This window comes from Castor canadensis, chromosome 16, assembly GCF_047511655.1.
Source record: "Castor canadensis chromosome 16, mCasCan1.hap1v2, whole genome shotgun sequence".
Lineage (NCBI taxonomy): Eukaryota > Metazoa > Chordata > Mammalia > Rodentia > Castoridae > Castor > Castor canadensis.
The window spans coordinates 56,025-119,930 of NC_133401.1; the positions used below are offsets into that span (position 1 = coordinate 56,025).

At 42.2% G+C, this 63,906-nt stretch overlaps 1 protein-coding gene and 1 long non-coding RNA gene across 8 annotated transcripts; one reads left to right on the forward strand and one right to left on the reverse strand.

The window, feature by feature from the left end:
- Window positions 1–7,388: 7,388 nt before the first annotated feature.
- LOC141418036 (uncharacterized) lies at window positions 7,389–28,659 on the reverse strand. Its single transcript, XR_012442671.1, has 3 exons — window positions 28,170–28,659; window positions 15,237–15,369; window positions 7,389–8,758 (listed from the first exon to the last, which is right to left on the reverse strand). It is a non-coding gene; the product is annotated as an uncharacterized lncRNA (long non-coding RNA).
- A 1-nt stretch (window position 28,660) lies between these two features.
- LOC109688080 (uncharacterized) lies at window positions 28,661–49,678 on the forward strand. 7 transcript variants are annotated; one of them, XM_074057874.1, is made up of 5 exons: window positions 28,662–28,853; window positions 29,919–30,047; window positions 40,732–40,978; window positions 41,722–41,814; window positions 44,173–49,678. In XM_074057874.1, the coding sequence occupies exons 3-5, from the start codon at window positions 40,840–40,842 to the stop codon at window positions 46,116–46,118; spliced, it is 2,178 nt and encodes a 725-aa protein (XP_073913975.1). In that variant the 5' UTR covers window positions 28,662–28,853; window positions 29,919–30,047; window positions 40,732–40,839; the 3' UTR covers window positions 46,119–49,678. The 7 variants fall into 7 exon arrangements, with proteins under 7 accessions (XP_073913977.1, XP_073913975.1, XP_073913973.1 ...); XM_074057873.1 differs by lacking the exon at window positions 28,662–28,853 and adding an exon at window positions 29,706–29,808; XM_074057876.1 differs by lacking the exon at window positions 29,919–30,047 and having other exon boundaries at window positions 28,661–28,853; window positions 40,795–40,978.
- Window positions 49,679–63,906: the final 14,228 nt, after the last annotated feature.

The window sequence follows — 63,906 nt, forward strand, 5'->3', positions numbered from 1 at the left end:
TTGTGCACAGGACTGTTGGCTTTCTCCTACTTTCATAGAAAATGGAGTCTTTTGAACTTTTCTTCTCTTTATACTAATATCCAGTAAGAGAAGATGGACATGCTAACTTCAAACTCCACTTCCAAACAAAGATCTGAGCTCTTGAACAAGAAACCCTTTGTTCACCAAGCTTGGGAATAAGAATGTCCTGGCTTGTCCCCAAATTCAGACCCATATGCTGGATCCTCCACTTTCATGGTGTCTGAAATGTTTCCCTGGGCTAACTCTGGACTTTTCTTATTTCATTTTCAGTTCCCTAGGGGACCTGCTCTGTAAATTTAAATGCCTACTTCAAGCTCCCTGTTTCCAAATTGGTGCTTCCAAGAGTGATGTAGACTTTCAAAAGTAGACCTTTATATTCGACTATTATGTGAACAATTTTGAGAACAAGAATGGAAACTCAAGGTATGCCAAGATAAAAAATAATTCAACTATGAATGTAACCCATGGAACTCTACTTGACCACAAGAGGCCGTCGTTTCAATCAGCACCACAGTAAATTTAAACAAACAAACTCCACCAAAGATTGTCTTCTCTGACCATCCTTCCTAAATAATCACCTCTCATGTTTCTTTTTCTCACTTTGATTAAATATCCCTCAGAGTTCTTACTGACCACTTAAAATACAATACTTTCTTATTTTTCTCTCAGATGATAAATTGTATGAAATAGACATTATTTTCATACTTTCTTTCATCAGTACAACTATAAAATTACCAGGGCTTCAAAATCAGTTCCAGTAGGATGTGCGGAAGCATAAATAATTATTGAATAAATGTCAGACAATAGAAGTCCATGAGAAGTCAGGCATGGTGGCAGGCACCATCACTAAGGAGGCAGAAGCAGGAACATTGAGACTATGAGGTCAGCCACGTTATATATAAGTGTTCTGTCTCAAAAAAATTTATAAACCAGGGGCCAGTGGCAAACACCTATAATTCCAGCTGAGTTGGGAGTATGAGATTGGGAAGATATTGCTTTGAAGTCAGCCCCGTGCAAATAGTTTACAGGACCTCAACTCCAAAATATCCACAGCCAAATGGACTGAAGGTGTGCCTCAAGTTGTAAAGCACCTGCTTTACAAGTGCCTCTCCGACTGGGAAGCTGAAACCCCTGAATTCAGACCCCAGTCCCACTAAAAAAAATTCAATTAATTAAAGGCAAATTAATTTTTTAAAAATCCATGAGGATGGAGGGTGAGGCAACTGAGAACACCGAGAAAGTAAACAATAAAGAAAATATCTAAGAAGAATAGGGTTTAGATTTGGGATAAAGGTAACGATATATGTGGGAGAGCTTGCACAGGTTTGATGTGTGCAAGTCTACTGTCCTCAGGTCTGCAATCTGGAAAATAATCTGTGAAGTCAGCACAACATGGCCAAAAACGGTCAGGCATCCTCGCACGGCCTCACTACCCAGATACACCGAATGACTTGGTGGGCTCTGGTTTGGGGGTTCTTCCCTCCACAGCTCTGCTCCTTGCTCCAGCTTGAAGATCTGCTCAGATTTGGTGGTACAGTGCCTGGTTCATCATTGTAGTATTTTGTCAAATAATTAACTCAGGATTCCTGCCCCACCACCCAGTGTCCCTTTGTGCTATGAAGTACATGTTCTGTACCTGTGCTGCCAACAAGGGAGCTGCTAGCCACAGTGTTTATCAAGCACTTGAACTAGGACTAGTCCCACTGAGGAGCTACATTTAAATTTTTATTTAATTTCTTTTGCTTTTATTGATTTATGAGTACCAGGAGTGCATTGCAACATTTACCAAGTGTGTATAATATAACTTAGTTAGATACACCCCCTTCATGCTCCTTTATCCTCCCTTCCCCAATTCTTAGGATACTTTTATAGGTCTCATTGATCTATTTTCATACATGTATACATAATACTTCTGAAGCAGGCTAAGTTATGGACTCATAAAAAATTACATCTTAGATTAACAATGCTTTGGCTCAGGAACCACCTTCACCTGGCTGGGAACTGTCCATGCTCCTGCCCCAGTGATTGATTATTGGCTTCGAATCTCCTTACTCTGCCCTCCACCTAGGTTATTGTAGGGTTTAAAAGCTTCCGAAGAGCAGAAACACGCTCTCTCTGCTGACAGACTCCACCTGCACCCCACCATGCTCCCTTGGTGCTTCCTTTTTCCGAACTTTTAATAAACCCCATTTACCCACATGGGGTCTGCTTGGATTCTTCCATACCACATGGCCCTGGGACAATTAGGAATGCCCTGGGATTCAGACTAGGTCTCCCCTTCCCACTAATCTCTCTTTTTCTTCTCTCTCTCTCTCTCTCTCACTCCCCTCACTGGTGGTTTTAGAGGGTGAATGGGAGGCACTTAATCTTCAGTATCACCACCTTGGCTGTGGGAGTGTGACCTGCCCAATGGTTGCTATGGTAGCGGGGTAGGTGTACAAGCACATGCACCCCAGGCCTGCCTCTCTTGGATCAACAGGCAGAGGAGGGGCCTGGTTGTGGTCATGATGATGGTCTGTCCAGCTCAATCCAGTGAAGCCTTCACAGTCTCACAACTCCTTGAGGCTGGGCCAGGGAGTGATGCTACGGTTTTTCCTTTTATTGGTGTGTGTGTCTTTGGTTGGTTTGTTTTTTTTTTTAAATTTTTGGCAGTACTGGGTTTGAACTCAGTGTCTTGTGCTTTCTAGGCAAGTGCTTAACCTCTCCAGCCACAGCACCAACCCTAAGGAGTTATTCTGTATTAGAGGAAACCTCTCAGTTGGGCTCAGTTGCTCAAGCCTGTATTGCAGGTAGTCAAGAGGTGGAGACCTGGAGGATGCTGCTTCAAGACCAGCCTGAGCAAAAAGTTCTCAAGAAATCATCTCAACCAATAACAGCTTGATGTGGTTGTGCGCACCTGTCTTCCCAGCTACAAGAGAAGAGCAAATAGGAGGACTGTGGTACAGATTAGTCTGAGCATATAGTGAGACTCTGAAAAAACAAAAAACAAAAAAACAAAAAACAAAAAGGCTGGAGACATGGCTGAAGAGGCCGAGAACCTTTCTAGAAAGAGTTAGGCCCAGAATTCAACCACCACAGCCACAAAAAAAAAGAGGAATTTTGTCTGCTCACCTTGGTTTCACAGCATCATAGTCCAGACTGGAACACTGTTTATTTCCTAGAACTCATAAAATCCAGTGAGAGAGTTAGTCAAGGCTACGCCACTCTCAATGGCTAACACAATCCACTCCTTTTTAAAAGTTTGGTGTGTTTTTTTTTTCATTTCCTCTTAATAACCAATTGATTCAGCAAGAGAAACCTCAGAGACTGACTGTTCTGAAAAGCCAACCATTGAAAAACTCCACAAGTTAGGGCAGAAAGGTGTCTCATATTACTGCCTATGTATCCTGTGCATTCCCACTCCATCATTCCATCCCATTCTCTCTCTGTTGAGTTACAGAGAAAAGGGGCTAACTGTATGGGTTTGGACAAGCTGTGATGACGGGCTTCAAGTATGGGGCCCTAAAGCTATCCCAGTCTTCCAACATCAGGGCCAAGGCAGTGAGAAATACACAGAGCCACACATTTAATACATGCCCCTGTGTTAAATGCCCGAACCTGAATGAACCAAACCTGGACTAAGGAGATGAGCCTGCCTCAGGAAAGACAAGAGAGGACTGCAGGTGGAACTCATGGTTGCCTAGCATTCACAAGACCCTTGGCTGGATCCCTAGAACTGCAAAAATATAAGTCAATAAATGAAAAAGGAAAGAAAGATGGAAGAATAGGCCTCCTGTGCTGGCACTGCAGAGCTACACCTCCAGGTTCTCTGAACTGTGCTAAATCTGGATATAGAGAAATTCAAATGGCGAGGCAACTAAAACGTGGTGAGACAAGGAATAAGAGAAGCACAGAAGGGCCCCCAACTCCCCAAGTGGTGTGAAAGAGGGGGCTGACCTAAGAGGCTAACAGGAGAGAGAAGTGCCTGCCACAAGCCATGGCCAGCCAGGCAGGAGAAGGCATCAGTGGACAACAGTATGGAGGAAGCTTAGAGTCCAGGGTGTGACTGCTGTGGGCTGAGCACTGAAAGTCATGAACCAAGGATAGGTGAACCTGGATCAAGTTCAGCTTGGCTTCCTTCTGCAGCCCTCACTCACCAGTGCTCACAAAGCTGCACTCTGATGTAATTTTGCTGCTCTTGGAAGACCTCAGATAGGTTTATGGCCAAATAGTTTTATTACTATTCAAAAAAAGAGAAAAGACTTTTCCTTTCCCAGGCTAATTCACCATATGAAGGAGTTGGAGTAGTTACAGGCTATGTTTAATTTGGTACAAACTGCCCAACACCAGCCCTGCCAGGCACATTACTTCAGGAACCTAAGGTAACATCAGTTAGAAGATGTGATTTTATATACAATTAAGAAAGAATGAGCTGAGTGCTTATATCTCACTCCTGCAATCCTTGGTACTCAGGAGGCAGAGATCAGGAGGATACATCCAAAGACAGCCCCAGGCAAATAGTCCAAGAGACCCCCCATCTTGAAAATGACCAACACAAAAAAGGGCTGATGGAGTGGTTCAAGAGGTAGAGCACCTGCCTAGCAAGCCTGAGGCCCTGACTTCAAATCATAGTACCATCAAAAAAGAAGAAGAAGGAAAGAAAACAGAAAATGTGGTACACAATGGAGTGTTACTCAGCCTTAAAGAAAAATGAAATTACATTGGAAGTAAATGCACGGAATCGGAGGACATCATGTTAAATATAGTAAGCCAGATCCAGAAAGACAAAGGCCACATGTTTTCTCCTTTATGTGGAAGATAGATGCAAAAAGCAAACATGATCATACACAAATTTATATGTCTATCATGTTTATAATAATGGAACTACTGTATGGAACTCAGGGAGGACGGAAAGGGAAACAAAATGAAAGAGAGTCAACAATATTGAAATATATTACATATGTGCAGGTAGAGGATGTAATGATATATACTGAAAGCTATTGCGTACTAGAGGATAGGAGGAGGAGTGTAAGGAGAGCAACAGAGGGGACATAGTTGACCAAAGTACAGTATATTCGCTCATTCAAACAGTAGACTTTAGAATTAAAAATGAAGGACAGGACAGTAAAATGGGTCCAGGGGGTGAATAGCTGTGGGCAGGAGAGGAGTGACTAAGGTGGATGTACTTTGTGTACATCTATGAAACAGAACAATGACACCTGTTGCAATTGTTTTAAGTGGAGTGGGGGAGGGGAACAGAGGGAGAAATGGTGGGGGCAACCTACTAGTGTTCCACATAGGCCATCCAGAATTGTCACATCGAATACCCCTTGGAAAAATTAATGTCTGCTTAAAAAATGAAAAAACTAGAAGTAGGTTGAAGACAAGTCGTAGAGAGAAAGAATTCACATGGTCATGCTTGATGGTATCCTGGGTTTGGGGGGATGTTGCGTTTAATGGGAATTTTTAATATACAATAAGTAATATTGTACAATGATTTTAAAAATGATGAGAACATACAATCAAAGCTTATTAAGTTAGGATTCATGTAGGAAAAATATGTTGACAAATATTAAGTCATATTTGTATTTTGAACATTATACACAAATATGAAACACAAAACACCCAATGTTAACACTGATCTTCCAAATTCAGATGTAAATGCTGAGTATTTTATATCTTATAGAAAGAATTCTCGAAGTTCGGTCAGTGCTTATAGTATGTACTGTTATTGCTTACCAAAATCTATAGGTAATTTAAAGGCCAGATTAAAAGTAGTAATTTCTTGGCTGTTCTGAAACATGTCGGTATAGATTAGCCTTCAAGATTTCAGGGCATGGGTACAGCTAGAGCTCCCAAGCATATGCTTTAACACAGTTAGGATCATTTCATTTCTAGTTATGCCAGGAGCACCTTTAACTTTTAGAAATTTAAAAGTAAAATACCCTAAGCAAACATCAATATAAGTTGAAAGAGAAATAGGCAGGGTGATGGTTACAGAGGCTGAGGGTGGAAGACACAGGGAGCTAGGGAAGGAGGAGGTGTGGGTCAAAGTGTCAGACTGGAGGCATCACAGAGCAGTGTGACCATGAATCCTGTCCTGTGTAGTTCCAAGTCAGATGTCTACCTGCATCCAAAGATGCAGAAAGAAAAGAAAGAGAATCCAGGACTCTGATGTCATGGTGTGTAGGATGGGGAAAATGTGACAGAAACATCTACAGCAGGGAGCTAGGCAGAACGTTGATGCTGTTGTCAACACTCAATGCAGAGGACGCAGTCCTGAGCATGAGGGAGTGGTGCAAATGCACATAGACAAGAGGACATCAGTGCTAGGTCACCTGGAGATGAGAAGCCAAGCCTCACCTGAGGGGAAAAAATCAGACTCTATTTCCCTGCATGCATTTGCTCTGTACTCATAAATTTCTGTTTCTCATGAGTTTTACTAAATTGACTTTCCTGAATGAGGATCACAAGTCTTCTAGTATCTTGTACTCTCCCTCTGATGAAGCATGCTTCATCAGAGCAGTGGGAGTGGTGCAGGAATGGGAATTATCCAAAAGTCCAAAGGAAAAGTCATCTCAGAGACCTATTTAGGTCATGCCAACAGCCACTAATGAGTAAAAGTGCTTCTGAACAGGCAAGGATCTTCAACACATGAAGATTTGGGGCCATTTACAATGCACACAATAACAGTGAATCCCTGTCCCCAAAGGGTCAGGTCCATCTCACAATGGAAAATGCATTCAGTCCATCTGCAACAGTTTCCATAGTCTTAACAGTTCCAGAAGTGCTCAAAAGTCTGGAGATTCCTCTGAGACCCAAGGCAAACACTTAGCTGTGAAACTCCAGAATATCAAAAAGAAAGTTGCATAATTCAAGGTATAGTGGTTCGAGTGTAAGCCTTTGCTTTCCAAATGGAAGAAATGGTAAAAAGTAGGAAAAATTCAGACCGAAGTAACTCCAAAACCAAGCATTGCCAACAATAAACCCTATAGCATCAGGTCCAGGATCAGAGATACCTGGTACTGTGATCTGAGCTCCAAAGATCTCAGGAAGTCCTGTCCCTATGGCTTTGACAGGTATAACCAACATGGCTGCACTTGGGCTGGCTATGCTCACGACCCGTGGTCTTCTCTCTGCATATCATACAGTGTCCTGGCAACTGACCTGTCGAATCTCCATGGAAGCTCAGGTTCACTCTCACACCTTGAAACATAGACCTTCAATGGCTGCTTGCAGAGACTCCAACCCTACTGCATACTGCTTGACCTCCTAGGCTTTCGTTTGAAATCTCAATGGAAGCCCCTCATATCCCATATTTCTTGCATTCTGGAGACCTAAAAATAAGTATCATGTGGAGGATGCCAATGTCGGCCACCTACGTGTACTGTACAGCCTGGGCCCACTTGAGCCATAGCTTCAGCAGCCTCTGAGTGTCCAGATGGCTGACCATGAGGAAATGAATTCCAGGGAGATAATTCCCTAGGTGGCCAGTGAAAGCAGAGAACCCCAAGGCTCTTCCCAATCAAAAGTTTCTGAAAGAGCCAGGTGACTGTGGCTCACACCTCTAAACCTACCTACTTGGGAGGCTGAGATCAGGATGATCATAGTTCAAGGTCAGCTAGGGCAAATAGTTCTTAAGACTTCCAGTTCCAACATATCCAGAACAAAATGGGCTTGAGGTGTGTCTCAAGCAGTCAGTCCGGAAGCCCTGAGTTCAAACCCCAGTCCCACACTCCCAAAAAAAGTCTCTGAAAGGAGTTTCACTTTCAAACCCTGAAGCTATGCTGGGTGGGGTTATGCTGACTCTTGCAATGCCCTCAAGCCACCTTTCCAACATCCTGGTGCAAATAAATTTGCTTACTCTTAAAAACAATAATCTCTGTAGCAACCACCCCTTGGCTGCAACCACCCCTTGACTAAACTTTACACAGCCTTCTTTCCTGAACAAAAGGCAAGTTTTCAAAACTTTTGCCCTATTTTGTTTTCCCCCAGGTCTCATGGATGTGTGACTAAGAGCAGTCATCCAAATGAATGCCATATCCTGAGTGCTGTACTGCCTTCAACTGACCTCCATCAGATGAACTAGTCCACTTCCTACAAACTCAGCCTTTCACAAATATGAGGGAATAGACACAAGATCTTTGCCAGCCTGTCATTCACATGCCTCTGCATTGGTTGCCAAGAGCATCCTGGTTCCCATCTGAATCTTCTAGCAGAGCTTTATGTTTACTTTCCTACCAACAGTCTGGCCTTCTGAGTCCTCCCCAGAATTGCCTACTAAGCTCCATTTATACTGTCCTAGGGCTTCTCTAGCCTACATCTCCTAACCTTTCCTAACTCCTTCCCCAAACAACTCCAAAGGTTCTTAACCACATTATCAGGTACAATCACATCAATGACCCCATCTTACTACGCCAACATTCTGCAACACTTAGTCACAATACTGTGACAATATACTCGCAATCGTCAACTTACAAGGAGGGAAGATGATTTGGGGTCGCCATCACAGAGGTTTAAGTCCATGGCCAGCTGGGTCTATGGATTTTCAGCCCGTGGTGAGGATGAAAATTATGGCGGAGAGTGTGTACTGGAACAAACTTCTCACCTTATAGCATCTGAGAAGCAGAGAGCTTGCTTTTATGACCAAGGTCCTTCCCCAATCTCTTTTATTCCATCCTCAATAAAATTAACAGTTGGTTTCTCTCCAGGAAACATGGCAGTCCAGAAGGTAGTGGGAGAACACTTTTAAAATGTTCTGAAAGAAAGAAGCAAAACTTCTTTTCAGGATGAAAGAAAAACTGAGGCATTTCCAGATAAATGAAAATGAAGGGATTTTGTTAACAGTTGATGGGCCTAAAGGAAGTTCTATGGGCTGAAACAAAAAAGCATAGATGGTAACCCAAAGTTAAATGAAGAACATTACTAGAGGCAAGGTACAAATAAGGTATTGGAAAGGCCAGTACTATTGCACTTTGAATTTATCACTCTTCTCTTACATATGATTTTAAAGTTAAATTTATTAAATGAGTGACAAACTCATGTTAAGAGCAACATAAAATATACAGCTATAATCTGTGATGTAGACTATATAAAGGAAAGGAATGGAGTGATATAGAAGCAGAGTATTTTCATACCACTGAAACTAAATTGATATTATTCCAAATAGGTTGCTGTGAGTTTAAGATAGTCATTGTAATCCCAAAAGCAACCAAAAAAAAAAAAAAAGCTGAAAGGAAAACAGAAAAGTAAGAAAAAGGGAATCTAAATTTTACAGTAGCAATACTCAACTGAAAGGGCTGTGATGTAGCTCAGTTGTAGACTTCTTGCCTAAGTTGCATGAGGTCCTAGGGTAAAATCTCCAACTCTGAAATCCCAACAAAATCCATAAAAAATGGTGATGCAGGAGTTAAATGAAACAAGCATATGAACCGGACACTGGTGGCTCACATCTGTCATCCTAGCTACTTGGGAGGCTGAGATACAGAAGACTGTAGTTCTAGGGCAGCACAGACAAATAATTCATGAGACCCCATCTCCAAAATAACCAGAGCAAAAAGGATGAGAGTTGTGACTCAAGTGGTAGAATGCCTGCTTTGCAAGCAAAAAGCCCGAGTTCCTACTCCAGTCCCAGAGAGGAAAGAAAAAGACATACACAGAACAAGCAGGAGTTAGACCTTCCCGCTCGGGAATTTTTATAATAATGAATGGGTTGAACATTCCAGTTAAAAGGCAGTAACTGGCAGAATGGATTTGAAAACCATGATCTCTGTAGGGTACATTCAGAGAGACTCACTTTGAGTACAAAGAAACACCTTGATTGAAAAACGTAAGAAAGTTGATCCTTGAGAACAGTATACTCCAATAATGAGAATATTATCATACAAGGTAGATTTTACATCAAGAAGGTAGCAAGAAATGTCAGTATATATTGTCTTGTTTTCCAGTACTGGGGCTTGAACTCAGGGTCTACACCTTGAGCCACTCTGCCAGCCCCTTTTTATGAACGTTTTTATCAAGATAGGGTTTTGAGGAATGATTTGCCCAGGCCAGCTTCAAACCGCAATCCTGCTGATCTCTGCCTCCTGAGTAGCAAGAATTACAGGTGTGAGCCACTGGCACCCAGCCAAGGTCAGTATATATAGTTAAACATCCCAATTCACCAAGGCACAATTTTTATCATATCTCCAAGTATATGAATACCCCCAAAATATATGAAACAAAACTAGATGCAATAAAAACTTGAACACGTCATATCCAAATCTGTGGGGAAACAGAGATCTTGGCAACACTATGAACCAATCAGGCCTTGTGACTACACAGAACACAGAATCAACCCGAGCAGAATACACATTCTTTTCAAGTGCTCATAGAACATTCTCCAGGATAGATTATGTGTTAGGTAACAAGTACAGGCAAAAGGACTGAAATCATACTGGACATTGTTTTCAGCTACAGTGAAATAAAACCAGAAATCAACAGCAGAAGGAAAATTGGAGATTTACTTATGATAGTAAAGTGTGCAAATAGATAACACACTCTTAAACATCCAGGGGGTCAAAAAAGTTCAAACAATAAAGGGGAAAATACCCAGGGACAATGAAAACAAAACACAATTTAGCAAAACTGACTCACACAGTGAAATCAGAAGCCCTGCTCAGAGGGAAATTTATACCCCTCCACACCTGTGTGCGAAAAGCAGCAAGATCTTCTCAACAAAAATGAAACATAAACCCAAACCCTGCACAAGGAAGGAAACAATAAAGATTATGGCAGAGATAAATCAAGTAGAGAACAGAAAGCAAAACCATAATCAGTAACACCAAATATTGGTTCTTTGACAAAAATTAACAAATGTGACAAATCTTTAGCTAGACTATCAAAGAAGAAAAGTAATAAAATTTGAAGGTGAAGAGGGAACATTGTTATCAACATTGCAGAAATCAAAAGGACTATGAGTATATACAGCACTGCATGCCAGCACCACGCAATTGAGTACTATTCAGTCATAAGCAGGAATGGGCACTGATAGGTGCAAGAACGTGGGCAAACCTTGTGTATTATGATTCTACTTATAAGAAACAGAATCCATAGATACATAGTAGCTGTTACTAGGAGCAGATGGAAAGGGAAATGGGGAGTTAGCATTTCATGCCAACAGAGTTTCTATTAGTATGATAAAAAGAAACAGAGTTGCTTCTTTTTGGAGTGTTGAAAATCTGCTCCCTGCATACAGACATTCTGCAAACTCTCATGGTTGAAACCCTTAAATATATTCCCCAGCCCTTTATTTTCTGTTAGTTCCAATACACTCTGCAGAACTGTCCAAACTGGATCTTTCTACTTCCCAATTCCGTGGGCTCCTCTTAGTCAATGCTTTATTTGCTACAGACACAGTGAATTCTCAGGAGATCATGAGATTGATTTGTTGAATGAAATACAATATGATGTAGACGTAAATCAGAGTGTAGCACACGTGGACTCTTTTCCACTGCTGTGTGGAATTGCTTAATCCTTTACCTTCACTTTATACATGATAAATCTGTGATATAAGGTGCACACACACGTAGAAGACTCATGGCAGTCTGACAGATGAAATCTTTCACCAATCCAATATTGATTTGGGCCAATCTCTAAAAATGCTTCGTGCTTTAACACCAATTGTGTGTGGACCATTATAGGCATTCTAACATCTTATTTTCAATTTGTATTTCCACAAGATATACCTAAGCATTTATTTCCTTCCTATGTGTACTCAAAATGGCATTTACGTTCTGTACCATGCAGTCAGCATTTTGGACATATCAAGGAGTGTGACCAATTCGTAGGATGTCCTGAGTGAGCAGAGGTGCATATGGCAAAAGCATGACTCTAACATCTGTCGTAGGATTGAAATTGGGGCCTGTTCAGCTTTAGCCAGAATACATATTACTACATTTATAGTCTGGTCTCCCACGGAAGGCCATGCTATCTGGGTGATGTGGGGCACACCAAGCAGATACACACTGAGATCTAAGATCAATGCAGATCCAATCAGAATTCAGGAAAGGCTTGTGGATGGGGGAAGGAGGTCAAAGCAGGTCAAAAGTGTGTCATAAAGAAAAAAATTCACTCTACAACATACTAAAGAGAAGGTAATTTTCAGATATTAAAAAAAAGGTCAAACATGGCAAGTTCAGTCGAGGTAGGATTCAATTACAAGTAGAAGTGACCAACCTCTACAGACTGGGAACCAAAGATGAAACCACTTCTGAAAAAAAAAGTAAGACCACAGTCATCCTCTTTCAGTCATGTGGGTTGGGCCTCTGAGATGTTCAGAATACCTAGACCTTGATGCCTTCAGGACCCACTGCCTCACAGCTTCTCTGTACCCTGTAAACAGACTCCTGATGGTGTGGGCAGCTCCAGGCTCACACACAAAGTCAGCAATTACCAAGCATGCAGGGCCAACGAACACTTACTCCTCACCCTGGTCACATCACCTGCTACAAAGGCTGTGTATGCAGCATTATATTATGGTCACACTGGTGGCTTGTTACTAAAATACTGTGGGGAAGAAATGTCAGGTAGATGCGCAAAACAGCCACCTTCAAATTATCCTCTCAAACAGGAGGGAGATGGAATTTCAAATCAGGGCGTGTTATGGACACAATGTATCTCTCCTCCCTAAATTCCCATGTGGAAGCACTAATCTGCAAGGAGACTGCATTGCACACAGGGGATTTATGGAGATGATATAGTTCAAAAGAGGTCACAGTACAGGGGCCTCAGCCTACAGGACTGCTGTTCTTATAAAAGGAAGAGACACAAGAGCTTTGTGTCTCATCGGTAGAACAGTGGAAAGGCCACATGAAGGCACAGGAAAAAGAAAGATGGTTGCTTGGTGAAAGGCCTTTCATGAAATAAACCTGTCAAGGTGTGGATTTCTCACGTTCAGCATCTGAACTGTGAGAACACACACATCATTTGGGCTGGGGGAATGTAGCTCAGAGTTAGAACACTTTGCCTGCCACATGGAAGCCCTGGGGTTGATCCATACCCGCAGTTTAAACGTTCCAGGTTGTGTGCTGCTGGGCTCTCAGTTGCTCATCACACACACACACACTGTCAGAAGACTGGATAAACTACAAAGAAGAGATTTATTTTGGCCTAAAGTTGTGTTGGTGCAAGAAGAAAGGATACATGAGGTAGTGGCCTTCTGGCCATCAGGCTGAAGCAGGGCAACACGTGACAAGAGACAGGGATCTTGGGTGTGTATTTGTGTCTCCTCTGGTCTTTCTCCTCACTATAAATCCATGAGGATTCAATCATGGTGCCTCTTCCTCTAGCACTTTATCTAATCCCAAATCACTTCCAAAGGTCCCACCTCTAAGCACCATAGTGGGGCTAAGTTTCTATTATCCTAATTACTCACAAGGATGATTAAATTTCAACACAGAAAATCTTGGGGGACCACAGAACTGTGATATTTTGTTATGGCAGTCTGCGCAGAAAATCAGAATGGCTGACAAGTAAATTAGACCCTAAGATGTAGTATAGGGAAGTAAGATTGGAAGTAAAGCTAGGTACTCACTCACCTCACACCAAATCTTGTCAAGCAACACCAGACAGAGCCATCAATGGACATTTAATTTCTATGATATCCACTTGAAACTGTTTTACTCTTGATATCTATGTTCTAAGACGAATGTTCTCTGAATGTAAAATATATCAATATACAAACTCATTTAGGGTAGGAGTCTGGTTCAAGTGCTGGAGCACTTGCTGGCAAGCATGAGGTCCCGAGGTTAAATCACAGTACTGACAACAACAGAAAGTATCAGTGCACAAACAATATACAAACACATTTCTTTCAAACAATGGAATAACTATCCCATGCTTGGAGTGATCCTGGATAAAATAATAGCCATCCTTGAACATGTTCTGAAAAGTAGCATTTCTGCTTTGGAAATGCAATCTGCAATATTTCCAAAGTGAATAAATGTTATAAAATTAACCTGCCATGAAAATTTTAAGAAATAGAAACCCACAGTTTCACTGTTCTAAACAGAAGAAACCATTCTCCTCATGCACTAATGGGAACTCTAACAAATCACACCCTTGAATAAATGCTCTGTTGCAGAGTGTGGAAGGGACCTGACACATGGCTCTCACAAACAATATACGAAAATGTGTCTCACAAAATTACATTTAAGCTGCTCCAACTAGAAAATGTACTGGATAAATAGAAATTCTCATTAGAGGTCACGATTTTGAAGGTCAGGGAAGCAGACAGGGCAGTACGGCTTGTGTTGGGTATGTCATGGTGTTGCATTGTGCCTCTGGCTGCTTCAGGGCAGTGTGGTCAGCTATACAATGTCTCTTGTCCCAGCTGGAAGGTCAGTAGAAGCACAGTTTGCCATCTGTCCACAAATGACTCACATTTTGAAAAAGTTCAAAATATACATGGCCTTTCTCAGCTCCTCCAGACATCTTCTTCTGTTTTGACACTGGTTAAACCTCGATTAAATCAGGTCCTGGTTGTTAGCAGGAGCCTGGGGATCACATCATGCCATTGTCTGAGGTCATAAAGTATTGATTTGAGAGACAAGGAGTTCCTGGCAAAGTTTATAGAAAGTGAAAGCGATGCCATCAAGGGAGAAGCCAGGGCTACAGCCATGCAGCTCAAAAGCACAGTTGCCTTGGGTCTCTCTGGGTTTATATGGATTGAGCCAGGCTGGTGGGAAAAACCTGGGTGTTTATGCAGGTGGGGTTAGGGCGACTATTCGATTGGACTGACAGCTAGATGATCAATGAGTTCTGATTGTGCATGTATCTTCCCGTAATTCACTCACTTATAATTGTATGCATGACAAGCCAGCAATATTCATGGAGCCTTACAGAGGGAAAAAACACCGAAAAAGTTACTGCAGGTGACACCGCACATACCTTCAAAACTGGTTAGAACCGGTTATCGCTCCTCCCCACTTTGCGGGATGCAGGAGACCACAAGAACTGAAATATTAAGCCTGAAAGGGGTATGTCTGTAGGTCAGGGAGAAGTGTGGATTTTCTCTCTCCTGCTAGTCTTCACATTAACCCTGTAGGCCCTGAACCCCTACACCAACTCCACACTGAGAGACAAGATCCCCAAAATCTTTTGGGGATTGGTGAGGGAAAGAAGGTCTCTGTCTCTCTCTCTCTCTTTTTTTTTTTTTTTGTAAATTATCCATGTTTATAAGGAGCAGTCAACCCTACCTTCAGGGGATCCTTGTCACGAATCTGAACTTGGAACCAGGACACATGGGTAGCAGAAGCATTCTCCAGTCACGTCAAGTTCATTGGGTCTAGCATCTGAAAGCGTACAGCTTGCCACCTGGGTGAGATGATCCTGGAAAGGCAGTTCACAAGATAAGGGCTGATGAGCAAAATCGGTGTGTTACAAGCAAGGGTCCAAGGAAGGGAGACAAACAAGTTCCTTCCCAAGAGAGACATCCCTTTGCAGCTCTTTCCCTTAGATCTCTGGTCTTTTCCAGTATCTGATTTATGTTGTTTTGTATTTCACCCAAATTTGTTAACATAAAAGCAACATTCTTTTCCTAACATGGCACTAGACATAAACTGGGAGACAATGACCATATTCAAGGCATGCCTGTTCTGCAGTACCACGGCTGCTAGACAACCAACCTGTATTTTGAGATCTAGGAGAGTGGTGGTTATCTTATTTAAACTTTCAGGTATTTCCCAAAATAGGTTTTTCTATAACCAAGTTGCAATAGCAATCCCCCCAGTAGCTCCTGAGATTCCTGATGTGACCTGCCCAGTCCCAGCATCAAAGGGACCAGTGGTATGGCCCATGTTCACAATCTCATCTGGACCTTGACTTGGGGTTCAAGAGCCTCTCTGAGAACCAGAAGAATAGCAGGGAACAGGTAAACCAAGGTGCATCCCTGTCCAATTGGTAGGTAGGTATAGATGTACCTGTCTCCCACATAGCAATTACATCCCTCTGGAGGGTGTCACTGAGTTAGAAGGGACACAAGTTGGAATGTGCCAATCCTCCTCTGCTGCCCTGGCTCCTCTTGGTGCACAGTACTCTATTTTACAGTGACCAGTCAGGTCCATTGGCAGTCAGGGGTCCAGGCATGGTGAATAGTACTCTTGAGTCTTATTTTCTCTAAAGATTGAATGTCTTTTGAGGTCAATAATTCTCTGGGCCTTGGGTCCCAGCTTACTTGTACCCCAGGGTCAACTTTATTTATTTATTTATTTATTTATTTATTTATTTATTTATAGTATGGGTGCTTGAATTCAGGGCCTCCACCTTGGGCCACTCCACCCTTTTTTATGAAGGGTTTTTTTGAAATAGGGTTTCACGACAGGTGGGACTGACTTTGAACCTTGGTCCTCCTGATTTCTGCCTCTTGAGTAGCTAGATTACAGGCGTGAGTCACTGGCACCCAGCATGAGAGTCAACTTATTAATCACAGGGATCGATGGGGTTCAAACCAGTGACACCCTGGGCATTTCTTTCTTGGGTATTGGGAACAAACTCAAGTTTCCGTGGTGTCTAGAGTCTGCCAGGGAAAGTAGTGTTTGGAGTTTTACTGCTCTCAGTGCCTGTCCAGTGCCTGTAGGAACCTTTCCCTTGCTCCCTGTATTCATTTCTGGATGAAGGTCCCTAAATTTGTCTGTAACTGTAATGGTCAGATGACATTTAAAAGGCTCTTGTTGTCTCAGCACGCTTTGCCCACTTGCCTGTACACAAATGGGAGCTTGGCTATGCAGATCCCATTTTTGAGGATTTGCCCATTGACAGGAGGCCCTTTCTTCTTGTAATGCTCAACACCAACGGGAATGGAGTTGACCATGGATCTCAATGTTTGACTTCAGTTGTTACCCATTCCCACCTGGGGAGGAGTCCACACATATCCAAGCTTGTCTTGTAGGTGGAATTGATTTATTTTTTTCCTTAGTAGGTTGAGGGTGGAGGCAATCATCTTTCTGTAAGGATGCCAGGCAGCTACTGTAGCTGTGATTGGGGGGGCCAACATATGAGGACCAAGGGGACTGCTAGAAGGCAGCATCTGAGCAATATACAGTTTAATTTCATCCTTGGGGCAAATCACAGTTCCTACAACAGCAGTCTGAAAGCACAATTAAGAGCCACACTCTGAGAAGTGCCCAGAATAGCAGATGTTTTAAAGCAGAAGAGTTTAACGTCACTTATCTATTTGCTGCAGCTCTGACCTTTTCCTTCTGAAGAACAATTTCAAATCATCCAGGGAATCACAGGAACAGTCAGGCTCAGGTTCCTGTGCATCAGGAAAGCTTTCCTCTGGCTTGCACTTCACCTAGAGAGGTGAAAGCAGTTATCTATTCCCTGGACCTTTACAGGTGTAACAGTGACCAAGATCACTGGATATGGCCTCTTAAACGTAGGCAGCAATTGATACTGGGGTGCCCTCTCCTGCAAGGTGCAAAGGAGCTCCTGATCCACAGGTCTTACCTGAAGTGCTCCCCCTGGTTGAGGATCAGACATGATCTTTGCCCTGAGTTCCTTTACGGCCCCTGTAATTGTCCTAAATGGGTTATATTCCCTGTCAATTCCCTGACCTCTAAATCCACTACCAGGTATTGGAAAGAAAATGGCCACCCATACAGGATTTCATATGGGATAAAGGATCTTAGATTTTGGGGTATTTTTCAGCCTCATGGAGATCTTGACATGAGCTTTTCTTTATTTTGGAACAAACTCAGAAAATTATTTCTTCATCTTTACAGTCTATTTCTTGTCTTCTATCAGGAAAAATTAGTTTCCTTATGTTTTTTGTCCTGTTACTTTCCTTCCTTGAAGACCATCCATTTCATTAACGATTAGAAATTTAGGCAGCTCTAACATTCTGTTACTTTCAAAATGTTTTGTCTTCAGCTTACATCTCTCTCCTGAACTCTGGAATCAACTGTGTAAGAGGTAGTGGGCCCTCCCATCAATGTGGTATCAGATATTCACAGATGAAGGTATTCCTTGATATGTTCAAGTCTGTGAGTCTGTGTCACTTCTGCCATTGGATTTTTTTTTTTTTTTTTTTTTTTTTTGCTGGGCTAGGGATTGAAATCAGGGACTTGTGCTTGCTAGGCAGGTGCTGTACCAATGAGCCACTATACCAGCCAATCTTTTTATGTTGGTATTATCTTTAGTTTTCTTCCTTAAGTTTGTTGCTGGTGTTTCTTGTGTGGGTTTGTGTGTGTGTGTGCGTGTGCGCATGTGTGTGCACCCATGTGCTCAGTATTTTTGAAATAGGGTCTCATGAAGCATTTGCCCAGACTGGCTTTGAACCAGGATTCTCCTGATTTCTGCTTCCAGATTAACTAGGATTACAGCTGAGAGCCAAAGGTATCTGGCCTGCTGTTGTGTTCTTCCATTTTCCAAATTTCACATCACAGTGCCAGCACCTAATTAGCAGCAGTTATGCAGATCACATAGAAGAGAACTATCTTTTTATCTTCATTTGGCAAATTCTTAACCAAATTGTGTCCCTGCTCTTCTCTTCCTTTTGTTCCTTTTAAAGGATACCTCTCTGTTCTGCAGTCTTACTTCTCTGACATCTGATGACTCATCTGGTTTCTTACCCTTTATCTCCCCTAACCTTTCAAATTCTTTTCCCAGGCAGGACTGTTGGAATGTAAGGCTGCTCAATTTTCTGAGCTGTTCTCACTTGATCTCACGCTTTACACCTGTCAAATGGGAAATGGCAGAGATACCTAGAATGAACACAAGCCAACTTTTAGAGGCAGGATGGAAATATTGTGATGTCTATGTGCATAATTTCAGTTTATAAGTCATTAGAAAACAGCAAGCACATATATCTATATATCTATATTGCATAATCAGGGCCATCAATATTGTGTTTATCTCTCATCATGGTCCAGTTCATACAGCTCAACATGGTACCGTATGTAATTCCATTAATGTGGTGAGTGTTGTTGTGTGGTTGTGACTGGACTTCTGCTGTTGCCTTGTAGCCATGAAAACATGTTTTTAGCAAATAGAAAGGCTAAACATTCTAGGCCTTTCAGTGAAGTGCAGACTCATCATGAAAAATAGAGGTATATGTTCTCCTTCCTTGCTTCATTTACACTGAGGATTTGAAACAATTCCTCTATCAGACTGTGGATTTTTGTTTATATCAAATGACTTCTTCACGTTAGATCATAAATTCCTTGAAGGAACAAAGTGTTATTCATAGCTTTTTTTTCTTAAGTAGAGTAGGACTTGCTATGTACACCTGGTTTACCTTGAACTCACAGTACCCCCTCCTATCTCATCTTCTTCAGTGATGGGATTACTGCCATGTACCACCAGGCCTGTTTTTACTCATGCTTTAATCCTTAGCAAGATTTTTTTTTTGTGGTACTGGGGTTTGAACTCAGGACCTACACTTTGAGCTACAGCACCACTGAATTTAGGGAAGGGTTTTTTTTTTTTTCAAGGTATGGTCTTGTGAACTATTTGTGCAGGCTGGCTTTGAAATATGATCCTCCTTATCTCTGCCTCCTGAGTTGCTAGGATTACAGGAGTGAGCCACTGGCACCTGACTAACAAGAATGTTTTTAGATGTACAAGGTAAATATTTTTATAGTATTTTAAACTTAATTATTACAATGACAGTACATTTCTGTGACTTTCTTCACTTTATGGAATATAATATAAGCTGCACCTTTTGCAATATGCATGTGAGAATCCACTGTCACTCCCATCCCTACATACAGAAGCCAGAACTTCCATATTCCAAGGGCTGGTGAGTTGAGAAGGTATATGGCATTGCAGGAGGTGAGGTCATTTGGGGACATGGATGTGGACTTTACCTAGGAAGAGTGGTGGGACCTGGCTAAAATTCAGAGGACCCTGTACAGGGAGGTGATGATGGAGACCTACAGCAGCTTGGTGTCCTTGGGTGAGTGAAACTGCCTGTAGACCTCAGGAGCAAGTATACACTTTTACGATATAGCCTGCACTAGTCTTCTACTCTTGATATTCCTGCTTCTGCACCTGATGGGACTACGGGTGCCTGCCACTACACCTGGACTTGTATTGCCTGACATTTATTCATACATTATTTCCTCCTCAGCACATCCCACTGGAGTCAGTTTTAAGCACTGGCAATTTTATGATATTCTTGATGAGAGAAAGTAGCAAAATAATGTCTCTTTCATAGAATTTGTACTCTGATGAGGGGAAAACAAGAAGGTAATGTACTTTTAGTAGTCAGATAAGAATCATGAGGTATATTGAATCAAAGTGAGAAAAAGAAACATAAGCTGTGATAATTTAGAAAGGGTGTTCAGAGAAGACAGTTTTAAGTGGAGTGTGTTTGAAATCAGTGTACTGGGGATTGAACCCAGGGCCTTGAGTGTGCTAGTCAAGTACTGTACCACTGAGATACATTCATATAGGGATTATTAAGTGTTTACTTGGGCATAGCTTGAGTTTCAGTTCCTGTGTTCAAAATTTTACACATAATGGAAGCACACATTTGGAAACTGACAGCTTGAAGGTAGTATTTAAACCTACAGAGCAGTTCACCTACAGAGATGATAAGAAAATTAGAAAAGTCCAGATTTAGGCTTGTGAAGCATGTTGTCAGACACCATGAGAATGGAAGATCCAGCACAGGGGTCTGTGTTTGGGGGAGAGCCACACATTTGTGGTCCAAAATCCAAGTGAACCAAATCTTTCATATTCAAGAGCTCAGATCTCTATCAGGTAGTGGAGACTGACGTTAGCTTTTCCATCTTCCGTTAGTGGGTATCATTATAAACAAGAAATAGGAGGAGAAATGTTGAGAAGACTCCATTTTCTATGAAAGTGGGAGAAAGCTGACAGTCCAGTGCACAAGATAACATCATTTGGGAAAAGTTGGTTATCAAACATGGGTGTCTGTACCAGGAATTGTGGGGAGAATGCTGGGGCTGTTGATCTCAGAAGGAGCTACAAAAGCACTTTGTAAAGATGGTCGGATTCAAAGGTGGGTGTTCAGGCCAGTGGGGTGAAGAGAAACTGATGTTTTGGAGAAGCAGATTAAGTGAATTTAAATTAGGCCTTTAGAAGAGCAGGTTTTATTTATTTATTTATTTATTTATGTGGTGGTAGTGGGGTTTGAACTCACAGCCTCACACTTGCAAGGCAAGTGCTCTACCCCTTGAGCCACTCCACCAGCAAATTAAGCCTTTAGGATTGCTGTTTTCATCTAAAATGGGAAAGAAGAGATTTTATATTTCAAAAACTCCCTAGATGCCTATAGTTATTCCCCAGGTAAAATGAAAACTGAAGAAACATGGATGCATAATGCAGTCCCAAAGCCATGTTCCTGGTTAGGTGGCAGTCAGTTGGACCTCATTTGTATTCTGCAAATATCTGGTCCTGAAAAATTCTTGCACCCATCAAAGTAGAATAATGAAAAAAAAAAAAAAACAGCAGCAGGAGACCCCAGCATTGTCAAAACAATGGAGTAAAAGAATGACAAAAGGTGCGTGTTGTTTCTACTCATTTTTATGTCCATGTTGTTTACTTTTACATTTCCTCTTTATTTGTCTGCTAGATCATACGGGTTTATTCTTTCTGGAATCTTCCTGTCTCACTGTTGTTTCTTCTGTGTGTAAAACGCCTTGAGGTATCTTCTGCAGGGCTGGCTTGGTAGTCATGAATTCCTTTAGTTTTTCCTTGTGTGGAAGGTTTTTGTTTCTCCTCAATTAGGAATGATAGTTTTGTTGAATAGACTAGTCTACATTGACAGTTGCTTTTTTTCAGGGCCTGAATATGTCTTTCCATGACCTCTTTGTAGTAAGAGTTTGAGTTGAGAAATTTGCTCTTATTCTAATGGGTTTGCCTTTACACATGACTTGTCATTTCTCTTTGCTGCCTTTAGTATTCTTTCTTTGTTTTGTGTGCTGAGTGTTTTGATTATGATATGTCTGGGGGTGTTTCTTTTTTTGGTTTTGACGGTTTTATGTTCTGTAGGCTTCCTGTACCTGGATGACTCTCTCTTTCTCAAGGTTGGGGAAGTTTTCAGCTATAATTCTATTGGATAGGTTGTCTGTGCCTTTATTATATTTCTCTTCTCCTTCATCTAAACCCATATTTGTAGATTTGGTCTTTTCATGGTATACCAGATGTCTTGGATTTTCCATCCATATTAGCAATTTTTGTGATATTTTACTGTTTGATATGATTCCTCTTTTGTCTTCTGTTCCTGATACTCTATTTTCAACTTGCTCCACTCTGTTTGTTATATGGCATATTGAGCTGTTTATTTCATATTGATTTTTTTTCAGGTTTTCCACCTCATTATTGCCTTCCTCTTTCATATCTTTCATAGTATTCTTAATTTAATCCATCAGTTTGTTTGTATTCCCTTTGAGCTTATTCTTTATTCATATCCTCTTTGAGATCAGACACTAGCTATTGTATTCCTTCTTTGAACTCGTTAATCATGCTTACTATAATTTTTTGGAGCTCAATATTTGATTTTTCTTACTGTATGCAGTTGTTTAGATCCTTAGTGTTGGAGTTGGCTTTTGAGTGAGAGTGGTTGTCTTGCTGTTTCATTTTGCATTGAGATTTACACACCTCTCAATATTAACACAGAATATAAATGGCTGCAATACCCCCATCCAAAGACATAGAATAGCAAAATGGGTTAAAAACAAGACCCAGCCATGTGTTCCTTGCAGTAGACTCATCTCATTGATAAAAGAAAACACTGGCTTGGAGTCAAGGGGTGAAGAAAGGTTTTTCAATGGACCCTATAAACAGGCAGGAGTAGCTAAACTCATATCTGACAAAGTAGACCTTAAACCAAAACTTGAGGTTATAATAGGAAATACACTGGAACATATAGATGTAGGGAACCCAAAAGACTCAGCATTTTAGAGAAAGAATGAACAAGTGGAACTGCATCAAACTAAAGAGCTCCTGTGCAACAAAAGAAACGGTCAATGGACTCAGGAGACAGCCCATGGAATGGGAGAAAAATCTTTGCCAGCTACTCATCTGATAAGGCACTATATTCCAGAATGTACAAGGAACTCAATAAACTCACCCCCAAAGAATCAACATCCCAGTGAAGAAATGGGCACATGAATTAAACAGGGAATTCTCAAAGGAAGAGATACAAATGGCCTGTAACTACTGGCCACTTTTATAGCCATAAAATGGCTATAAAAGAGATCAAATCACAACAACCCTTGGAATTCATCTTACCCGACTTGGAATGGCCACAGTCGAGGGCAATAACGACATTAAATGCTGGTGAAGATGCAGCAAAACAGGAACCCTTACACACTGTTGGTGGGAATGCAAATTAGTACTACCACCGTAGAAATCAGCATGGAGATTCCTCAAAAAGCTAAAGACAGAACTGACTTATGATTCAGTGACACCCCTCTTGGACTCTACCCAGAGGAACATAAATCAGGATCCAATAGAGACACCTGTACACCAATGTTCATCACAGCACTATTCACAATTGCCAAGCTATGGAAACAACCTAAATGCCCTACACCTAAAGCTTTGCTGCTTGAGCCACACCTCCATTCCATTTGCTCTGCACATTTTGGAAATGAGATCTTGAGAATTATTTACCCAGTGGGCGTCAAACCATGATCCACCTGATCTCAGCCTCCCAAGTAGCTAGGATTACAGGTGTCAGCTACAGTTGCCCAGTTATTTCAGAGACATTTGTGTGAGAAGAGCCCTGAGGTTCTCTGCTTTCCCAGGCCTCCTGGGGAATTGTTTCCCTGGCATTCATTTAACCATGGGCGATCCATCTAGGTACTCAGAGTCTGCCTCACGTGGGTGGGCCCAGGCTGAACAGCACAAGTAGGAGGCCAACTTTGGCATCCTCCACCTGATGCTGGTTTTAAGGTCTGCAGAATGCAAGAAATGTGGGGTCATAGAGGCTTCCATGGAGATTTCAATGGATAGCCTCAGTGGTCAAGCAGTATACAGTAAGGCCAGAATCTCTGCAAGCAGCCATTGAGAGGTCAAGGTGTGAAGCTGTGAGAATGAATGCAAGCTGCCAAGGAGACTACCAGAGGTCAGTTACCAGAAAGTTGGATAGATATGCAGAGGGAAGGCCACAGGCTGTGAGCACAGCCAACCCAAGAGCAGCCATCTTGGTTGCACCTGTCAAGGGACAGAACTGCCTGAGATCTTGGGGCTCAGATCACAGTACCAGTGTCCCTGATGCTGAAGGGCTCATTGTTTGCCATGCTTGGTTTTGGTCTTCCTTTGGTCTGATTTCTCCTTACTGTTTTGTTTTCCTCCCTTTTGGAATGAAAATATTACCCTTGAACAACTATACCTTGAAATGTCTAACTTTCTTTTTGATTGTCTGGGGATTCACCATTAAGAGTTTGGTTTGGGTCTGAGAGGAGACTCTCGACCTTTGAGCAACTCTGGGACTGTTAAGATAATGGGAATGGTTACAGATGGACTGAATGCATTTTCCATTGTCAGATGGACCCTAACCTCTGAAGGCAGGGACTCAGTACATTTCATATAAACAGTAACATTCATTTGAGTAACACAAATATAGACCAGATTTTAAATAGCAGGATTGCCCAAATTGCACGGTTTTTCTGAATGTTACTGATCCCAAACAGTACAACTATGAAATGTTTCATCATTCATTTTATACGCCAAAGGTTTTGATGACTTTAGCTGGTCATTTTACATATATTAAACTGACACTGAATTTTGCAAATGTTTGTACACTATTTAGATAAAGTCTAGACACAGAACACAGTTGTAAGGTGGTCATTTAAGAGAACTTTAAATGAGCGAATCCTCAAATGAACTTTGATTTAGTGAAGTTTTAGCTTAAGTATTTAAAAGCTTGACAAGATCAACAGAAAACACTAATAGTTATTTTGATAAAATCTTTCATTACAAGTTTCTCACGGATGTTACACAGAGCAGAACAATATGAAGAAAGCCTCGTTGTTATGCACGTAGAGATTCAGGTTCTGGTTCTGCACGGCCCTTGAAAATCTCTCAGGAGAACGTGAAAGAAGGCAATCTTAAACTGTTTGTCTATACGATAACTAACTTATTAAGACACCTTTGTTAACAGACCTAATTATGAAAGAATTTGATGTAAATCCCACTTATGACAAAATGAAACAGATTAAGGTTACTGTCCATAAAATAACGCCTGTTTTTTAAGTTAGACCTGATTGACATAAAACTTTGAAAAAGTGCTTTTCTTAAAAGTAAAACAGGGGGAGAGGGGAGGCTGGAGACAAGAGAACAGAAGCCATTCGTTCCATTCCATTACATCTATTATAAGAATCATCCTAAAGATGTTCAAACACAGTTTAAAGGAAACCAGGCCTAAATTTTTAGGTTCCCTTATTTCACCACCATTTATTGGAGTTTGGAGTTTTAGGGTTTTTCTAAAACTGTTCTGGAGTAATTTTTCCTCAGCACAACACCAATGGAGCCCTCACAAACGTTTAACCCAACCTTGACAGCAGAATCTTTTCAGATGGCCTACGAAGAAAATTCCCCAAGAGATTCAGCAGGCTCTCATCCAGAAACCTTGATAAGGGACCTTCATAACTTGACCCTCAACCCTCCTCCCAGGTTCCCTTCCCCTCTCCCAGAAGGTCCAGCCCAAGTGTCAGACAGAAGCCAAAGGGTCCTACAGGAGACCAGAGGTGACACTCCCTATAGGCAGAGAGGAGTATGGACCTTGTTATCCGCAAGGAGAGAACGCCTGGCCGAGATGAGAGCTCTCCTGAGCAACAGATACTCCAGGGCTCGAAGAGAAAAGCTAAGAGATGGGATTAAAGGAGTTCAGAGTGAACCATTCAGTGTGCCGTTCCAATGCACCTGCAGTTACTGTCTGTACCATAGCTGGGATCCTTCTGAGAATGCTAGACTAGGGAGTGATTATGACAGAGTAGAATCAATTTAGGCTTAAATCTTCTCTCTCTCTCTCTCTCTCTCTCTCTCTCTCTCTCTCTCTCTCTCTTTCTCTCTCAGTGGGACTTGGGACTTTGAATTTAGGCACAAATCTAAATTTATCAGTTTTCCTGCTGGTAATTTAATGAGCATGTTGAGAGCTACATACCACTAATTTTGAATAACTGATGTATATGATATGACCTTGTTATCTTGTATCTTTTATTTTCACTCCCGCTATGATTAATTTATAAGGGAATTGTGTAATTTGTATATGAATGACTTTAAAATACTTTAGTTCTACATTTTGATTTGAACCAAGAAGCACCAATAGGTCTCAAGTCTTTGTTTTAGAAGCCTAAAGTCTGTGAAATTAAATATAACCTGAAGGGGTGTGAGGAGAACATGGGGTAGTCTGGTTAGAGGGTAATAATTTGGGTAGGTAACTATATTTTCTCATTTTCAAATATTTGGGTTGCCATAAAAGGAATTCTGATGTTATTTTAATTTGCAGTACCAAATAAATGTGTATATAAAGGGAAAAAAAAGATGTTCAAACACATGTATATGTGGGAAAAAAAACTACATGAGGCATGCTATAAATGTCAATTTAAGCATGCATAGATACAAGAGTTCAAGAACATGTAAAAAAATAACTAAGTGGCCACAAGTACATTGATCAGCTATTTGAAAATTTTGAGGAACAGATTGGAATATGTCCCAATCTGTTCTTTTGGACTTGTTTAGGTTGGATCGATAGCTGAAGCAAGAGTCAACTCTAGGAAAGTGTTTTGAGTCAGTCTCAGTCTCCAATATGACTGTTGTCATAGCTGTCAGACTTTTGTCTTGAATAAGTTAATCATACGATAGACATACACAGAATTCACACCATGTCTATAAAACAATTACATTAATTCTGTGTGTACTCTTAGATATTGAACGCTTCAGATTTACCTCTAGAGGGTGTTTTTAATAATCTCTATTAACAGTTTACCTTGGGCTACAGTATCTTTGTTAGTAGCCAAACCTTTAACCTGAATTTAGAGACCCTAGTCTTGGTTGTAGGTTTGGCATCCCATATCTTCATCAGGACAAAGGCTACAGGACACACGTGTCCATGCTCTTAGTTTATACGAAAAATTTGTTTTTAAATTTGCATTTGTATGACAGGCTGGGAAAGAGGCAGACTGTTGTGGTAAAAAGATTGTGTCTCCACTGGAACTGGTGATATCTGGCTGTCTTAATAAGCATGGAAAAGGTAGAAGTAAGGATCCAGATTCAAGTGGCCAGAGGAGTTTTGGACAAGAAACAGATGGGACTGAAACCAAGAGCCTGCAGTCTGGCTGGCTTTCTGCCGCTGCCCCCCCATCATTGTAGGAAACTCTCAGTCCACCTCTGCTTCCAATTCCCTCCCATAGAGGAGTACCTAGTAGACAGGCTCACCATAGGTTGTATGGGTTGATAAGGAGAAGATCCAGATCCTCATATCCCACATGGATGCATCCAGGCAGGATATGTAGACACAGTAAGGGTGATAATAAAGTTTTATGAAAGGTTAGGGAATAAGTTACAAGAGGCCATGGTGGGCCAGGTATGAGGTAGAAGCACAGAGAGCTCTTCCTGTTTCGGGTGCTTTTAAAACCTGTGCTAACCTATGGGAGAGGAAAAACCTGCGTGATTCTTGATCACCACAAATCACAGAGTGGGAAGGGTTTGGGTGGTCCCTGGGCTAGGGTGCTGGTTTGATTGAAGGCGTTAATAATCTCCACATAATTGCAACGAAAAGGAAGATTCAGAGGGAGAAAAATGTTCAACCTGAAATATAATATTAAATCAGAAGAGTCCCGTTCTCTCCCTATCTTAGCCTGCCTTGGTACCATCAGGTGAACAATGCAGGTCCCCGCGAAATACTGGCAACCTAGACCAGAGTTGCTAGTTTCCCCGTGACATTCATAATATTGCCAATTACATTAGCAGCATTCTGGCTGCAGCATTACAAGCCCTGAGATGTCCTCGTCAATTTCCTTGCTACTTAAAATTTTCCTTTCCCTGAGGCCAGGCTCTGCCCCAGAGGCTCGGTTTTCTCTCCCTTATTTTAAGATTGCTTGGAGACAGCAATTTTAATCTCTGGGCTCCAAGTCCCACGTGGGTGGGGCGCACATTTTTCCTGTCTCTTCAAGATACCATTGCCTCTACTAGCAGGAGCTCTTTGAACTTGTTACCTCATGTTGTGCACGACGGAATTTCCTGGAATGAAATCCGATGGCAGTAACTCTAGGGACCACGGGGACAGCACAAAGGTGAGCTGCGGCACAAGAGTGTACATCACTGGGGTGTCTAGAACTTTTCGCCAGGGCTGGCCTCCAACCATGATTTTATCTCACTCTCTGGAGTTGATCCACAGGGCTGGTGAAATGCATTTAAGCTGAACGTTTTATCACTAATTATCACCGAATACTCTGGATTAATCACAGCAGGATTTAATAAAAAAGCAGGATTCCACATGGTCATCACGGTGGGTATGGACCAATCGTAAAGCAAGACATCCTGGTCAATTTGCAGTGAGACCACGCACCTGGCAAAGGAACATTCCCTTGTTTTGTGAGACTTGCGGGGAGGCTTGTGGGAAATGTAGTCTCACCCAGTCGAGTCACCAGCCTCATCTGGCGTGGAGCTCTTCCGGGTACCTGCTGCGCAGGCGCCGTCCCGCCCCGCCAGTTTCCGCCCGGAAGTTCCTGGAACTGCTGTCCTGTTGTTCCTTTACCGCGGACTTTTAATTCCTCCACGGATTCCCTGAAGGTCTGTGCTGGGGCGAGAGAGAAAGCGGCCACGTGGACCCTGGGGGGGTGCAGGACCGGCGACCCTGAGGAGGTGTTGGCCAGAACATGCAGGTGGTCGTCCCGCAGGTCCGTGACACAGGTGGCGGGCGGAGCCGAGCCGGGCTGGGAGGGAAAGTGGCAGCGGCCATGTGTGTGAGTGCGGCCAGGAAGGCGCACCTTGGAGCAAAGCCTTTCCTCACTTGGTCGTGTCACATCTGGTGGCGTCCTCGTGGCCAGGGCGCGTCAGTGGCACAGCGCAGATCGTTGTCTTGCGGGTACGCGGAGGCGCCTCCTGGAACCGTCACGGGGACGCTGCCCCCAAGGTCCAGGTACATTTGTTACGCACGAGCATCAGCAAAGTACGGAGTTGCAGCATGCATGTCTCCATGAAGAGAGGAGGAATTGCAGTGGGAGTGGCTTCTGGAGTTCTCTGGACAGTGATTAGTTCCTCCTTTAGCCCAAGTGACTTTATTTCTTCTGTTTTTGGGCAGTACTGGGATTTGGACGAAGCGCCTTGCAAGCACTGCACCCTTGAGCTTCACCCCTACCCTATTTTGCTTGTAATTAATTTCTCAGATGGGGTCTTTTTACCTTAAGCTATCATTTGTTTTGTTTAGCGGTGGTGGGATTTGAACTCGGGGCCTTGAAGGAAACAGCTTTAGCGCTTGTGCCACGCCCCCGCACTCAGAGAGTTCTTGCTTTTGTCTGGGGAAATCCAAATCCTCAGACCCTGGTCTTCCTCCTACCTCACCTTCCCGTGTAGCTGGGATTGAAGACATGTGCCACCATATCTAGCAACCCCGCCCCCCACCATGCATTTTTGGTTTTTTGAATAGTATGCTCTTTAAATTTTTTTTTTTAATTGTCGTGCTGGGGGCCCCGGGTGCATTTTTAGCAAAGACATAATGTTTTTTAAAAGTAATTTCTCTGTTTTTAAAGGGGGCTGGCGTTTGAACTCAGGGCTCTATGCTTGCAGTAAATACCTTCAAGAGGGAGGGGATCCAGTTTAACATGCATGGTTCCCTTTTGTTCACAGTAACAGGTACGTCTTCACTGGGGACTTTGTTGCCTGTTCTTGTATAAGGGACTAATCTCCTACAGAGAGGCAGAGAGGTTGTTTTATTTTTGTTTTTGTTTTTTCACTATATCCAGCTAATGTGTAGCGTTTTGAGCAGGAGAATCAGGACCAAACACTGCCTGTTGGCTCATGAGTCTGCTGTTCTCTCAGCTACACCTCCAGAATGGGCTTCTAGGAGAAATAAAAAAATGAACCAGTTTCCAGTGAGTTGTTCATTTATTCTTCAGTTTGTTTTACATAGTAATTGATGAATTTGTGAAGTCTGTAAGTACAAATGGGATTGTAGAAATGAGTAAAACAGCTTCAGGGTAATGCACATAAATAAGATACAGTTGACATGCAGACATTGGCAGGGTTTTCCTTTTTGTTTTTTGTTCTTCAGTACTGGGGTTTGAATTCAGGGCTGCACACTCTACCACTTGCTAAGCAGGCACTCTACCGTGTGAGCAGGTGTTAAGATGTTAAAAACATCTGTGTTGAGTACAAATTTGTCTCAGTATTGAGGTTGAAAACCCTGTGCTTATTAGACATGCGCTCTACCACTTGAGCCATACCTACACCCTTTTTCCTTTAGTTATTTTTCAGGAAAGGTCATATGTGTTTTGTCTGGGGCACCATAATCCTCCTATGTCCACTTCCTTTGTTGATGGGATTATAGGTGTGATGCATCACACCCAGCCTGTATTTTGAGATGAGGTCTTGATAACTTTTTTGCTCCTGTATGCTTTGAGCCACAATTTTCCTATCTCTGAGTCCAGAGTATCTAGGGTTAAGAGTATGTGCCACCATGCCTGGCCTGATCTCTGGTATTTCTGATGCCATGACAAGAAGAAGTCACATTTGTTACATGATTTGAATGCTACCTGAGAAGAGAGCATGCTAACTTCTCACGGGATGTAAAAACTTCACCAAAGGCTAACACCTTACTTCTTTTCATAGATGGTGTGGAGAGTGGAAATAGCCCTTCTATAGTTCTGCAGTGGAAATGGTTATCTGGTGCTAATGCAATACTCTCTTAATAAATTTTTCTGGAATTGTGGTCCGAGGCAGCTTTTGGAAGGCCATATTTGATTCGTGGATAAAACCTGGAATATCTGGAGGATTGAGTAGACCACAGGTTCTTCAGTGACTCTGTACCTGTCTGTCATTCCACATGTACACGTGCAGACTGTTCAAAGTTAAATTTCCTGGCAGATCTTCTCACTGTTCATTTGTCCTTTAGCCCACTCTGTGTTGTCTATTCAAAAGCCCATTTAATAACTTAAGTGTAGTCCACGTCCATCACCATTTACCATATTTGAAGCTCCCGCTTGTGATGTGCTCCTTGACATTCTTCTTTGTTAGTCCCTGTCACAGCCTTTCTCATGATGTCTTCTCTGTTGCCCTGAATTCTGCTTTTTCTGCTCCTTAACAGAACTCAACCAAGGGCTTCATCCTGGGCCCCATTCTACTCACTCAGTGGTTCTCCTACATGGATCTAGCTGTCTGGGGTTCACACTTCCCTACATACAGCACCAACCTTCAATCCTGGACTGCTCCTTGTCTGTCGGGTCTAATCTCATTTGGTGTGAACTTGTGCAATTTTTGTTTATTCTTTTCATTTTGTCCTACTGTTTGCATACAGTGCATGTAGGCAGAGGATCTGACCATGCTCATGAATAAACATGGTAACTGCAGATGTCATTCCTGGAAAAACCTGAAGAGTGTGTTTGCACAGAACAGTGTTTCTAAACTGAGCACATGGTGACATCCTCAGGGGGCCCCTAGAAGAAAGCGTTCAGGAGTTAGTGGGACACACTTGAGAAAAGGTCAATGAAAAAATATGCAAAGAAAAAAAAAAAGGAAATACAAATTTTCATAGTTGCTAACTTGTTTTTGTATGTTTCTCAGTGACTATATTTGTACTTGTTATTAATATACAGTTGTATGTAATTCAAAAGGATCTGTCACGTTTACAAACTCCTTTAAAGGCTGCTTTTAATTTCACCGATATTTTAGCTAACTATTTAAGAATGAATAACAAAAAATAGATGTTTGCAGCAGCTATGGCTATGTTTATGGACTCTAACTGTGTAGTTTATAGTTGGTTAAGAACAAAATGTTCATTAGTTGAACATTTTAAATTCACAGTTGTATTTTGAGGCAGAACATAATTGCGAAATGTGCTTTACCATTCACTTATTTGCACCCTAAAGGTAAATCTAAGCCTCCAAACTCCACGTTTCAATCTAAGGTATTTGCTCTGGTCTCCAGTGACGCTTAAGATGTTCCATTTCGAAAACTGACGGATTTAAATAGAACTTCTCTCTACCTGTCACAATTTTCATGGTCAGGGAACTAGACACACCAGTATGGCTTGTGTTGTGTGTGTCATGGTGTTTCTTGTGTCTCTGGTCTGCTTCAAGGCAGTATGGTCAGCTACAAGATGTCTCTTGTCCTAGCTGGAAGGTCACTAGGGGCACGAAGTTTGCCATCTGGCCAAAAATGACTCACATTTTGCCAGAGTTCAAAATGTACTTGGCTTCTCAGTCCTCCAGAGATCTTTACCTTCCTGTTTTGACACTGGTGGGCAGGTCAATTAAATCAGGTTCTGGTTGTTATCTGGGGCCTAACAATTACATCAGTCTCTTGTCTGGCATCAAGATCAAAGAATTGATCTGAGAGACAAGGAGTGTGTGGCAAAGAATATTGACAGTGGAAAGTGAAAGAAACGCCATCAGAGGAGAAGCCAGGGCTACAGCCTTGCAGCTCAAGAGTGCAGTTGCCTGGGGTCTGTGTGGTTTTATGTGGATTGAGCCAGACTGGTGGAAAAAACCTGGGTGTTTCAGCAAGTGGCCTTATGGCAATTAGCAGAAAATCAGATGTTATATAATGGATTTCTCATTGTGCATGTTCATTCCCATAATTCACTGTGTTAAAATTGTATGCATTACATGCAAGTAATATTAATGAAGCCTTAAGTAGGGAAAAACACCTAAAGGGTTACTACAGGTGACAGGTGGGGTACACCACACATGCTTTCAGAAGTGGTAGCCATTGGTTATCACCCTACTTTGCAGGATGTGGGGCCCATTAGCACTGCAGTGTTAACCATGAAAGGGCCCTTTTGGGGAGCAGGGAGGTTTGGATCTCATCTCCCCTACATGTCTTCACGTTAGCCCTGTATGCCCTGGACCCCTACATCATAGTAGCTTATTATCTCCCTGTCCACACATACCCATCACACAATGGGGACAGTGGCATGAACATGGTGGGCTTGGGTCTGTGGGAGGCACCCTGCACACAGTGATCTGAGTGTTTATTTCCATCAAGCACCTGGGCCAGTTTGTTGGTTACAGCCTAGTCCTCCCTGGGAAAGAACTCATGCCTCTTCAGTCTGCTCTCTGGGCTCTTGCCATTCTGAGTTGATGTTATGTTTTCTTAAGAAATGCCTCAGTTTGCAGTTGGTAAACTTTCTCCACCTATGGCTTGCTTACATTAAGTAGAGTATCCAATGTTCCTCTTATCATTGTGTGTGTGTGTGTGTGTGTGTGTGTGTGTGTGTGTGTGTAGATCTCAGGGCCTCGTGAATGCTAAGCATACACTCTACCACTGAGCTACACTCCTAGTTGTCCCTACTTTTCACTTTTTTTGACTCTTTTTCTTGACACAGGCAATGACACAGTGGAATCACTCTTTTTAAGGGGCACGCTTCCTATGTACCAAGATCTATTAGACAGGAACTACCCCCTCTCCCCCCACACATGCTCTTTGTGACAGGTCCTTGTTCTCTGGCCTCCCCTTCTCTAAGGCAACCTTTGAATGTTGAATGGTCTTCTTCAATTCATCTTTCTCAGAGACAGACAGAGGAGGCTGGTAGTCCTTTCCGCCTTCTTCCCAGAAGTCACCTTAGGCAGACCCTGAGACGGCAAGCCTCCCTCTCAGGGTTCCATGCTGTGAGAGGTAGCAATTTTGCTGAATATTCTCCAGTCTATGATCCACAAAACTTTTTCTCCAGGTTTCAGTGATGCTTTTATCCTCACCAAGAGTCCTGACTCACTTCCAGCTTGCATTAGGAGTCCTGCAGGCCGCACCTCTGCTTGGTTTCCCAGCAGTGCTGCACATTGTAGCTTTTTATTCCCGTAATACTCCTGGTTTGCAGATTGTAGTTTTCTCATCTGTGTAAAAGCTCTGCTCAGGTGGATGCACATGCAAAATGCCTGTAATCCTGGCTGCTCAGGACTTCAGAGGTCAGGAGGCTCGAACTTCAAAACCAGTCCCTGGCAAATAGTTCCTGAGACCCTCTCTGAGCTGGTGGAGTGGCTGAAGGTGGTAGTAAGAGTGTCTGCCTAGCAAGCGTGGGGCCCTCTGTTCAAACCCTAGGGCCGCCAAATTAATAATAATAATCAGCTCAAATTGTGGTGACTATGTCTTCACTCCATGATTTATGGAGACTCTGGTGCCTGGCTCATCTCAGGCACAGATGAAGTGAATTAAGAACTGGGGAGGATCATCCGAAAACCCAAGGGTTGCTGTCATTTGAGGAGACGCTCTTGGGGCTTGTTAGGGCTGTCTACAAGCACACCTACTTCCGTGGGGTTGTGCACCAAGGAGGTCGCAGGGTAGTTGGTGACTGGCATCCCACAAAATTAGTGTTCCAAGAGACACGAGTGAAGCCGCATGACTTCTTTCAGCCTTACCTCTGAAGTGCCCAAATGCCACCTTTGCCATGTTCCATTGGCCAACCAAGACCCTGAGGCTGGGCAAGCAAGGCTCAAAGCTCATGTTTCCACCACAGAGGTAAGAATTGGAGAGGACTTGTGGTCCATATAATCTTCCAGAAAGCCATTGGTAACAGTGTGTACATGTGTCACAAGTACATTGTCATTTCCCTTGTGAATATTTCTTTGGCTCACAGGTTATTTCAAAGTGTAGTATTTAATTTGCAAATATTGAGGCTTTCTGGATATTGTTTTTTTCCAGCAGCAGTTGGGTGGGAACTCAAGTGCTCATGTTTGACAGGCAGGTACTCTACCACTTGAGCCACTCTACCAGCCTTTTTTGGTTTTGGCGTTAGGGTAATGCTGTCATTACGGAATAAATTGAGAAGTACGGATTATGCTTCTGTTCTCTAGAAGAGATTGTAGAGAATTAAGAGAATTTGTTCTGTAATGCATGGTTGAATTTACCAGTGAACTCCTGTGGACCTCATGCTTTCTGTTTTTGAAAGGTTGTTCGTTGCTTTTTGAATACCTTCTTTCTGGTGTGCTGGTAGAGTTTGATCTCAGGGCCTTGTTCTTGAGAGGCAGACATTCTATCCCTTGAGCCACCCACCCTCCTTGCCCTCAATTCCTTTAATAGAAATGTGTTCACACTGTGTTTTTAACTTGTGAATTTGGATAAATTGTGTCTTTTATGAAATTGTTCCATTTACATAGCCTATTGAATGTGTGGACATAGAGTTGTTCACAGTATTCCCATGTTATTCTTTTACTGTTCACAGAATATGTAGTGACATCCCTTTTTCATTTCTGTTACTAGTACTTTGTGCCCTTTCTCTTTTATTTTCTCATAACCTGACTGTATGCTTAAGGATTTTAATTTTTTTTTTTTTTGTGGTACTTGTGTTTGAACTCAGAGTCTCCTTTGTGCTCAGCAGCTTCTCTGCCACTTGAACCATGCCCCAAAGCCATTTTTACTCTAGGTATTTTTCACATAGGATCTCATGGTTTTTGCTGGGCTGGCTTGAGAATGCAGTCCTCCTTCCTATAGCCTTGCAAGTAGCTGGGATCATGTGCACTGTTGCAGGAACTGTATAGAAAGTATGACTGACCCAGGTGGTTGCAGGAAAGGAAGGTTTATTACGCTAGCGGACCAGCACTTGGATATCTCCAAAATGGCACAGGCCCCCGAGCTCCGGGTGGCTGAGGTTTTTATACTGAGAAAAGCAGCAAGCAAGCAAGTGGGGAGAGCAGAAGCAGACTTGGCGGTTAGCTGTTCAAGGCTATAGTATATCATGTCAGCACAGCTGTGGATGAAGGCCATCCATAGTTTCTAATGAGATAGATGGATGCAGGGGCCCTGGCTAAGGGGAAGGGCTTTACTTGTCTTTGATCCTTTTCCCTGGCTTTGATCTCTCTCTGGGTTTCCTTATCATCACCACCCCCAGCCTGACCTCAAACTGTCATCCTGTCCATCTCTGTCTCCTAAGTAGCTGGGCATGAGGCACAAAAACTGGGAATTTTGTTTGATGATTTTCCTTTTTTCAGCTAGTATGGTTTTCTTCTTTTTTTTATTGTTGTTCTGGGTGGGGTACGTTGTGCCATTTACAGAAGTTCTTGCAATATATCAAATATATCATACTTGACTTCACCAGCCTCCACCATTCTTTAACCTCTCTTCCCCCATTCCCAGAACAGTTTCAACAGGTCTCATTTTTCCATTTACATACAGATGTACTTAGAATTTGCACTATATTCACCCTCCCACGTCCTTTCCACATCTCCTCCCCCTCCCACTTGTACAAACACCCCCAGGCAGGACCTGTTCTCCCCTCCAGCTCTCTGATTTTGTAAATGAAAAAAAAGTCATTTTTGTTTTAGATACATACACAGGGAGTGTCCTTGTGACATTTCCATGTATGTATTTATTATAACCCAAATTGTTTCTCTCTCCTTCCTTCCTTCCTTCCTTCCTTCCTTCCTTCCTTCCTTCCCTCCCTCCCTCCCTCCCTCCCTCCCTCCCTCCCTCTTTCTTTTGCAGTACTGGGACTTGAACTCAGAGCCTTCACCTTGAGCCACTCCAGGAGCCCTATTTTTGTATAGGGTTTTTCGAGATAGGGTCTCAGGAACTATTTGCCTGGGCTGACTTTGAACCGCAGTCCTCCTGTTCTCTGCTTCCTGAGTAGCTAGGATTACAGGAGTGAGACACCAATGCCTAAGCCTTTATTTTTTTGTATTGATGTTTCTATGGAGCCCTTGTTTTCCATTGCTGATTTTCTTTGTCAAGTTTCTGTCTCAGTTTCACTGATTCCACTTGTAATTCTTCTTATTGTTTTTCTCGTTTTGCTGGTTTTAATTTTTACTTTCTCTGCATAGTTCCCTAAGGTAGGAACTTGGATTATTGATTCTAAATCCTTGTTTTGTCTGTTGTACACATTGCTGCCATCAATTGTCCTCTAAGCACTGTTTTTGCTGCTTCCTCAGATTTTCATAAAATGTGCTTTCATTTTCATTTAGTTCAAAATTAAGAATTTCTCTTGGGAGTTCTGTTTTTACTATCTGTAAGTATGTTGTTTAATCTCCATATATTTGGAGTTTTTCAGTTTTCTTTTTGTTATTTGTACCACTCTGGTCTGAGAGCAGACACTGTGTGCTTTCTAGTCATTCAAATCTGTACAGGTGTTTTCAGGCTGAGAAGGTGGCTTGTGTTGGTGGTGGTCCACACGCACTTGGGAAGAATGTGTAGTCTGTTGCTGGAAGCAGTGATCTATTGGTGGCCAGTTACATGCACTTGAACTCAACTGTTGAGTTGCGCTGTGTGGGTCTGCCTTTTTTAGAGTGGATTGTTGAAGTCTCCAGTTGTGCTTGCGGGTTCATCTTTCTCTTGCACTTCTGATAATGTTCCTCTCCCATAGGATCAGAGTCTGTTGTTAGTTGCATGCCTGTTAAGAATTGTTACATGTTGCAGAACTGATCACTGTGTTATTACCTAATGCCCCCTTTCTTGGTAACTTTCCAGGCTCCTGCTCTACAACTCAGCTACATTGCTAGCCCCTATTTTCCTTTGATTAGTGTAAGCATGATATATTTTCTGCATTTGTTTTTTTTTTTTTTAATTAACACTTGTTTAGTGTGGATTAATTTCCCAAAGGTGTTTCATTGTGACATTTCCATATACATAGGTGCATGTAATGTACTGTGTTCACATTCACCCTGTCTCCACCCATTTCCTTTTAATTCATATGTGTTTATATATACTTACTTATGTTTTGGTGGTACTGTGGTTTGAACTCAGGGCCTCATGCTTACTTAGGTGCTTTACCACTTCAGTTACTCTTTCAGCTCTGTTTTGTGTTGAGTATTTTCAAGATAGGGTCTCCAGAGCTATTTGCCTAGGCTGACCTTGAACCTTGATCCTCCTGACCTCTGCCTCCTCAGATGCTAGGATTACAGGTGTGAGCCAGGCATATGTGTTTGTGTTTAAATGAACTTCCTTTGGCCAATACACAGTTGGAGTTTGTTTTGCCCACCTGGCCTTGCACGCTGTCTGTAGTTTATCCATTAGCTTCCTTAGTGCCTTGATCAGAGTTTTAAAAAAATGTTTGCTTTGTGATAATGCCATGTCTGGTTCCGATGCATCCTCTACCACTTCAAGTAGTGGGTTTTTTTTTTTCCTTGTAATATACGTAGAAATACTTTTTTCATAGCCTGACACATCATGGCAAATGCAAGGAATGCTTGGAAATAATACATTTAGTAATATGGTAGGGTATCAGGGAGGGCAAGCTGTGTTATTCTATTCAGGCTACTATAATAGGATGACACAGACTGGTGCTGTGTGCTCTGTCTCCTCGACTCTCTTTTGGATTCAGGAAGAGTTGTTGTATTTTCAGTTCCTTCAGCTCTGTATTTGATTTTTTGGATGGAGTGACAGTTTCCTGTGTTTGTCAGCTTTTATCATTATTACAAAATACCTCAGATAATCAGCTTAAAATGAGGAAAGATTTATATTGTCTGTTGGCTTTGGAGTTTTCAGTGCATTATCACTTGGCTCCATTACCTTTGGTCCTGTGCAAGGCCCCAAAATACATCATGGCAAGAGCTCATGGCAGAGGATGCTGCTTACCCCATAGCCAGGAAAGGAAAAGCAGACAAGAATTGGCTAGGTCACAATACGCGCTCCAGGACACAGTTCCAAAACTTGTTTTAAAGATTCCAACGCCTGTCTGTCCCACCATGGACTGGGTCCTAGCCTTTCACACATGGTCCTGTATGGCATTTCATATCCTATCTAAAGCTGAACAGATACCATGTTGGTGTTTGTATGTTGATTTATTTATTTGTTTTTGAGGCAAGATCCCTCTTTACCTCATAGTGGCCTTATGTGCTCTGTGTAGCTCAGACTCTAGCCTTCACCTCCTCAGTGCTTGGATTACAGGTGTATACCACCGTGCATTGTCCAGGGTCAAAGTTTAAAAGGAACCTTCTCAATGTCTATGTGAACCATGGAAGAATTTGTCTTCATAGAATATGAATATACTTAATTATGTTAGTGGAGCTTCTTTTTCCCTTTTTCTTTCTGAGACAGGGTGTCACTGTGTAGCCCAGGCTGGCGTGGAAGTCATGATCCTCTGAGTCTTGGGATTACAAACATGCACCACCATGAAAGCCTCAGAGTTCTTGTCATTGAGATTTTCTTTATTTTAGGACAAACTCAGAAAATTCTTTCATGGTCTTTGTAGTCTATTTCTTGTCCCTTATCAGGAAATACTAGTTTCTTGTTCTAGTTTTTCTTGTTACTTTCCTTCTCTGAAGACCGTCCATTTCATTCTCTGTGATAAGTTTAGGCAGCACGAAACTTTTGTAACTTAGCAAGTTATTTTCTTCAGCTTATATCTCTCTCCTGAACTCTGGAATCATGTATGAAATTGGTAGTTGGCCATCCCATAGATGGCCAAATGTAATATGTTCAAGTCTGTGCCACTTTGTTGGATTTGTTTTTGTTTTGTTTTGGCAGTGCTGGGGTTTGAACTCAGGGCCTTGTGCTTGCTAGGCGGGTGCTCTTAACATTTTGGTACTCAGCTAGCCCTTTTTTTTACATTGAGTATTTTCTTTCTTTTTTTTTTTTTGGTTTTGGTGTTGTTCTCCTTTTCTTCTGCGTGTGTCTGTTGGGTATTTTTGAGATAGTGTATTTGCCTGGGGTACCTTCAAACCTGGATCCTGCTGGTCTCTGCCTGCAGAGTAACTAAGGTTACAGATGTGAGCCAGCAGCACCAGGCCTGCTGTAGTATTCTTCTTCCATTTTCCAAATTACATGTTGCGGCGCCAGTATTTAAGTTATGTCAGTCATGCAGATCATCTGGAAGTAGAGTATCTTTTTCCCTTCATTCAACAAGTCCTTACCAAATTCTGCTCCTGCCCTTCTTTTCTTTTGGCTCCTTGAAGGTTATCTCTATGTTCTGCAGTGTTACTTCTTCTCTGTGATCTGACGTCTCACTCTGGTTTCTTACTCTTTAACTCTCCCTTAAGCCTTTCCAATTCTCCTCCCAGGGATGAGTGTATTGGAATGTAGATCTGCTCAGTTTGCTCAGCTGTTCTCACCTGACCTCTCATTTTACACCAGTAGATTGGGAAATGGCAGAGATGCCTGAACTGAACACCAGCAATCTTTTTGGAGGCAGGGAGAAAATGTTGTGATGCCTGCATGCATATTTTTAGTTTATTAGTCATTTGCAAAGAATCCTAGGCTTCTCAGTGAAGTGCAGACTCATCATGCAAAATAGAAGTGTGTGTCCTCCTTCCCTGCTTCATTTACACTGAAGCTGTAACGCACTTCCCCTAACAGATTATGGGTTTTGATGCATATTTAATGGCTTTTTCGTGCCAGATCATAAGCTCCTTGAAGAAGCAAATTTTTATTTTATTTATTTTATTTTGTACTTAGAGTGGAACTTGCTATGTAGCCCAGGTTGGCCTTGAACTCGCAATACTACTATATCATCCTGTTCAGTGCTGGAATTACAGCCATGTACCACCAGGCCTGTTTTTACTCATACTTTATTCCCTTGGTATAAGTATGTTTTTAGGCTTGTGAGGTAAACTTCGTTACGATATTTTTAATACTGTTTAGTACTTAATAAATTATTACAATGGCGGTACATTCCTGTGACTTTCCTTTACCATACAGAGTGCAAAACAAGTGGCATTTTTTGCAAAATACATATAAGAATACCCCCACTCCCACATACAGAAGTAGAACTTTCATATTCCAACGGCTGGTGAGTTGAGAAGAAATATGGCATTCCAGGAGTCAGTGTTGTTTGAAGACGTGGCTGTGGACTTTACCTGGGAGGAGTGGCAGGACCTGGACCATGCTCAGAGGACCCTGTACAGGGAGGTGATGCTGGAGACCTACAGCAGCCTGGTGTCCTTGGGTGAGTGAAACGCCCTGTAGCCCTCAGGAGCAAGCGCTGTCTTCTTAGTAAATATATGAAAACTATTTGGGTGCAAACTTCTAGCCCATGAAGAACTCAGTTGTTCACCCTCTCTCATGAAAAGCTCACGTGTCCCCCTATATTGCGTAGTTCCAAAGCTAGGGTTTTTCTTGCTTCAAAGAACCTGATTTAAAATGGAGACGATGAAACAATTCAGGGTATGAGACATATATGTAATAAGGAAGTGTCACAGTGAAACTCCCTGTATAACCATCATAAACAAACAAAATTTGTTTTTCAAGAAAGAAGGAAAGAAAGGTAAAAGAAGGCCAGTGTGTGGTATGGCATAAGGAAAGGGAGTGTGGGGGGGTGAATATTGTGGAAGTATTATGCATTCATGTAAGAAAATGGGACAATGAGACCTGTTGAAACTGTTCTAAGAATGGGGGGAGGGAGAGTTTATTATAACTACTTGGTAAATGTCACAGCGTACCCCTGGTACAACTATAATATGCTAGTACATCAATAAAAGAAGAAAGAAAGAAATTAAATCAAAATTTAAATGTAGGTCCTCAGTGAAACTCGTCCTGTTCCAAGTATTTTAAAGTGGTTGCTGTGGCTGGCAGCTCCCTTGCTGGTAAGAAAGGTACAGAACATGTCCGTCATCGCAGAAATGGATAGTGGGGGGCGGGAATACCTGACTTAATTGTTTGACGAAATCCTACCTTGTTTTGCATGAACAGGCAAATGCGTCACCAAACCTGAGCTGATCTTCAAGCTGGAGCAAGGAGCAGAGCCATGGATTGGAGAAGAACCCGCAAGCCAGAGCCCACCAGGTGAGTCAATGCGTCCTGAGTGAGGAGGGCATTAGAGGGGAGCCCAGCAGATGTTGGCCGTATTGCACTGACTTCCCCAGGTTATCTTCCAGATTGCAGACCTAAGGATGGTGTGCTCGCACACATCAAACTTGTGCGTTACATGCCCCAAGGAGGGCTCTCTCACATATATTTTTTACCTTTATCCCAAATCTAAACCCTACTCTTAGACATTTTTCTTTGGTATTTACTTTCTCAGTCTTCTGAGTTGGCTCACCCTCCATGCTCATGGATTTTCTCAAATTTCATTAATAAATTAAAAAGTAATAAGTTAATTTATTACTAAATTAATAGATTTAGTAATAAATTAATAATAATTTTTTCATTTTCATTAATTAATTAATTTTTGTGGGACCAGGGTTGAATTCAGGGTTTTGAGCTTCCGAAGCAGGCGGGCCCTTGCAGACCAGGTGCTCTATCACTTGAGCCACAACTCCAGTCCATTTGGCTGTGGTTATTTTTGAGGTGGGGTCCTGTGATCTATTTGCCTGGGGCTGGCCTTTAGCCAGGATTTCTGAACTCCGCCTCCCGAGGATCTAGGATTAGAGATGTGAGCCTCTGGCACCTGGTTTAAAAAATTTTTTGAGACAAACACCTGATATAGACCCTGACTTTCCTTGCAGTCTGGATGTTCCTGCTTCTGCCTCCTAAAGGATTGGATTACAGGTGCCTGTCACCCACCACGCCTGGTGTCTCAGGGACTAGTATTGCCTGACAATTATTCGTAAAATATTTATGCTTCATCACATCGTACGGGAGCTGATTTTAAGCACTGGCAATTTTATAGTTGTAATGATGTAAGAAATTATGAAAATAATGTCTTTTTCATTGAATTTGTAGTGTGCTGAGAGAAAAGCAAGAAGTAATGTACTTTAAGTAGTCAAGTAAGAACCATGAGCAATATTTCATCAGCGTGAGAAAAGAAAACTTGATATGTCATCATTTAGAAAGGCTGGTCAGAGAATACAGTCTTAGGTGGAGTTTGTTTGTTTGAATTTGCTGTGCTGGGGATTGCATCCAGGGCCTCAAGGGTGGTGGTCAAGTGTTGTACCACTAGGCTACATTTGTAGTGGGATTATGAAGTGTTCATCTTGACATAGCTTGAGGTTTCAAAATTTTACACATAATAGGTGAATATGAAGATCTACATTTGAGACTCTATATCGCTCTTGGAACCACAAATTTGGAAGTTGGTTAGCTTGAAGCTGTTATTTAAACTTATACAGAGCAGTTCACATGGGGAGTGGATGAGAAAATGAGAAAAGTCCAGACTTACCCTTGTGAACCATGATGTCAGACACCATGGATTTGGGAGGATCCAGCATATGGGTCTGCATCTGTGGAAAAGCCAGGACACTCAAGTGAACCAAGGGCTTCACGTTGAGGAGCTCACATCTCTGCTTGGGAGTGCAATTTGATGTTAGCATTTCCATCTTCTCTCAGTGGGTATCAGTATGAACAAGAAAGAGGAGGAGGAATGTTGAGAAGACTCCATTTTGTATGAAAGTAGGAGAGGGTTGACGGTCCCGTGCACAAGATAACATCATTCAGGAGAAATTGATTATCAAGCCTGGGTGTCTGTACCAGGAATAGAGGGGAGATACTGGGGCTTTTGGTCTTAGAAGGAGCAAGAAAAGCACTGTATAAAGATGATGGGCTTCATAGGTGGGTGTCCAGGGTGGTGGGATGAAGAAAAAATTTATGTTTCTGAGAAACAGAGTTAGTGAGGTTCAATTAGAAGTTTGTAGGAATATAGAATGGGAAAGAAGACATTTTATGTTTGAAAAACTCCCTAGATACATATAGTTATTCCCCATGTAAGAATGAAAGCTGAACAACTGTAGATGCAAATGCTGTACCAACGTCACGTTCCTGCTGTGGTGTCAATCAGTCGGACTTCACTTGTATTATGCAAGTTGCTGGTTCTAAAAATTCTTGTACTCATCAAAGTAGAATAATGAGAAGAACAGCAGCAGGAGACCCCAGCATTGTCAAAACATAGAGGAAAGAAATGGCAGGGCAGAAACATTCCATGGAAAATGATGCCTAGGCTGTAGGTGACTATTTTAACCAATACTACCACATGCAAATAAAATGAAAGAAGCAAGGAAAAACAGTTCAACATTATAAAATCTATTACTGTCATTTATTCCTTGAAGTCAGTGGGAAGACAACTGTACAAGCGAATACCTGTTGTGGTTTTTATGAAAGCTTATGCCAGTAAGAGGGGAAGAACCTCCTTTGTGTACACATGCACATTCCATAGAAATGCTTAGTTGTGTTTCATGTATATGGTTGTTTTCTTTTTTCTCACTTCAGATGTCGAGAAGGTGGCTGTCATAATTGAGACCAGTGAGGAAAGTCAAGACAGACGTTTGTGGCAAGCTGGAATCACTATGAATAACATACCATCTAAGGACCGAGTTATATTAGGACATGCCATTCACTTGAGTTCCAGCCATATTTCAAATCTGATTATAAAGAATGCAGGCTCTTTAGGAATGAAGCCCAAGGAGATGAGTGAATGTCAGAATAGATATCGCCCTAGTAAGCCTGATGGGATGTATGCTGGTGAGAAACCCTATCAGTGTAATCAGTGTGGAAAATACTTTGTCAAGAAGTCACACCTTACCCAGCATCAGATATTTCACAGTGTGAAGAAGCCCTATCAGTGTAATCAGTGTGGAATAGCCTTTCACAGGAAGTCATATCTCACCAAGCATGAGATACTTCACACTGGGGAGAAGCCCTATAAGTGCACTCAGTGTGGTAAAACCTTTGCCAGGAAATCATACCTCACCACGCATGAGTTGATTCACACTGGAGAGAAGCCTTATAAGTGCAGACAGTGTCATAAAACCTTTGTCTCAAAGTTGCAACTCAGTAGGCACGAATTGAGTCACACTGGAGAGAAGCCCTATAAGTGCAGTCAGTGTGGTAAAACCTTTGCTAGGATGTCATACCTCACCATGCATGAGATTATTCACACTGGAGAGAAGCCCTATAAGTGTATTCAGTGTCAAAAAACCTTTATCTCAAAGTCAAAACTCACAACGCATGAGATGAGTCACACCGGAGAGAAGCCCCATCGGTGTAGTCAGTGTGGAAAATCCTTTCACTTGAAGTATATCCTCAATATACATGAGATAATTCACACTGGGGTAAGGGCCTATCAATGTAATGAGTGTGGAAAAACCTTTGGCCGGAAATCACACCTCACTAGGCATGAGATAATTCACACTGGGGAGAAGCCCTATCAGTGTAGTCAGTGTGGAAAAGCCTTTCATCAAACTTCAGACCTCATTGCACATGAGATAATTCACACTGGGGAAAGGCCCTATCAATGTAATGAGTGTGGAAAAACCTTTGTCCGAAAATCGCACCTCACGGGGCATGAGAGAATTCACACTGGGGAGAAGCCCTATGAATGTATACAATGTGGTAAGTCATTTCACCGGAAGTCAGACCTCATTGGACATGAGATGATTCACAGTGGGAAAAGGCCCTATCAGTGTAATCAGTGTGGAAAATCCTTTTGCCAGAAATCACACCTCAATGACCATGAAAAAATTCACGCTGAGGAGAAGCCTTATCAGTGTAGTCAGTGTGGAAAATCATTTCATCGGAAGTCAATCCTCAGTGGACATGAGAAAATTCACACTGGGGAGAAGCCCTATAAATGTAAGGAGTGTGGGAAAGCATTTTGCTGGAAAGTAAGCCTAACGATGCATGAGAGAATTCACAGTGGAAAGAAGCCCTATCAGGGTAATCAGCGTGGAAAAACCTCAGGCTGGAAATCAAGACTCAGCAGTCATGAGATGTGTCACACTTTGGAAAACCCATACAAGTGCAATCAGTGTGGTAAAACCTTTTTGGGTCAGTCACGCCTCACCACACATGAGAGAATTCACACTGGGGAGAAGCCCTTTAAGTGTATTGAGTGCCATAAACCCTTTGTGTCAAAGTTACAACTCACTAGGCATAAGATGATTCACACTGGAGAGAAGCCCTATCAGTGTAGTCAGTGTGGAAAAACGTTTGGCCGGAAGTCAAACCTCATCGGGCATGAGAGAACTCACACTGGAGAGAAGCCCTACCAGTGTAGTCAGTGTGGAAAAACGTTTAGCCGGAAGTCAAACCTCATTGTGCATGAGAGAATTCACACTGGGGAAAAGCCCTATCAGTGTAATCAGTGTGGAAAAACCTTTGGCCAGAAGTCAAACCTCAGCAAGCATGAGAACACTCACAAAAGAGGAGTCTTCTGAAGGTAGAAGAGATTTCTCAGAAATCAAACCTCAGAAAACATCAGCATATTCTCACAGTGGGAAAATCCTGAATGGAAGAGACTAGCTCTGCCTCCTCTTTCTGTGGCCAGCAGTTCACAGCTGTCTGTAGAGACAAAGACACCAGTGATGAACATTCTTTCCAGTCCTAAATTTAACAGTGACCTTGCAGTCTTACAAGACACGGGTGGGAGCGCTATGTGTTTTCAGTCACTGTGATTTTACACAGAAATGAAGAGAACAGAGTACTTTCCACTACTGGCCTAACACCATCCATTTGTTACATGTGAGAAATGAAACCTACTCTGTTCAGCCATTTTATGTGTAGTCTGTGCATTTCAGCAAACACAGCCACTATTGCTTACTCACTTTATGAATTTGGGAGGTGTTCCTTACAGACTCATCCAGTTCATGTTTATCTGAAGATTCAAACAGAAGGAAAACCTGTGTTGTCCTCTTTCAACTCTAAGTCAGGTTTTGGGAGAATGAAAGAAATGTGGGGGCCAGGAAGCAGTGCCTCATAAATATACTCCCAACTATTTGGGAGGTAGAGGGTGGAGGATTGCGGTTCAAGACTATCCTGTGCAGAGAGTTAGCGAGACTCCATCTCAACTAATAAGCCAGGTGTCACCACAGCTGTACCCAGCTGCAACCCTAGTTTTGTGATTGGCATAGGTAGAAGGATTGTAGTCCAAGCCACCCTGGGTAGAAACTGAGGCCCTATATGAAAAAATAACTGTAAAAAAAGGCTTGGGATATCACTCAAGTGGTAAGTATCTACCTGCCAAGCTTGAGGTCCTGGGTTCACACACAATTCTGTCCATAATGCCCCCGATTAGAAATTCCATCTCCATCCTGTTTAGAGGATTATTTGGGGTGGCTGTCACTTTCTTCTACCGAAAATTTCTTCCCCACAGAATCTTAGTAACAGGCCACCAGTATGCCCATAATACATGGTTGCATATGCAGTCTTCATAGGAGGTCCCATTTTCAGGGTGGGGTGTAAATGTCCATTGTCCCTGAAATCTTGGTAATCACTGAATTTGTGAGCCTGGGGCTGCTGACACTGTTAGGATCTGTGTTTATAGGATACAGAGAAGCTGTGAGCAGTGTGTCCTGAAGGCTTAAATCTCCAGGTATTCTGAACATCCCTGAGCCCAGCCCACATGATTGATAGAAGAAGAAAGTATTCTTTTTTCCAGTATGGTGTTTTCTCTGGCTCTGAGTCTGTAGAGGTGGGTCGCTTCTCTTGATAATTGAGTCCTGCCTTCTCAATTTGCCCTGTGTTTGAGTTCTTTTTGAATATCTCAAAATTACAGTGGGTATACCTTTCTATAGTATGTCGCAGAGTGAATGTTTTTTATGACCACTGATAATTGACCTATTATTTCACTTATGATCTGTGTTGACTTCCTTAACACATCCACAAGCCTTTTCTGAATTCTGATTGGGTTTCCATTGATCTTAGATCTCAGTTTGTACTGTCTTGGACTGGACCATTTCACCCAGGCAGCATGGTCTCTCCAGGGAGACCAGACTACAAGTTCCATAGTGGTGGTTCTGGCAGCAACTGATCAGGCCCCAATTCCCATCCTAGAACAGATGCCAAAGTCATGCTTTTGCCACCTCCACCACTGCTCACTGGGGACTCCCCAGACTGTGTTTACAGTCCCTGGTATGTCCCAAATGCTGACAGCAAGGTACATACTTTAAATAGCAGTGTGCATACACATACAAGGCAGCGAAATACCTAGGTGTATCTTAGGAAAAGCAAACCAAACATAAGGAGTTAGAGTACCTGTCATTCTTTATACACTTGGCTTTAAATCAAACACAATTCTTAGAGCTTGTCCCAAATCTCTAAGTGAGTGGTAAAAGATTCCACCTGTCAGACTGCTACAACAATTCTAAGTGTGTCTACATCTTACATCAGGTTTAGCATGTATAAAGTGAACCTAAGAGTAGGCAAGTCCATCCAGCAGTAGGAAATCGTTCATGTGTGCTACACTCTGATATACTCCTACATCATATTGTATTTCAACGGAAAAATAAGTCTCGTGATCTCCTCAGAATTAACTGCCTGTAGCATCTACAGATTTTGCTTAGAGGAGCACAAGGGAGATGAAGGAGAATGATCCAGTCTAGACAGATCTGACAGAGTATTTGGCTCTTTACTTTTTGTGATTTTTTTTTTTTTTTGAGATAGGGTCTCATGATCTGTTTGCCCAGGCTGACTTTGAACAGTGATCCTCCTGATCTCTGCCTCCTGAGTAGCTAAGATTACAGGCTTGAGTCACTTGTGCCCAGCCTGTGGCATAGTATTTTGGAAATAAAGGCCTGGGGAATAGATTTGAGGGTTTCAAACATGAGAATTTCCAGAATGTTTGGCAACTAGGGAGCAGTTTTCAGCACCACTGATTCTTTCATCACCCAAATAGAAACCTGTATGCATGAAATGCTAACTTCCCATTTCCCTCTCCATCAGCTCCTAGTAACGGTTACTGCATATCTATGAATTCTGTCTCTTATAAGTAGAACCATAATCTACAAGGTTTGTTCATGTTCTCACACCTATCTGTCCTCCATTCCTCCTTATGACTGAATAGTACTCAATTGTATGGTATTGACATGCAGTTTTATATAGTACTTGTAACCCTTTTTATTTCTGCAGTATTGACAGTAATGTTCCCACTTCAGTTTCAAATTTTATTACTTGACTCCTCTACTTCTTTGCTAGTCTTGCTAAAAGTTTGTCAAGTTTGTTAGCTTTTCTCAAAAAACCAATATTTTGTGTTACTGCTTTTTCTTTTGCTTTTCTACTTGATTTATTGTTTCTTTCCTCTGCTAGCTTTGGGTTTAGATTTCATTTTTGCTGAATGGAGATCTTTCTGCTTTTCTCACAGAGGTGTGGAGAAAAGCCTCTTGAGTAGGGCTTTTGATTTCACTGTGTGAGTAAATGTTGATTCATTGTGGTTTTGTTCCCATTGTCCTTAGTTATCTTCTTTCCTTTGTGATCTTTTTGACCCTCTGGTTGTTTAAGAGTGTGTTATTTATTTGCACATGTTATTGTTATATGTAAATTTCCAGTTTTCCTTCTGCTGTTGATTTCTGGTTTTATTCCACGATGGGTGAGAAAATATCCTATATGATTTCAGTCCTTTTACATGTATTAAGAATTGTTGCCTAACACATGATGTGTCCTGGAGAGTGTTCCATGAGCCCTTGAAAAGAACATGTATTCTGTTGGGGTTGGTTGCAGTGTTCTGTATAGCCTGCTAGGCCTGCCTGGTTTATAGTGTTTGTCAAGCTCTCTGTTTTACCATGGATCTCAGATATGATGTGTGAAAGTCTGTATTACATCTAGTTTTGCTTCCTATATATTGGGAGTATTCATGTATTGGGAGATATTATGATAAAATTGTTGTATCTTGGTGAATTATAACTTCTACCAATATATACTGTCCTTTCTTGCTATCTTTTTGATGTAAAGTTTACCTTGCTTGATAATATTCTCGTTATTGAAATATACTGATTTAAAGGAGCCAGTTTTCTCTGTCATTCTGTCTTTGTGTATGTTGGTAGTCAAACTGAATCTCTCTGAATGCAGCTTATATGGCTCATGGTTTTCACATCCATTCTGCCAGTCTCTGTCATTTAACTGGCACAGTTTAACCCATTTGTATTTATACAATGGCTGAGAGGGAATGCCTAACTCCTGCCATTTAGCTATTCACCGTATGACTTTTCTTTTTCCGGAATTGAGCTTTGACCTCAGGGCTCTGTATTTGCAAAGCAGACGACCTACTGCTTGAGCCTCCCGTCCCCTCCATTTGTCTCTGGTTTTTTTTTTTTTTTTTTCTTTATCTGGGGGAAGTATTTAGAATGTTGGAAGTATTTGCCTTTCTGGCCCTGAACTGGGATCCTCCATATATTTCAGCCTCCCAATTGCTAGGATGACAGATCTGAGCCACCAGCATCTGACTTCTGTATGTCTTATATGCATTTTTTTCCATTCCTGCAGCACCATTTTCAGGCCAGGGAATTTTACCCTAGGACCTCACAAAAGCCAGGAAAAGACTCTACCACTGAGCTATATCATAGCCCTTTCAGTTGAGTTTTTGTACCGTGCCATTTTGATTCCCATTTTCTTTCCTTTCTGTATTCCTTTTAGATTTTTTTTTTTTCTTACTGGTCATCCTTGCGATTACAATGAATATCTTAAACTCATAGCAACCTCGTTGCAGTAATATCCATTTAGTTTCAGTTGTATGAAAATACTCTGCTCTTACACATCTCCATTCTTTCCCTTTATATTGTCATCATCACAGATTATGAAGGGGGATTGGGCTGGAGCATAGCACTCCTGGCAGCAGCTCGATCTTGGAACGACAAGGGAGGGACAGGTGTTGAGTACCTTAGGACCAAGCTGAGGCCTGACCCAGGAGTTGGAGACCACACTAAAAATTTAAAGTGAGATGCCTTCTCCATAAACTTTAAACCCTCCCCTATCCTTTCCTTTGCTTATAATAATCGCACTGTGGCAGATCATACAAGGTCTCTAACCCCCACTTGGCCTGATCAATTAGAAATGCAATGGGCATTTGTGCGGGGGTTTCTATGCCAGACCCACTTCTTTCTCTCTTTCCCCTCCCCCAACCAGTGGTTTTAGAGAAAAGGTGGGACGCACACCTCACACAGGCTTTTTATTTAAAAAAATAAATGAAAAACTGCCTCTGGACAGGCTGATGACTTCTGCCTGCCCTGGGAAAACAGGAGCCTCTTTGTGGGTGCTTGGGAAAGCAGGGAAGGTAGAAGCTTGAACAGGGAGCAAATATACTACTACCTGCAGGTTGGGGGACTTGCTAGCCCTGGCACTTGCCATGTGTGTGTGGGGCGGTGGGGGTGGGGGGACCCAGATCCACCTGAAAATTAACTTTGCCCTGAAATGCATTATGTCCCCTGCCCTACTTCCAAGTAGAGAAAAACTACTGTGGTCTGTTCAGCTTAAGGTGGGCTACTTGGCCTTTTGCCCATTGCAATGTCATCTTGATCTCATTATACTTTGAAATTTTCTCCCCTGTGGGTTTTTCATAGCCATGTATTGAGTGATTTTTGAGACATGTCCTAATTCTTTCTCAACTTTCATATCAGTCATTCCCCAGGGTCTGGTTTCTGCATAAGGACATGATGCCCCAAGCATCTTAAACTTCAATAAATCCTAAACAGGTACCAGGATACAGGCCTGTAGCCTCCAATCCCAGCTTTTGGGAGGCTGAGATTGGATCTCAGTTCTTGGAAGCCCAGGCAAATAGTTGCATGACCCTATCTCCAAAATAGCCAAAGGAAAATAGGAAATGGACTGGGATGTAGCTCTAGTAGTAGAAAGTCTCCTTTGCAAACACAAAGCTCTCAGTTCAAACGTGAATCCCACAAAAAAAATTAATTAAAAAGGACAGTACACGAAGTTGTGGAGTTTTGCTCAAGCCCCGTCCCACTTAGGTCCAAGGAGCCTCCCAGAATCCCCAAACTGGCCTAGAGCTTTCCAAGCCATCCCTTCTTCCATTTCAGTAGCAACATTCCCATGGCCCTAATACACTTTACCTTCCCTTTGTTTACACCATGCTTTGTTACAAAAAGGGTTTCAGCTGAATACTTGATGGGGAAAAGGGTCAGACTGGGTGCATTTGCATGAGTGAAATCATTCAAAGTGATAGTTTTTATACATTAGTAGGAACTGTTAACATTGATTTAAGCCACCACTGGTTTGTGCTACTGTGTTTTCAATTCAGGGCATACCCCTTGAGCCACTCCACAAGCCCTTTTCTGTGATGATGGGTTTTTCTGAGATAGGGTCTCACAAACTATTTTCCAAGGCTGGCTTTGAAGTGCAATCCTCCTGATCACTGCCTCCTGAGTACCTAGGATTACAGGTGTGAGCCACAGGTGTCAGGCACCAATGGGAATTTTTAATGTGGGCATTTTTCTTCCTATGCCTTCAGCTTGTTGGTGTTTTGATGCACTCTGCTTCTCCACCCATCCTCTAAGGAGGCTTTATTCCCAGACTTTACAGATAGAAAATGTAGGGCTGCAGACTCTGTGTGGTTATAGAACTAGTGACAGGGAGCAGGCATTCCTGTTGCAGAGCAAGGGCTCTTCCTATATCTGGGATACCAGTGCAACACTTTCTGGGGTGAGAGTTCAGAGCTATGTTAGAGTAGGGGAACAGCCTAGGTCTCTGTGGCTTGGTGCAGGCTCCTGACTGGCTCTCAGGAATGCCTGGGTATGGAGCAGCCACACTCAGCAGTGAGTGACCGCACATGAATGGCCCATTGTGCCTCTACCAGGCTCTGTGCAGAGCTGGGCACTGCTGATCCCCATTATCTCCAAGTGATAACCAAGAGTCAGAAGTTTCTCTGTGCTCTCAGAGCGGGATTCTAGATCTTGTCAGAGCCCAAGAGCCCCACTTCTGTGGAGAAGAGTCAGGTACCCATGTTACAACAATTCCCTTAAGGTGGTTCCAGTTCACAACAGGGTTGAGAACTAGTGTCTTGGAGGCATAGCTCAAATGGTAACATGCCTGCCTAGCAAGTGCAAAGTCCTGACTTCAAACCCTACTACCTCCAACAACAAAACCCAGGAAGCTAGTGTCTTAAATTCAATTTATTTGTGGGGCTCCAAAACCCATATTTGCAGAGACCCCTTTGCAGAAGACTGTAGCTGTACCCCAGGCCTGCCACTCTTGAACTACCAGGCAAGGAGGGGCTTGGTGGTTGTCATGATATAGACATGGTCTGTCCAACTGTATCCAGAGTAGCCATCATAGTCTCTGCATTCCTAACAGACTGGGGAAGAGAGTGACTGGATTTTTTGTGGCTGTTATTATTATTGTCTGTTCTGGTGGGTTTTGTTTTTTGTTTGCTTTTTTTGGTGGTACTGGGGTTTGACCTCAGGGTCTTGTGCTTTGTAAGCAATTGTTTAACCACTTGATCCACCGCAATAGCCTGGAGGAGTGGCTCTATGTAAGAGGCATCCTCTCAGCTGGACTTAGTAACTCAAGCATGTAATCCTGGATTCAGAAAGTGGAGATCTGGAGGCTTATAGTTAAAGATCAGTTTGGGAAAAAAGTTCCCAGAAGTCATCGTAATCAATAAAAGCTGGGTGTGTGGTATGCACCTGACATCCAAGCTCTGAGAGAAATGTAAGTAGGAAGATAGTGGTGCATGCTGGCCTGGTCATAATGCAAGAAGAATGGGGGCATGGCTCAACGTGCAGAAAATCTTTCAAGAAAGTGTGAGTCCCTGAATTCATCCCCTAGATCCATCAAAAAAACAAAACCACCACAACAAAACAAACAAGGAACCCTCCCTGCTCACATGTATGGAGCAAGATGAAAATAGACTATCAGGAATAAAAGACAAAGTAGGAATTAGATCAAACAGTAAAAGAACACAAAAAATGCTAATATGAATGGAAAATCCAAGGCATTTGGGGACACCATGACAAGACCAAAACAATCATGGGTGTAGGAGAAGAGAAACAAATTAAAGGCATATTCAATAGAATAATAGTGGAACGCTTCACAAATCTCAAGATTAAGAGAGTCATCCAGGCTCATGAAACTTACAGATCATCAAACTGTCAAAACCAAAAAGAAACACCCCCAAATATATACTAATCAAAACACTCAGTATGCAGAACAAAGAAATAATACTGAAAGCTGCAAAGGAGAAAGGACAAGTCACATATAAAGGCAAACCCATTAGAATAACAGTAAATTTCTCAATACAAACACTAAAGACAAGGAGGTCATGGAGTGACTTAATTCAGGCCCTGAAAAAAGAGCAACTGTCAACCTAGAGTAGTCTATTAAACAAAAGTATCATCTTTACAGAAAGAAATGAAAACCTTCCACAACAAAGAGAAACTAAAGGAATTTATGCACACTACCAAGCCAGCACTGCCGAAGATACTCCAAGTTGTTTTACACACAGGAGAAACTAGAGTGAGACAGGAAGGCTCAATAAAGAATAAACCCTTATGATCCAGTAGACCAATTAACAAGGAAAGGTAGAAGTAAACAACACGGTTAAAAATGACTGGAAACAACATGCACCTTTTGTCATTCTTTTTTCTATTTTTTTTATTCATTTATTCACATGTGCATAACATTGTTTGGGTCATTTCTCCCCCTGACCCCCCGCGATTGGCATTTAACATATATCAAGAATACTCAGGGAAACATTGGAAGATTTATAGTTGAGGAAACTCATGTTCAGAGAAGTGACTTGCTCAGGGTCGCACAGGATGAAGTAGTGGGCCAGGTAAGTCTCAACAAGGTCACTTCCCTTGATTCCCTATGCCCAACCCCTGTTCTAACCAACTACCCTTAGGGGCAGCACCACGTAGCAAATTGTTTCATACTTTTGCCATATGACATCAGTGACTACAACAGCCATTGCAGGAACTTCTTGCCCTCCCTCCTCTGACCCCTCAGGTCTTTCTGGAGTTGCTGGGGGCTAGGCTTCCACGCCCTATTCTATTGTTTTGACAATGCTGGAGTCTTCCACTTCTGTTCTCATTATTCTACTTTGAACAGTGTAAGAATTTTCAGAACCAGCTACTTGCAGAGTACAAGTGAGAGCCAAGTGACTGCCACCTAAGCAGGAATATGGCTTTGGGACTGTGTTTTGCATCCATGTTTGTTAAGATTTCATTCTCACCTGTAGTGACAATGAAACTATAGGCATCTAGGGAGTTTTAACTCTTCTTTCCCAAAGATGAAAATTGCTTTCTACAAAAGTTTTTAAAAATTAACTATTTACTCTGCTTCTCAGAAACATAAGTTTTTTTTTATCCCACCACCCTGGACACCCACCTTTGAAGCCCACCATCTTTATAAAGTGTGCTTTTCTAGCTCTGAGTACAACAGCCCCAGCATTGTCACCCTATTTCCAGGTATACTTCCACCCATGCTTGATAGTCAACTTCTCCCAAATGATGTTATGTTGTGCACTGGACTATCGGCTTTCTCCTACGTTCATAGAAAATGGAATCTTCTCAACATTTCTCCTCTTCTTGTTTGTAATGAAATTCACCAGGAGAATGCTAACTTCAAACTCCACTCCCGTACAGAAGTCTGTGCTCTTAACATGAAACCCTTTGTTCACTCAGAGACATGACCAGGAATGTCATCTCTTCCTCAAATGCAGACCATTATGCTGGATCCTCATTTTCATGGTGTCTGACAACATGCTTCACAAGGCTAAATCTGAACTTTTCTCATTTTCTTATCAACTCCTTGGGTGAACAGCTTCAAGCTATAAATTTCCAAATTTGTGCTTCCAAGAGTGATGTAGACTCTCAAATGTAGATTTTCATATTCACCATTACATGTAAAATTTTGAAAACAGGAACTAAAACTCAAGCTATGTCAAGGTAAACACTTCATAATCCCACTGCAAATGTAGCCCTGTGGCATAGTACTTGACTAGCACACTCGAGGCCATGGATTGAATCCCCAGTATGGTGAATTAAACCAAATCCACCTAAGACTGTCTTCTCTGACCATTTGTCCTAAGTGATCACATCTCATGTTTCTTTTTCTTACTTTGGTTCATATACCTCATGATTCTTATCTGACTACTAAAAATATATTACCTTCTTGTTTTTCTTTCATCAGAGTATAAATTCTATGAAAGAGACAGGATTTTGCTACTTTCTCTCATCAAGAGTACCATAAAATTGCCTGTGCTTAAAACTGGCTCCAGTGGGATGTTGAGGAGGACATAATTTGTGAGTAAATGTCAGGCATTACAAGTCCATGAGAAGCCAGGCATAGTGGCAGGTGCCTGTAATCCCATTTCTAAGGAGGCAGAAGTAGGATGATTGGGAGTACAAGGGCAGTGCAGGGTATATAGCAAGAGTCTGTCTCAAAAAAGAAATTTAAACCAGGCACCTGCTTTGCAAGTGTCTCTGCTTTGCAAGCTCAAGAACCTGAAATCAAATGCCAGTCCCACAAAATAATTAATTAAACATTTTAAAACATCCATGAAAATGGAGGGTGAGGCAACTGAATACAATGAAAAAGTAAATAGCAAAGAATTATATCTAAGAAGATATGGTTTAGATTTGGTATAATAGTAACAGTGTATGTGTGAGAGCACATATACACTCTCACAGTCTGGAGATTGCAATGCACAGGTTTAACATGTACAAGCCCAATGTCCTCAGGTCTGCAATCCTGTTGAAATCAGTGCAACATGGCCAACATCTGTTGGGCACCACTCTCATGACCTCACTACCCAGTAAACACTGAATGACCAGGTGGGCTCTGGTTTGGCAGTTCTCCCATTCAAGGCTCTGCTCCTTGCTTCAGCTTGAAGATCAGCTCATGTTTGGTGACACTGCCCTGTTCATGCAAAACAATGTAGGATTTTGTCAAACAATTAAGTCAGTCTAGGTAAATTCACCCCCTACATCATTCTTTATCCGCCCCACCCCCTATTCTTAGATCAGTTTAAATAGGTCTTGTTCTTCTATTGTCATACATGAATACATAATAATTCCACCCATTTACCCTCCTTTACCCTTTCCTTATGCCATACCAACTTCTGTACTTGCTTTACCCCGTCCTTCATGGTAGTATAAAAGTCATTTTTTTTGTTTATGATGGTTATACAGGGAGTTTAAAGGTGACATATATATAATATCCTGACTAGATTCTTCCCATCCATTATAAATCAGGTTATTTGAAGCAAGACAAAATCCAGCTTTGGAACTGCAATGAAAGGGCACAAATGAACACTTCATGCCAGAGGATGAGTAATTGGGTTCTGGAACCGTGCACTTAAATAGTTTTCATATATTTATTACAAAGAAAGTGCTTGCTTCTGAGGACTACAGGGCACTGTCATTCACATAACAGCACCAGGCTACTGTAGTTCTCCAGCATCACTCCCCTGTATAGGGTCCTCTGAGTATCATCCAGGTCCCACAACTCCTCCAGGTAAATTCAACAAACAGATCCTTAAATGACAATACCTCCTGGAACACCATAATGGAAGTTCTGTCTTCTGTATGTGGGGGTGGGAGTGGGGGCATTCTTATATGTACTTTGCAAACATATTCACCTTGTTTTGTACTGTGTTGGTGAAGTCACAGAAATTTTTTGCCAATGTAATAATTTATTAAATTCTAAAAATACTATAACAAAATTTACTTTATATATCTAAAAACTTTTTTGTTAACTGGGCTCCAGTGGCTCACTCCTTTATCTTAGCTGCACAAGAGACAAAGATAAGGAGGATCCTGGTTCAAAGCCAACCTGGACAAATAATTCAGACCATAAACATCCATCACAAAAAATGTCTGCACTCAAAGTATAGGTAACGAGTTTGAACCCCAGTGCCACAAAAAAAGAAAAATTCTTATTGTTGTGTATTAAAATATGAGTAAATACAGGCCTGCTGCTAAATTACGGTAATCCCAGCACTGAAATGTATGAGATAGAAGTACTGTGAGTTCAACCTTGACTACACTGCAAATCCAACACTATTAAAAAAAAACTATGAATAAAGTTTTACAAAAGGAGAAAATAAGAAAAATTACAAGTAGAATCAGTGAAATTGAGAGAGAAACTCAGAAAAGAAAATGAATAATCAAAAACAAACATTTGAAAAAAACATCAAAACAGAAGTAAAGGAGATTAGCCAATTCAGGTTATAATACACACATGCTCTATGACTTTTGCCACATTCCAGTTTATTTTGCTGTGGTTATTTTGGAGGTGAGGTCCTGTGAACTATTTCCCTGGGGCTGGGTTCAAAACAATATCTTTCCAATTTCAGCCTCCCACTTAGCTAGAATTACAGGTGTGAGCCTCTGGCTCCTGATTTAAAAAAAAAATTTTTGAGACAGAGTCCCGATATGTACCCTGGCTGGGCTTGTGGTCTCAATATTCCTGCTCCTGCCTCTTTAGTGATGATGTCTGTTACTGTCTGGCTTCTCATGGACTTGTATTGTCTGTCATTTATTCATAAATTATTTATGCTTCAGCACATTGACTTTGCAGCACTGGCAGTTTTATACTTGTATTGATAACAGAAATTATCAAAATAATGTCTCTTAAATTTGCAGTCTGCTGAGAGAAAAACAAGAAAATAATGTATTTTAAGTAGTCAGGTAAGAACCATGAGGAACATTTAATCAAAGTGATAAAAAGAATGATGAGATGTGATCATTTGGTATGGATGATCAGAGAAGACAGTCTTAGGTAGAGTCTCTCATGTCCCACACGAGCTCATCCTAGAAACCGAACTGGAGGCAACGGGAGATACAGAAAGGATAAAAGAAGACCAAACATGCACAGAGCTACCTGGGGCCAGGTGGGCTGGGTGCTCGGAAGGAGACACACCACAGCTCCCTCGTCCTCCAGTGAGTTTATTATATACAGTGGCAAAACAAGGTGGAGCAACAGTTCTTGTGGGAGGGGGCTTGACGTGTAATTCTTGGGAACAGAAGAAACCTGTGACCACTTCTCTCTGAATGTAAGCATCTTAGGAAAAACAGCTGTATTACATCTTGCCCACTTCTGCGGCTGGGGATGTGCCAAACTCAGCCTGCAGTTTATTAGGCGTAGCTGTGCTTATGTACTCCACTCGCCACAGCTCCCCCTTTTTAATTTCTTAAATGCTCCCAATGAAGCCCATCCCCAAGGAGTTGTCTTCACACTGTATGGCATCCAACTGAAAAAACAAGAAAACAGGTGAACAATACCAAGAGGAGTCTCTACCAAGTTAAATGGATTGAAAGCCTTGAAGTCATCCAGGATAGTTTTTGCAATATTAGCTGGAGAAACAACATTATCTTAATAGCCATAAGTCTAGAGTATTGTTTGCTTCATACTCATGTGCCCATAAGATGAGCTTTACCTGTAAAGTTATATATTGAGGCATCAAATGTCCTGAAGAATGACCTCCAATGTGTGCCATATCATCGGTAAAGATAGATACAGGGTGGCTCTACCAAGTGACAGGATGGCGAGTTGGGCATGAAAGTCCAGTGTGTGTCACCCTGGGCAACACTCAACTGTGTTGTAATTATGACAAATGCCATCAGCAATGTGGCTGCAGGATTCCCAGCTATCCCCAAGCTACTGTTTACCATTGTGGCCATGACCATTAGTTTCTTAATTTGACCCCAAGTGGGTGGCTTACTGTCCGGTGACTGTCTCACCAGTGGCTGGTTCCTTGGCCACCCTCTGGTCGGTGGAGGAGTCAGCCTCAGCTGTTCCCTATCCTGGGGAGAGCCTTCCAGTCTCAGCCTCATCTTTGGGACCAGGGAGTCCATGAGGCCTGACATCCATGATGGTATTTACACCAGGTGCCCTGCACCTTCAAGAAAAACACCAATATGCCCTAAACCTCACACCAGGACAGGACTAGGACTGTGCCATTTGCCAGTCAACACATTTTTCCAAAGAACCTGAAGCCTGGCAGTCGGCTCCAGCAGCTGCCAATGCCTTCAGCGGGTTTTAAACCCTGTTCTGGGCAGTTCAAAAAATTAGGGGTATATAAAGCTTTATGCAATTGGCTAGCTGGGGGAAGCACCTCATCTCCCCCTTTTAATTTTTTTAATTGCATTTTGAGAGTGACATGTGCACATTCCACTATCACCTGCCCTTGAGGATTATATGGAATACCAGTATCTGATAGGCCTCACAGAACCACTGAAAAGCAGTTGAAATGAACACAGGGCTATTTTTGGTCTTGAGCTATTGGGGTTTACCCATGGCAGTGAAGACAGCCAAACAATGAGTGATGACATGTTTAGTGGCCTCACCAGTGTGCACAGAGGCATAGATATAACCTGAATAAGTGTCCACTGACACATGGCCAAAGGAGGGAATGTGAGCAACATCCATCTGCCACAAGATTCTAGGCTGAAGGCCCAAGGGGTTGAACCCCCTCAAGTGCTGTGGCAAACATGTGACACTCTGTTGACAAGATTTAATGATTTGTTGAGCCTGCTCCCTGGTAAGGTGAAATTGCCTATGCAAGGCTGACGCGTTTTGATGGTACAAAGCATGACTTAGTTGGGCAGCTTCTACAGGTGCAGCAGTTTGTGTGGGCAAGCCCAAAGGAAGCCCAGAGACTAGGTTATCTGCCCGGGCATTACCGTCAGTGAGTGGTCCAGATACATTAGAACGTGAGAGCAAATGGCTCACAAAACAGGGATAAAGGTGAGTTTGCACCAGACTATGCAACTAAAAGAAGAGATAAATAACTCTTTATTACCAGTATGACCAATATAAACACTTTCAATGCAGCGTAGAACACCTACCACATAGTGACTATCACCGTATAGATTGGTAGGTTGTTGTGGAAAGTCCTTGAGGACCATGATGACAGCATACAGCTCCGCCCTTTGAGCTGAGGCAAAGAGTATGTTCAACCTCATGGCAATCTTTGGTGAAAAAGCATCAGTGAAAATTGTGACAGCCTCCAATAGAGGGGAGGATAGAATAATTTTTGGAAAGACAAATGTGTGAAGGGAAACAAACTGTAAAAATTTTGAATTCGGGAGATGTTCCCTGACCTGTCCTGGAAAATTAGCCAGTGCAGACTGCCATAAGTCTGAAAATTGCCATAACCAATGCTGTTGATCCTTTGAGAATGGGACAATATTACTGGGCTCGTGCTCCAGCAGTTCACAATAAGTGCATCCCTTAGCAATCAGCCTAGTGACCAGCTCATGATATGGTGTAAGAACCTTAGCAGGAGAGTGATCTAAGCGCAACCATTCCAACACCCCCTGTAATGCCAGAGTGCTTCCATTGGCACTGATGAGAGTGTAAAATCAGTAAATTTTCAGGCTGCTGTGGATCCCAGTGCTGAAGCTGGGCTGTAGTAATTGCTCTTTCTACCTTAACCAATGCCTGTCGGGCGTCCTATGTAAGTTCAAAGCAAGGAAGGATTAGCGTCACCCTTGAGCAGTTGAAAAAGGAGATAAGGTGTTAGTGGTAAGTTTTAAAGAGGGTCTGAGCCAATTGATATCTCCCAGCAGTTTTTGTAAATCATTTAAAGTTCTTAAATTATCCTTCCTGATCTCTACCTTTTGAGGATGGATCCAGTGTCTATTGATAACGTGCCCTAAATATTGAAAGGGGAGCATTCTTTGTACCTTTTCTGGGGCAATGCACAATCCCCAGGCATCAAGGTACTCTGTAAGATCTGCCAATATTATTAAAAGTGTAGACTCACTGGGATGACTTATCAGAATATCATCCAGGTAATGAAGGACATAAGCTTCTGGATACTTCTGGCATGTAGGTTGCTGCTGCAGCAACAAATTCCTGACACATAGTGGGACTGTTAGCTATGCCTTGAGGCAGCACTGTCCAATGAAATCAGTGCCCAGGGCCCTGATGATTTGGTGATGATAAAGTGAAAGCAAATTTTTCTCTTTTGGATGGAGAAGAATGGGCAAAAAAAGAAGCATCTTTAAGATCATGAATGCAAAGACAATCATCTAATGGAATAGCTGTGGGTGAAGGAAGGCCAGGCTGGAGCACTCCCATTGGCTACATTACTCTTTTGACAGCTCTTATATCCTGTAAGTCTTCCTTTTTTCTAATCACAAAATGTGGAGTATTTCAAGGGCTATGGATAGACTTAATATGCCCTGCCTTTAATTGTTCCTCCACTAGAGCTGTGGCTGCAGCCAATTTCTCCCCTGTCAAGGGCCACTGGTACACCCAGACTGGATCTGTTGAGAGTCAAGTGATCTGGGCTGCATGTTTGAAAGGGGAGTGTTTAATTTGTTGGACCAGAGCCCCTACTGAAAATGTTGTGCAGCCTGATATCCTAGCCCTGTCCTTCCTAGATTCCCTAAAGACTGTACAGGATGTAACCTGCCTTGTTGATATTTTCCCAATCCCCTAAGGGGATTATAGCCTTGTCGAAACATTTAGTGAGAGACCACACTATTAGGACTATAGAGTAAAGCTCCTATACCCTCTAATACATCTCTTCCCCACAGGTTGACTGGAAGATTGTCCTTAGACAATCTGCTTGCATAAGGAGCAAAAGGCCCTGTCTGTCCATCCCTCTAACAGATCTGCTGGCACTCTGGAGGGGACCATGAGTGGCCCCTACCCCCTGTAAATAGGCAGCAGAGGGTTGGCAGAGTAGCTTTTTCTATATGGCTGAAGGGCTGTTTTACAGGCCTTATTAGCATCCTTGGTAGCCAGCTGTTTTACCAGTATGTTTCCAGTTTCAGCATTCACTACTATCCTGCCTACGTTTTGCAGCAGGCATGCCACAAACTCTTGATATGGCTCATTAGGACCTTGGAGAATGCTAGTTAATTCTGAAGTCTTTTCACCTTTCATGGGTAGTTCTTGCCATGCCCTTGTGCCTGGGATGGCAATCTGCTGATAAGCTTGAGGGGGATCAAAATGTCCTCTTCCCATGAGCATATCTGCAGAGATATGCAGTCCATGTGCCAAATTCTCCTGACAAAACTCTATAAAACCTGTTTTCCACAGTAAGTAATCACCTGGAGAGAGGCATGCTTTAGCCAGCCCCATCCAGTCATCTGAAGCCATAGCAGTATCTCCTACCACACAGTACATAAATGGTACTGTACAGCCATACATTATGCAGGCTTGTTTTACCCCCTTTAAAGGTTTAAATGGAATGTTTTCATGGAATCTCTGTTGCAAGCCAGAGTCATTAGGATCTGGTCTCTCAAGCACAAGGTAAAATTTAAAACCAGCGGTATCCTTTCCTTGACTACAAGCTGCCTGCAAGGAGCCTACATGGGACTCTTAGCAAGAGTGGGAAATCTCTTGGCCTGTGGAGGTAATCACAAATGCATGGTTCCCAGTGCTTGATGGGCTGGAGTGTCCTGACCACCCTCATCTGACACTAAATCAGAATCAGAATCATCTTTGGACTGAATTTTAATTTTATGTAAAAACTTATATCCTCATGGGAGGAGTGGATGGTTCACTGGCTCTGCCGCTCACAGCATTTTGTTCCTTTAAGGGACACTGCCTGACTGATTATAAGGGGTGAGTCCCACATCCCGGCTTGAATACCAAGGAGGAAAATCATTCTTTATATGAGGGAGTAGGCCTCAAATAATCTTTAATCATAGACCACAAATTAAAAGTAAAAATAGCCCCTCAGCCATATAGCAGGCCTTTAGCCTGTCTCTTACTTTGTTTCATGTTTCTAACTTTACAGTGCCCTCCTCAGGGAACCACGGGCAAGTATCCTGTATAAAATCTAAAAACTGCATAAGCTGAAGTGACCTGACCCTGCTTCCTCTAACCTTTAGCATAGCCTTTAAAGCTGTATATAGAACTCTTGGTCCTTAGACTCACTCTGTCCCATGCCTTTATACGTAGCTGTATTCATTTCACTCTCCCCCCCACCACCTTACTCCTTTCTCATTATATCTTATGTGTGTGCTTCTCAGAGAGGCTTCAAGTTCTCCCATAGTTAGCTTCTGTCCAGGTGCCACCTCGTTCTTGAGGCCCTATGTTAGGCACCACCTCTCGAGTCACACACCAGCTTATCCTAGAAACAAGGTGATGGGAGATGTAGAAAAAAGAGAACAGACAGAAGACCAAACGTGCACAAAGCTGGGGCCACGTAGGCTGGATGCTCATTTGGAGATGCAACAGCAACATCCACCTCCAGTAAGTTTATTATATACAATGGCAAAATGAGGTGGAGCAGCAGTTCTTAGGGGAGGCAGTATG

Excerpts from the sequence above, each read along its gene's own strand:
- LOC109688080 (XM_020166365.2), top strand. The coding sequence starts at position 28,833 with ATGCAGGTGGTCGTCCCGCAG. Across the intron at positions 28,854-40,851 it reads TGCAGGTGGTCGTCCCGCAG|GAGTCAGTGTTGTTTGAAGA; the intron begins GTCCGTGACACA and ends ATGGCATTCCAG. Across the intron at positions 41,815-44,172 it reads CGCAAGCCAGAGCCCACCAG|ATGTCGAGAAGGTGGCTGTC; the intron begins GTGAGTCAATGC and ends TTCTCACTTCAG.